Source organism: Silene latifolia, chromosome 2 (genome assembly GCF_048544455.1).
Source record: "Silene latifolia isolate original U9 population chromosome 2, ASM4854445v1, whole genome shotgun sequence".
Classification (NCBI taxonomy): Eukaryota; Viridiplantae; Streptophyta; class Magnoliopsida; order Caryophyllales; family Caryophyllaceae; genus Silene; species Silene latifolia.
In genome coordinates, this window is record NC_133527.1 from 196,313,065 (window position 1) to 196,383,327 (window position 70,263).

General features: G+C 37.3%; 7 protein-coding genes and 2 non-coding genes across 12 annotated transcripts; 5 read left to right on the plus strand and 4 right to left on the minus strand.

Moving 5' to 3' along the window:
• Positions 1-244: 244 nt before the first annotated feature.
• LOC141644245 (uncharacterized) lies at positions 245-4,847 on the minus strand. Its single transcript, XM_074453713.1, has 3 exons — positions 4,472-4,847; positions 2,887-3,054; positions 245-824 (listed from the first exon to the last, which is right to left on the minus strand). The coding sequence occupies exons 1-3, from the start codon at positions 4,734-4,736 to the stop codon at positions 595-597; spliced, it is 663 nt and encodes a 220-aa protein (XP_074309814.1). The 5' UTR covers positions 4,737-4,847; the 3' UTR covers positions 245-594.
• Positions 4,848-9,445: 4,598 nt separating this feature from the next.
• On the plus strand, positions 9,446-10,471 carry LOC141641926 (uncharacterized). The gene has a single exon (XM_074450567.1). It carries the CDS (start codon positions 9,446-9,448, stop codon positions 10,469-10,471), a length of 1,026 nt encoding a protein of 341 aa, XP_074306668.1.
• Positions 10,472-14,566: 4,095 nt separating this feature from the next.
• Positions 14,567-21,345, plus strand: LOC141644246 (cyclin-D1-1-like). Of its 2 annotated transcripts, none has more exons than XM_074453714.1 (6): positions 14,567-15,097; positions 16,375-16,461; positions 19,213-19,314; positions 19,405-19,606; positions 19,895-20,025; positions 20,126-21,345. In XM_074453714.1, exons 1-6 carry the CDS (start codon positions 14,831-14,833, stop codon positions 20,345-20,347), a joined length of 1,011 nt encoding a protein of 336 aa, XP_074309815.1. In that variant the 5' UTR covers positions 14,567-14,830; the 3' UTR covers positions 20,348-21,345. The 2 variants fall into 2 exon arrangements, with proteins under 2 accessions (XP_074309815.1, XP_074309816.1); XM_074453715.1 differs by having other exon boundaries at positions 14,624-15,097; positions 19,216-19,314.
• Positions 21,346-28,150: 6,805 nt separating this feature from the next.
• Positions 28,151-35,395, plus strand: LOC141644247 (protein PLASTID REDOX INSENSITIVE 2, chloroplastic-like). 3 transcript variants are annotated; one of them, XM_074453717.1, is made up of 4 exons: positions 28,160-28,439; positions 28,533-28,631; positions 33,391-33,585; positions 35,187-35,395. In XM_074453717.1, the coding sequence occupies exons 1-3, from the start codon at positions 28,218-28,220 to the stop codon at positions 33,577-33,579; spliced, it is 510 nt and encodes a 169-aa protein (XP_074309818.1). In that variant the 5' UTR covers positions 28,160-28,217; the 3' UTR covers positions 33,580-33,585; positions 35,187-35,395. The 3 variants fall into 3 exon arrangements, with proteins under 3 accessions (XP_074309820.1, XP_074309819.1, XP_074309818.1); XM_074453719.1 differs by lacking the exons at positions 33,391-33,585; positions 35,187-35,395 and adding an exon at positions 31,665-31,795 and having other exon boundaries at positions 28,151-28,439; XM_074453718.1 differs by lacking the exon at positions 35,187-35,395 and having other exon boundaries at positions 28,157-28,439; positions 33,391-33,591.
• LOC141644248 (uncharacterized) lies at positions 34,049-35,193 on the minus strand. Its single transcript, XM_074453720.1, has 3 exons — positions 34,889-35,193; positions 34,603-34,730; positions 34,049-34,470 (listed from the first exon to the last, which is right to left on the minus strand). Exons 1-3 carry the CDS (start codon positions 35,160-35,162, stop codon positions 34,372-34,374), a joined length of 501 nt encoding a protein of 166 aa, XP_074309821.1. The 5' UTR covers positions 35,163-35,193; the 3' UTR covers positions 34,049-34,371.
• A 13,509-nt stretch (positions 35,396-48,904) lies between the features above and the next one.
• Positions 48,905-48,989, plus strand: LOC141645458 (small nucleolar RNA SNORD36). Its single transcript, XR_012544940.1, has one exon. It is a non-coding gene; the product is annotated as a small nucleolar RNA SNORD36 (small nucleolar RNA).
• Positions 48,990-49,086: 97 nt separating this feature from the next.
• LOC141645275 (small nucleolar RNA snoR100) lies at positions 49,087-49,192 on the plus strand. The gene has a single exon (XR_012544857.1). It is a non-coding gene; the product is annotated as a small nucleolar RNA snoR100 (small nucleolar RNA).
• Positions 49,193-54,081: 4,889 nt separating this feature from the next.
• On the minus strand, positions 54,082-58,478 carry LOC141644249 (nucleobase-ascorbate transporter 7-like). Its single transcript, XM_074453721.1, has 14 exons — positions 58,137-58,478; positions 57,399-57,496; positions 57,127-57,303; positions 56,924-57,024; positions 56,754-56,829; positions 56,580-56,639; positions 56,288-56,472; positions 56,096-56,192; positions 55,588-55,674; positions 55,368-55,426; positions 55,157-55,248; positions 54,987-55,064; positions 54,733-54,893; positions 54,082-54,645 (listed from the first exon to the last, which is right to left on the minus strand). The coding sequence occupies exons 1-14, from the start codon at positions 58,243-58,245 to the stop codon at positions 54,427-54,429; spliced, it is 1,599 nt and encodes a 532-aa protein (XP_074309822.1). The 5' UTR covers positions 58,246-58,478; the 3' UTR covers positions 54,082-54,426.
• Positions 58,479-62,458: 3,980 nt separating this feature from the next.
• Positions 62,459-67,734, minus strand: LOC141644259 (uncharacterized). Its single transcript, XM_074453738.1, has 5 exons — positions 67,403-67,734; positions 66,709-66,868; positions 66,516-66,596; positions 63,036-63,159; positions 62,459-62,727 (listed from the first exon to the last, which is right to left on the minus strand). The coding sequence occupies exons 1-5, from the start codon at positions 67,536-67,538 to the stop codon at positions 62,701-62,703; spliced, it is 528 nt and encodes a 175-aa protein (XP_074309839.1). The 5' UTR covers positions 67,539-67,734; the 3' UTR covers positions 62,459-62,700.
• Positions 67,735-70,263: the final 2,529 nt, after the last annotated feature.

Here is a 70,263-nt window from a genome sequence, read left to right on the forward strand (position 1 = left end):
ACACACTGAAGGTCTCCGCCCTCCGGTTTGAGTCAAGGTGACGCCAGGTAACGCCGTTGATTTTAACTTATTTCGAACTGTGTTGTTTTTCCTGGTTGTAATTATAAATTGAACCACCATGTCTGAGTAATAACATCAGATAGCCAATCTCTGCTATCTTTTTTTTCCCTTTACTCGAGACTTGTCTAATTTCCGCTGGGTACATTTTACAAAAAAAAACTTGAATACAAATTCCGACTTATGCTTGACAAAAAATTAAGCATAGCAACCAAAGATATTCAGTATAATCACTAAAACGCCCAAGAAACATATCCATGGCTGCTATGAGCCTAAGAGCATTCCATACAGGCAGTAATGATAAGCCCAGAAAGTCTCAGTTAACTAGAAGGACGGGCCACGGAGCATCAAAATACAACGTTCAAATTCGAAGTACATCAATTAGAAAAACTTGAATACTTCTCCAACTTATCGAAAGCTTTGGCTCGTGTTAACAAAAGAACTCGCCATTATAAGTGATTTTCATGTTGACATTCCTTTACAATTTATACAAGTCTAGATACTTCAGGAAGGGAGGAAGGGGCAAAACAGAACAAATTATATATCTGACTGATGGCGCTGACGCTCCAATAACTCTTCCCTGTCAATAAATCGCTCAAGCATTTCCGGCTCATGTAAAACAAGGCATTCTTTCTTCTTACCAAACCAGTTATAGCGTCGTTTAGCAATGTAGTCATAAACAACATCCCTCATTGGAGTGGGAATCACCATCAGAGAGCTCAATGCTGAATAGGGCAATGGCAAGTACGAAGCCACTTTTAATGCAGCTGCAAAAATCCACTTGAGACATTAAGAAACTCGTTTGACAGTGCATGGACGACCAAAGAGTATCGCATGTATGAATATAATCACTAAATTGACTACACATTATAACTACGTCGAAGATATAGATTTAACAAAGACCACAAAGAATGGTTAGTTTAGTACGACCAAAGAGTATCGCATGCGCTCCATAGATGTACATGTTCCCCTGCAGCCTTTCCATTACCTCATATTTTGATGGAGGAATTCGGAGGGAACATGAAGGGAAAGCAAATGAACAGGAAAGGAAAAATGGATCAATTGCTTTCTCACCCCTCCTACTGTAGTAACAAAACAAACCCCTACTTCAAATTAACGGCTCATACATGACCATCTACCAGATTCCTCCAAAGAGAATGTTAGAAGACCCGAGAGACTGACATTATGGTTTTTTTTTCCGATTTACAGCAACTAATATTCCAAATTTCCAACTATATAACCAAAGACGCTTCTGCAGTTTTACGAATTATTTCACAACCCTCAAACAAATTAACCGACACGACTACACAACCAATGAACAAGGAGCAAGACACTCAAAACCAGCACAAATGCTGAAATAAATGACTAGAACGATCCGTTTTTCTTAACGTCATATTTTGATGGAGGAATTTGGAAGGAACATGAAGGGAAAGCAAATGAACAGGAAAGGAAAAATGGATCACTCCCTTTCTCGGCCCTCCTACTGTAGTAACAAAACAAACCACTAATTTCAAATCAACGGCTCATAGAAGAACATCTACCAAATTCCTCCAAGAAGAATGTTAGAAGACTGAAAGACCCAGATAATTATCTGAGATACCCACATTATGTTTGTTTTTTTCCCGATTTACAGCATAGTATTCCAACTATATAATCAAAGACACTTCTGCAGCTTTGCAAATTGTCTCACAACCCGCAAACAGATTAATCGACACAACTACAAGACCAAGGAGCAAGACACTCAAGCAGCACAAATGCTGAAATGTATGATTAGAATTATCCATTTTCAGGACACATTAAAATCATCACAGCAGCACATAATTCATAACATAACCACCACCCAGGGGCGGATCCAGGAATTCAAATTCAAACTACCTAGGGCTAGATTTTAAATTTTTTATGGGATAATAGAAAAATAATTCAGATTTGAAATATAAAGTAAAATATGAGGCATGGTAAACTGATAATTTCTAAATGTTTTTAACGGATATTCACGGTCACTTTCGTAATCTTTGAGCAAAAAAAGCTCTTAAGCACACGTCATTAATTTTTAGTGATATTGTACTATTTATGTTGAATGGAACTAATTTATAATTCTTCTAAAAAAATTCATTTAAATTGATGCACACTCATACTCCAATTTGAAAATAATGTAAACATTTATCAAAATCATACGAAGAAAATTTTAAAAAACATATATAAATTAGGCGCCTATAAATTATTGTAATGATGGAAGACGTTGGAAGTACAGTACTCCATAAAAAAAATTTCATATATTGATGATGGATGGGGAAGAAAAAACAAGTAATGAAAATAAAAAGATAAATAGCTTCGGCCAATAAAAGAAAGAAATTCCACAAAAAATCTTCACTTCTTATAACAAGTAGGAATAAACAAATTAAAAAAGGCAGATATTTTGTTCGTTCATGGGATTTGAACACGGATTGTCTGTGCAAAAAGTGAGAATCTAACCACCACACCACCTAAATAAGACGGATATTCCAATACAAGATATAGTTCATATTGTTTCCCCCAAAAACTACTCGGGCTTCAGCCCGAGTAGCCTAGCCCTAAATCCGCCCCTGCCACCACCGCACTTCCATATCAAAGATTCAAAGCATATAAGAAGAACGCAGGTAATACATAATTTATGAAGTCGTAATATATAAATTACGAAACTAGTTGCTATGAAAACTGTGCACATAGTAAAAGAGATGGGAAAATGCCAGAAAACAAGTACTCCATGAATAAATATTAACTAGTTCCAGATGTCGATCCAATAGATAAGGCTTAACAGGGAAACAAAAATCCAATAGATAAGTTTCTAACCTGTAGAAGCTTGATGATATTGGCCTAGGCCTTCAACAAATATAAAGCGGCGAAGTACATCCTCCCGATCAACACCACAAAGCTTCATGTAAGGTTCAGCAGTCTCAGACTGAAGGCAACAAAACTTTATCTTTCTATATTTGTCAGCTTTGATAACCCACTTCACACCTGTGGACATAATGGCACGAAATCCATAAGCTTGAGATGTAAGTTACATTTACATCTTCCTAGTATGAACTCCATAGTATATACGTGAAATATGTAAACAAAACAGTTTAAAAAATACTACGCACTGAGCAATCACGTCTTCAATGTCTCAGGGAGTATAACATACAAAACCAGTGCCTAGAAGTTAAGAAAAACCCCTTCATCCAGCTACAAATTTACCATTCATCCATTGTCTTAGAAGACATTTTCCAGTTTCCAATAGTCAATGACTTCTGGATATCACTTCCATTTTATCTCCAACCAGATCATTTTAGCAGTCTTTCATTCAATCGTGTCGTTCCCTATGAATCACATCTTCAAAGGACATCTCCCTAGACATTTCAAAGATTCTACTTGTCTATCTCATCCTATAGTTTATGTATACCTTTCTTGTCTATATCAGTTAATAGTTCACGTTTCCGTGTGAGACATGTTTGTATGGCAGAGACTGGATAATGGGACTTTGTACCCCTGCCAATCTGTGATTACACAAATACTCACTCAAAGGTAAATGAGACTACATGGAGTACTACTTATGGAGTTAAACCCTGACTTTAACTTTAATGGACAAATAATAGGGGACAAATAACCCTGGCATTGGCTCATCGGCTCATCCTGTAAATTTGTTAATAACTTAATCGCAAGAGTAACTGAACTTTCATCCGTCCTCTTTGTTAGGGAAAAATGTTTCAACAAGCATTTGTATCCTGAGCAAGGTTCTGAAGCGCAAAACCAAGGCATACATTTCTAGTGTCCATATATTCCACCCGAATGACCGCCTCAAATACAATAACCTCCAGCCTCCGCATATATAACACTCCCTATATCCCATTAACTAGTGTGTACCTCCTTTATTCTTTGTGAGAGCTACTTTAATCAAAGGTAAACAAACGATTGAGACGGAGGGAGTACTTCATACTTCATACCTAAAACAATGATCTCCAGCTAGTTTACAACTCCTACTAATCCCTAACTATCTTAATTCATTCTGATTTGTTAGACTCTTTCCTTCCGATTCCTTTTTCCTCCAAAACTCATTCAGAGACAAACAATTTCATTCATGAAACCAAAACTTGTAATTCTAGATTTCTAATTCGATTCACAACTTCTAAATCAACAACATCAAGAATTAATTACTATGGTTTATAATCACATTTTCACATCACAATCATATGCTAATAAAATACGAACACAATTAATACTGCAAATTAAAATGCCTAAATTACACCTAGTATATAACTGCATAATTTGACAGTATTCAATCTTTACGTTCTTATTCTTTCGAGCGGAGTATTATAATCAAACGTAAACAATCTGTTAAAGTCGACGAATATTATTCCGAATGATTCAAAGAAAATGACATAAATGGAGAAAGTACCAGAATGACAGAGAGGACAAACACCGTCAAAAACGACGACGCGTGGCTGAAGGAGAGAAGGCAACATAGCAGGTTTCACTGTCCGTACATTCATAACACTAACGTCATCCAAGTCATCATCTCCGACGAAATCAGCGGCGGTGGAGGCGGCGGACGCCGTAGAAGGCGACGATTTTCCGGTGGAAATCGACGAAAACGACGGCGAAGATTTCTTGAAAGTAGTGTGCAGAACATTGCGCATTTTGAGAAGCCGTAGATTGTTCATTTCTTCGTTTTTGATTTTTCCTTTTTTTTGGTTGGGATTTGAGAAGTTTTGTTAATTTGTTTGTGCTACAAGAAGGGAATAATTCTTCGAGCTTCTAATTTTGGTCCGAATAAGGAGCAGAGTAGTAGACTACTAGGCTGGCCTAAATCTTTGTTTTGGGTTTTGAAGAAGAAGCCCAACTAAATTTAATCTCGTGGATTGAGTTGGGATGTTTCAGTTGGGTTGATTTTCGCCTCTTGATTCCCGCTGCATTGAGTCGGGTTGGAGTAGATGTGAGAATATGTTGTGTGTTTTGGAATGACAAAATAGGTAGTATTTATAGGTATATAAGGAAGGATTCTAGAGGCGTATCAAATATGTCTTGTAAATTGTTTTTTGGAAGATCGAACAATTAGCATAGAGAAGGCAACACCCAGTTTAGAAGACTGAGTCATCCGTATGGGAAAACCGCAATAGTCAACATAGAAGACTGAACTATCAGACATGAAAATTGTGCAAAACCCACATAAAATTCCAACACTTCCAACAATCCCAACGATTATACCAATGTGGGATAATAAGAGCTTTTTTTGAAGCAATAATTCCAACAACAGTCAGGTATGAATTGGAGATCGGTAGACTCATGGGTCTGGAAATCTGAAATAGATAATTCATGAAAGTGATTCACCGAAGGTGGTGGATGCAATCAATAATAGTTGCCAAGAAGGGGACCTTGTGGACAGTACACAGTTAGAGTTGGCAATGGGTTGTGTCGTGTCGGCCTATGTCCCGGCCTATCGTGCCCAACCTCCATTTTGGCCCGGCCCAAACATAGTCAGTCGTGTTTTCGGCCGTCCCACTTGTATTGATTTTGGAGGATGAAGGATCATGGATATTGAAGTTAAAAAGGGTTTTGTATGAGTTTGATTGATTGAAAATTAAAAATAAATTAGGACGGGTATTTGGGGATTAAGGTTTTTGGAAAATTGGCGCAAATTCTTGTTAATAGCGGAAGTATCCATCACAAGCATGAGTCAAATATGATAGATGAGACAAAAATAAAATGCCTAGAGATTAACAAGATACTTACCTCATGACTCGTCCATACAAATCGTGAATTGAGATATTATTTGACCCGTTTTAATACAATTATATCCGTTATAAGGTAGAGTAATTGAATTACAATGGAGAAAGGCTTTGTAGATGGGTCCTGCTATATATCGTCGACACTTAATGTAAATTTCCAAGTTTGCCCTCCATAACATAACTCCATTTCCGTCTCACTAAAATGCAATTTCCGTCTCACTAAAACACAAGTCAATTTCCGTCTCACTAAAACACAAGTCAATTACCGTGTCACTAAAATCTTTCAAACAAAAAAAAAAGACGGTTTTTCAAAAAAAAAAAAAAAAAAAAGCGGGATTTGTAATTAACAACATGAACGAGAACGATTATAACAACGATTTCAACAATGAAGCTAGTAACGAGGTGAGTTTACAATTTAGTTTTGTCTAAAATTTATGTTTTATTATCGGTTGATTCCCGAATTAGGATAGATGCCTTGATTGTAGACGGAACTGTTGGACAATGGGTTGGACGAAGAGATTCTCCACCTTACAACAGTTACCATCAACCCGAACACCTAAGATCTGCGCAACATCGTGAAGGAGTATAGACATCTCTCCAAAAGGCATGTGAAAACTGTTGGTGTCGGGTTGCCATCTCTCAACGAATGCAGAAATAAGGGGCATGTTAAAATGCTCGGCCATGAAATCTAATAGGTGAGAAAGACCACTACCGTCATAAATAGTTTGAACGGCCGAAGGTAGTCGCCAACAACTCAACAACCTCGTCTTACCAAACCGGTGGTAACCCGTCAAAACTGGTCGACCGACCTCATTAGGAGTCGGCCATAAGGTGTTGGCAATGTGGCACCCAAAGCTGGGAATCACGTGGGGAAACTGAGGACCACCCGGAACAGGATCGAAAATCAACCAAGAGACATTCTTACCCGACTTCTTCTTCTTCGGAGCCACGAAACTACTAGAACTACCATCCGACATCCGCTGAAAACGCCCCTCCTCATCCCGTCTACGGGGCACCCTACGCACTCGCTCCGCACCCGCCTCCTCCTCACCTATCTCCTCCAACTACTCCGCAGTCCACGACTGGGTACTACCATCTCCAACCTCAGACTCAAACTGGAGCCCATTTCGAGCTCGAACGTGACGGTCTTTTCCTCCACCGGCCATCTATTCAAAAAATAACAAAAACGCATTGATTACTTAAATTAATAAAACAAAAGAAATTATAAAAATAAGTTTAAGTAAATTAAAAAATTAAAATAAAACGAAATATCCCCGAACGGGGTTTATTAGTAATAATTAATTATTTTTTTACGAAAACAAAACGAGGCGGTTTTTTTAAATTTTAAAAATTTTAAAAAATAAAATAAATAAATTTACAACAAATTCGGCACAGACGAGGTTTATTATTAATAATTTATTATTTTATAACGATAACAAAACAAGACGGAAAAATAAGTTTTTTTTTTTTTTTTAAAGAAATAACAATCGAGAAATTCAAAAAAAAAAAGAAAAAAAAAACACGAAAATGGGCTTGGACGAAGAACATTTTCGTCCAGGTCCAGGCCTAGACGAAAATGTTTTTTCGTCCAAGATCCACACTGGACGAAGAACATTTTCGTCTGGGCCTGGATCTGGACGAAAATGTTCTTCGTCCCAGCCCAGGTATGTTTTTTTTTTTTTTTTTTTTTTTTTTTTTTGAATTTCTCGATTGTTTTTTTGCAAAACACGACTAAATCCGATTCAAATCAAGACATCTATCCTAATTCCGTCTACAATAAAGGCATCTATTCTAATTCCGTCACAAATTTACAAACTAAGAAAATACTCAAAAAAAAATAATAACAATCACATACCTTGTTTAATGTTTGAATTTGATGACGGAAATGATGCGGTTGAAACGATTTTTTGTTGTTATGTGAGTCGGTTTTTTTTAAAAAAAATTTGGAAGTGTGAAAGGTTAATTTTTGAAGAATATGAAAAATATAAGGGGGAGACATCTCTCTAAAAACCCAAAAATTCATGTGTGCTCTCTAGGGTTTCCTGGTAGAGATCTCCTAGGGCTTCCCTGTTCTCATCCTCCCACCTCGAGGAGTTCGGTTTTTTCTGCTAGTTTTCGCTTCTTTTTCTCACGAGGTTCGTTTGCTTCTTTATCTTTCTTAGTTCTTGGGTTTTTTTCTCTCTCTTCGATAAACTTGACATGAACAAAGATAAGGGGAAAAAAGTGGTTTGCACAGATGATGATGATGGGGAGGGTTTTGTATGGGATGTGGGGGGTGAACCGTCGGGTTCAAATGTTGCTGAATTTATTCTGGTTGGTAAATTGTGGGCGTCCAAAGCTATAAACACGAAGGCGGCCATTGATTCCATGACAAAGTTTTGGAACCCTAAAGGGTCCATAGTAGGGAATGTGATTGATGCAAAAGAGAAGATCTTCATCTTTAAATTCTCAAATATGAAGGATAAGGAGAGGGTGTTGACGGGGCAACCATGGCACTTTGATAAATTCATATGGAGCTTGAACGAACCGAATGACAGTGGTAAATTAACTGATACGCCACTTCATCTAGTACCTATCTGGGCCAGAATCTATGATCTCCCTATTAAGGGGAGAACGAATGTGCAAAATCTTAGGAGAATGGGTGCGCAGTTGGGTAGCTACATATGTGTAGATGAGGTTTCAGTTCCGGAGATTGAGAGAGCTGTGAGGCTCCGTTTCATTCATGATGTTAGGGTTCCGCTGAAAAGGGCCATTACTATACGTATGCCCAATGGAGTAGCTACACAGTTTAGTGTCAAGTACGAGAGGATGCCGACCTTTTGTTATGGGTGTGGAATAGTGGGGCATGGCGAAAAGGACTGTGAGGAGGGGCCTTATGAAGAGGGGGAATTACAATATGGGGAATGGATGCGTGCTTCGCCTTGGAAAGTTACGAAAACTGAACCAGCTACACCATCGATGGCGGCAAAAGCTCTGAGTAAAGTGTTCGACGAGGAAAGCAGGAGAAAAGCGGATGAAGAGGTGGAGCAGATGATTGCACGCCTGCAGAAGGTGGTTATCCGACCAAAGGAGAAAGTGGGTACAGGAGAGGTGGAGGGCTTGAACACAGAAATGAGTGCTAGGGAGAACAATGGACAGAGCAAGGAGATGAATGTTGAAAAAAGTTATGGGGATGAAGGGACTGAAAAGGGATTAGTGGTTCATGATCAGGGGGAGGAGAGTCAGATGGTGGATGTTGAAGTTCAAATGGGGGATGAGAGGCTGACAGAAGATGGGGAGTGGGAAGATGGGACGGTCTATAAAGGGAGTAGTGGACGATGGACACGACTGGCAAGAGGGGAGGGGGCAAATGAGACAGGGAATTGTTTGGTGCTGGTTCACGCAAAACGTGGTTTTGAGGATGACGGGGAGGGGGACAGTGAGGGTGGAAATGCTAAAAGACTTTGTTACATGGGTGTATGTTCACCTGAGGCGGCGGTTGAGACAGCTCAACCCCGCCGGGCCCAATGAAACTCTTGAGCCTTAACTGCAGGGGGCTGGGCAACCCCGCTGCGGTAGGCGGTCTTAAACACCTTGTCCGGAGGGAGGCCCCGACTTTTATTTTCCTATGTGAGACAAAGCTGAGTGGGGAGGAAATGAGGAAAATGAGAAGTCGTCTGGATGGTTACGAAGGAGTTGAGGTAGATAGTGTTGGTCGGTCAGGAGGTCTTGCTTTGTTATGGAAGGTGGGGGTTAGTTGTGTTCTTAGGTCAGCCACAAATCACTACATTGATGTTTCGGTGAGCCACGAGAGTTTGCATTGGAGGTTGACGGGCTTCTATGGATGGCCGGCCATACAAGATCGATGGTTGTCGTGGCAGCAGCTTAGATTGTTGGGAGAGGAGGGACCGGACCCGTGGATATGTATTGGCGATTTTAACGAAATTTTGTATGCAAATGAGATGCTAGGAGGTGAAAGACAGCAAAGGCAAATGAATAACTTCCGAGATGCAGTCGATGAATGTGGGCTGAGAGATATTCCTTTCGAGGGATACGAGTATACCTTTGATAACGGACAGGTAGGGGACGATAATAGACAATGCAGGCTGGACAGAGCGTTGGTTACGGACCTCTGGCTGGACTTATTCCCCTATTCGAAATTGATACATTTGGATAGGGAGTGGTCAGACCATAGCCCCATTTGTGTGCACTTAGCAAGAACGAGGGAGGAAAATGTGAAGCAGAAGAAGCAATTCCGGTTTGAACAAGTTTGGGTAGGAGAGGAGGGGTGCGAGGATGCGGTTCAGCGAGCGTGGATGGAGGGGAGTGATGATATGATGGCAACGATTCGTCGTTGTGCTATGGAGTTGCAGGAGTGGAAAGGAGTGAGTATTGGGAAAATAGTACGTGACCTAAAAAAGAAGAGGGGTAGGCTGAAAACGCTTAACGAGGGCAGTCGAAGGGTTAGGGATGTAAATGAGCGCAAGAAAATTCTCAAGGAAATTGCAGATTTAATTCGACAGGAGGAAGTCTTTTGGCGGCAACGTTCGAGAGCGCTTTGGTTACGAGACGGAGATAAAAATACCTCTTTTTTCCATCGAAAAGCAACCCAAAGGAAAGAAAGGAATTTTATATCAAAAATTGTGGATGATCAGGGGAGGTCGTACGAAAAAACGCATGACATTCTTTGAACATGCTGCGGTTTTCTTCTCCAATTTGTTCAAGTCATCCAGGCCGAGGAACTTTGAGGGGTTATTGGAAGGAATTGAAGGCCGTGTTACAGCTGATATGAACTTGATATTGACCGAGGAATACCGAAGTGAGGAAGTCTTTGGAAGCCTTGCAACGAATGCACCGTTAAAAGCAGGGGTTAGATGGGATGAATGCTCTGTTTTATCAAACGTATTGGCACATTGTCGGCCCTTCAGTGGTGAGAATGGCACTTAATATACTTAATGGGGCTGATTTTCCGGATGGTTTAAATCATACAAAGATTGTCCTTATTCCCAAGAAAAAGGCGCCGGACAAATTGTCGGAATTTCGGCCAATTAGCTTGTGCAACGTACTGTATAAAATTATATCGAAAGTCCTAGCAAATAGATTGAAAATTTTCTTGGACAGAATAGTATCGGAGAACCAGAGTGCATTTACACCAGGCCGCCTGATAACCGATAATGTGCTCGTTGCCTTTGAGGTCTTTCATCACATGAAGAACAACAGGAGCGGAGGGGGACACATGGCTCTTAAACTCGACATGACGAAAGCGTACGACAGAGTAGAATGGGTGTTCCTTGAGGAAGTGCTTGTGCGAATGGGTTTCGACCATGGATGGGTAAATAGGGTGATGCTTTGTGTGACGACGGTCTCGTATACGATAGGAGTAAATGGGGAGCAGTCGAGATTTATCAAGCCTGAGAGGGGTTTAAGGCAAGGCGACCCTCTATCGCCCTATCTTTTTATCCTTTGTGCGGAGGTACTCTCTAGCCTTCTTCGAAGAGCAGTGGAACAAGGAGCTATTCACGGAGTTAGAATAGCTCCCACGGCACCAATGATCTCGCTTCTGTTCTTTGCCGATGATAGTCTTATTTTTGCAAAAGCAAATGAACGTGAAGCGGCTAAAGTGCGGGACATTCTCCGTCAATATGAACAGGGGTCGGGACAGCTTGTTAATCTCGACAAAACCACGCTCTCGTTTAGCAAGGGTACAAATTGGGATAGGAAGCAGCGGGTTAATGAGGTGCTACGGGTCCGAATTGTGGAGGAACAAGATCGTTACCTCGGACTTCCAACTGTGGTGGGGAGGTCAAAGAAAAATCTCACAAGTATCATTAGAGACAGAATAAGTAAGAAGCTTCAAGGGTGGCGGGGTCTAATGCTCAGCAAGGCGGGGAAGGAGACATTGATAAAGGCGGTTGGCCAAGCAATTCCTTCCTATACCATGAGTGTTTTCAAACTACCGTCAAACTTCTGCAACGAGCTTAGATCCCTTGTCTCGGGTTTCTGGTGGGGTTCAGAAAGAGGGAAACGAAAGATACCTTGGGTCGCTTGGAGGAAGATGTGCCGCCCTAAAGGAGAAGGAGGGCTCGGGTTCCGTGATTTCGAGAAGTTCAATGATGCCCTTCTGGGGAAACAAGCGTGGAGGATAATCACACAACCCGAATGTCTCATGGCTAGGGTACTCAAAGGCAAATACTTCCCGAATACGGACTTCATGAAGGCGGATCTGGGTAATGCACCTAGCTACTCATGGAGAGGGGTGTGGGCAGCTAGAAGGGTGGTACTGCTAGGGGCGAGGAAAAGGATAGGAGATGGGAGGTCAACCCGAGTCTGGTCTGACCCATGGATACCCAACACCCAAACCAGACGGGTCCTAACTCCCCGAGGAAACCATGACATGGATATGAAGGTCGAGGAGCTGTTACACGAGGATGGACTGAGGTGGGACGAGGAGAAGCTGCTATCCATTTTCATACCGTTTGAGTGTGATCGAATTCGACAAATTCGAATCAGTGAATCGAAACCTAATGATGAATGGTGTTGGGAGCTAGAGAAAGATGGCCATTACACTGTTAGGTCGGCTTATCGACGGCTTATTGGAGATGGCAATGTCGAGGAAGGACGATCGAGGCAAGCGAGCACGGTGGATTTGGAACAAAACGGAGCACTCGGTTTGCCCCGAATAAAGGTCTTCTTTTGGCAATTATGTAATGATGCTATTGCCACGAGAGGAAATGTTTCGGCCCGAATGGAATTGACGGATGAGACTTGCCCACGATGTCGTTTTGGTGTGGAGACTTGTCTCCATGCTATGCGAGATTGTGGTGGGGTGGGGGAAATATGGGATGACTTGGGTGTGGAGAGAATGGAGGGTGTCGGGTTTGGGACAATACGGGATTGGGCAGAGGAGATGTTAAGGGGGATGGGAATGAGGGAGTGTACGGAGTTTATGACGATTTCTTTGGGCAACTGGGAGGATAGAAACAAAGCGGTGTTCGAAGGGGAAGGGGAGGCCTTTGCTCGGGTGGTACGAAGAGTGAGGGAGCCGCTGGGAAATGCAAATGTCTGCTGCTTGAGGGTGTAGACAGGGGAGGACAGAAGAAGGAGAGGAGGGAAGAGGGCGTCTGGACTAAACCGAAGCAGGGGAGTGTGAAAGTAAATGTGGATGCGGCGGTATTGGACGGTGTTGGAGTGGGATGGGGATGTGTTGGTAGAGATGACAATGGGAAAGTAAGGTGGTGTGCAGTCACGCAACAACGAGATGGTGAGTGTGGCTATGGCGGAAGCAATGGGCATATGGCATGGAATGCGAGAGGCACTTGAACGAGCGGTGAACATCGAAGTTGAAAAGCGTATGTAAGGTGGTGGTTGAAGCTTTGCGGCGGAAAACAAGGGATAGAAGTGACTTACGGTGGTTTATGATGACATTTACTTATTATGTAATTCTTTTCATAGTGTGTGCTTTTCTTTTACGCGTAGGAAAAACAATATGGTAGCTCATAAACTTGCTCACTTCGGACCGTGGACTGAGGGCCGACGTGCGTGGTCAGAAACGATTCCGTTGGATGTTGTCTGTTTGGCGGATCGGGATTTAGAATCAATATAGTTTTCCCCTCTGGGGTTACTTTCAAAAAAAAAAAAAATATAAGGGGGAGTGTGAGGGAGGGGCAGTTTTGGAAGTTCATTAAAATTGTCGATGATAATTAGTAAATTGTCGACGATCTTTAGTAGGCAGGTTGTAGATATCAAAATTTGGGCCAATGTTCTGTAGAAAAATTGAAAGAAGTTGGGCCAATTATCGGGTTGGTAATCTAGGTTGAATTTTATGATAGAGTGTTAGATGGGCTTGCATTACTTTGGACACAAGACTATGGACTATGGAGTTGTGGACTATTATGTATTTAATCATTAATTGCTTGACTTTGGGGATTTTCATAATGTTAATTAAATGACCTATGTTTATGTGGTGGATGACTCATGTAGTCATGTACTCATGTGGGAAGGAGATCAGATCTTACTCTAAAAGTAGAGGTGCACTAAAACAAAAAGCTTCTTGAAATGGTTTTTTTATATACAAGAATAATTGGAGTAATCTTTACATAACTAAAACACACTAATCTCGAAATCACTTAATTTACCGTAAATATAATGTGTTATAAATAAGAAATTACTATTGAATAATTTGAGGATGTTAAAACAGCTAACCAGAGTAGATAATGTAATGAGTCAGTCAATCTAGATCGCCAATTTACAATTATTTTTTTCTTTCTCGGTTTCTATCTCTAGCAATGGTTAATTAACTAGACACGGTAGTAGACAAACCACTCTTAATAGATGTCGATAACTGAATGATATTCCTTTTGGCTCATGAAGTTAAACCATATCTGACTGTTTTTTTATATCGCATATTTAACTTACATAGATACAATTTTTAATAACTAACTTTAACTGCGACGAAAAATATATTCCGTACTTTTATTTGATTATATAGACTATTTATAAAAAAAATCTCACAACGACCAACCAAATAAGAAGGCATGTAATAAACTAATAAGGGTTTTTCTAACGTGTGCCCAAAGGGCACACATTAATAAACCAAATATAGAAAGATTCATAGGATATTCTCACTAATTATGGTAAAATTAAGTTTATAATTCCATTTATCATGAGAATATGTTGTGAATCTTTCCATATTTGGTTTATTAATGTGTGCCCTATGTTAGAAAAACCCAACTAATAATGGTAGTAATAATCAACGAGTATACACAAAGTTATCTTCTTGTACTGTTGTACAGTATACACTGTATCAACAAAATAAGCAGGCGTTTTGTTGGAAAAAAAAGGCCATAATAATTCGGATAATTCAATATATAAACACACGAGAATAAGCAACAACATTCACACCTTCACTCCCCCAATCCTCATCCTCTTCATTCCTCAACTACCCTTCAAAATATCCCACCCCTTTCTCAACTCTTATTGCTTGAGAGACCGTCTCACATTTAAATTAAATTAAATTATTCCGTAGTTGTTTAGGTCGGGTTAAATTAAACATGTCGATAACTTTTCCCGACTATTTTCCCGACCTCTTATGCTCCGAGGAATCTACTGACGTTTTTACCCCTGGAGATTCGATTTCCGTTGATACGTCTTCTGAATTTGAATCTCCGTCGAATCTACTTGACGATGATGAATTGTCTATTGCGGCGTTCATGGATGATGAACGCAGCTCTTCCGTTTCCGCCTCTGCCTCCGCCTCAGCTGCGTCTGTTGTTCTTGACTCTTCTTCTCGTTCTCAGTATGTTGCGTGGATTCTTAAGGTACAATTAAAATGAATTGAAAGAGTTAGTCTCGCTTAAGACCGTCTTTTATTAAAAACATAAATGAACCACATGACATTAGACTTCAGACTTAGAGGGTCTTAAACGAGATTTTATTAAATTGTAAGTACAAATTCTAAGATAAGACATCGTAAACACTCATCTATTACTATCAATCAAATGATCGTCTCACTTTAAAAAGTCTTAATCTTAATTATCGAATTGCAATTAGTTACTGTAATTTTTATTACTGAATTTGCGGTAATTTCGTTGTTAATTGACCGTTATGTTTAACTTGATGTTGTACTTGACGAAAGTGAATTTGTTTTAATCGAATAATAAATAATTGTGAACGTGTTAACGTGTTTGTCACCAGGAAAGTGGCGGCGCGCCTTTGTGCACCTTTTACTTTTCGTTATTTCTCATTTTTCTTTTTAGTAAAAGTAAATAACTATTCCCACCGTCTCAATTACTCATTTTATTTTACTTCGTAGTCACTTTTGCGGAAAAACCGATAATTGGGACCAAAAATATCTTTATCATTGTTCGTAGTGTGAATTTCAAAGATGTCGCCTAATTCGCCTGTTTTGAGTATTGCCCCAAAGAATGTGATACTCGTATCTTTTTAGTGGACGGACTATTCTTGATTTAGTCAACTCTAACTATATGCAATAGCTTGTAAATCACATATTCAGATCAATTACGGAGTATTTTTTTACCCGGCTGATTGACAACTTTTCTAAGATGTACCGAATAAATCTATGGCTGACGTTTATAGCTCGGACTCATAAAATATTCATGTTTTACCTACTCGAGTCAACCCGTTCAAATAAATTGATAATACTCCGTATTAGTAAGGGTAGCGGTAATAGTTCTTCCCCACCTATAGCCTTACCGCCACTACTAACTACCAATCTCGGCTCTTTTTCCTCATTTTAAGCAACCAATAGCAGACCTCCATCCATCTAACTCAATTGTTTCCGAAAAATTATAGGTTGGTGATAACAGAACTACAGGAAACGAAACGAGGATTTAACAACTAACTCATTTGCTGGTAGCTAACAGAGTAACAGTCTCTTTATTACTATTAGCTCAACTGGTTAGGCGGCCGCGCTTCTTTTTACTATGCAGTTTTCGACACAATTTTTTTAGCGGGTTGTAAGGTGTAACTATTGAAAAGATTTGATAAGCGAAATGAAATGTATACAATGGGATGGGGCGAGTATTATCTTGTTTATATTATTAATTAAATTTTTACTCAAAATCAATGTGTACAGGTTCGAGCATTCTATGGTTTTGAGCCGGTGACAGCGTATCTCGCTGTTAACTACTTGGATCGCTTTTTAAGTTCACACCATCTACCGGTTAGTTATACTCAATTCATTATATGATGTACTGATATTTGTTGTTTCATACAGTGATTCAATCTGCCTTACTATTCGATATGATTTTGCATAAAGAATAAATTACGCTCACTGATTCCGTGGTGAATCATTTTCCCTTCCCATACCCTTTTCACTATTTTCCCTTTATCTCATTGCACTCTGTGGCGAGCCATTATTCAATGACGATTTATATCAGCCGACCCCAAACCATTTTTGTCTCATTGCACTCTGAGAGTCTGAGGTGAGCCAATTATTTAATGACGGTTCTAAGAGACGGTTTATATCAGTCGACCCCAAATTATTTTTGTTTTGAATTAAGTGTGATATTCTTGTATTTAGATATGGGAAAATTGAACCGACCCATTGACCCATCCATACCCGGCCTAAGGACCTGAGCTTGGCCTGAACTCGGAGTGACCCGACCTTATATGACCCCACCTGAATGTTTATTGTTGCAAACTGACCACCTTTCCCTAGATAACTTGATAATATAAGACCCGAACATGTCCCATTCCAACTCAATCGAACCTGAATGCTTGCGAACCCGAGCTGACCCAACCCGACCTGGTTGATCCGTTTGCCATGTCTAGTTGTATTAGATCTTGAATAAGGTTTAATGACGATTAGAAGACATCAATACTACCCATGACCGCCATTAATTTATTGTCAAGATCCGTCTCCCGAATAATCGATGATTACAACATATGATGGGTATTAATGAAACTTCTGAAAAAAGGAACATAACAAATCTCATAATTGAACACAGGACACAACCCTGTTTAGTGTATAGTCTACTCTTCCTGAAATAAATTACGCTCCTCCTGCTGTATGATCTGTCAAACATATTTATGTCTTCTGCAATGAATTGTAGTGGATGTCCCGGGTATTCATCATCTACTACACCAAATAAAAAGGCTAACTTCTCACCTACCCTTTATAATATTTCAGCTTCTTTTGGCCTACATTGTCAATTCAATAATGACATTCTGGACTATGTACAATCTACTAATAACATATCCTAACCTCTATTATGATTGTGATTAGATATGTTTACAAATGTCGATACGTGTTCTTTCTGAAACAAGCATGATTATTAAAAACCATCATTTATGGTTGGTGATGACATATACTCTATAAATTTGTCTTATATTTTTGTTAAATTGTTTTTTCTTTATATTGTCCGTTGGTCTTGATGCGTGGATAATATACATACATGCTCATTTTCAGCCATTATGTCTGTGGTTTACAAGCTATCGCGTATTGTATAGTATGAGATGGAGACCTCTATGTCTTTTCTGTTCTTCTACCATTGGATTCTGTCTCTCCTATTGAAAGATAAACTGATATGGTATAAAACTTTGAATAATCAACGTTGCCAGCTGCCATAGGCCTAGTTGAGACTCTTGGGGATCGAATTTGAGTTCCGTACCATTTGATCTAAGTGCGAGTTAAAACATTTTCGTTATGTGAGCATTAGAACTCCGACACTTCACATAGCTGCTGTGTCACGTGTCCAACACGACACTTCACACTTTACTTTAGACCACATAAAAATAGTTGTATCCGACATTCCAACGCATATCAGACACGACACTGTGTCGGAGAGTCGGAATAACACAGATTCTTACCTAATCTCATTCTAAGAATCTATCTAAGTCACATTTACTGATACTGAAAACTGAGTGCCAGTGTGTGTGGGGTCCCTAATTCAGTAGAAAAACATGGCTTGTGATGTAAATGTTTATACGCTCCAATCTGATCAAATGATTTATCTAGTTGACAGATGCTATGGTAGACCATCATTCATTCACTACAAGTATTAATAGTGTATATTCCCTACCTTATGTAGTACTATGTGTAGCCTAACTGTACCCTTGTAGCATAAATGTGTACTTTTGACTAGGATTAAAAAAAAACAGTACACAAATTCTTACTTGTGACTTCTCACAACCGTTTTAGATATTGTGGAAAAGGAGAGGGGTTCGTGAGAGGTCACAAGTACGAATAGCTGTAAAAAGTATATTTTGGTAGTGAGTCTCTTGTAAGACTGTCTCTAAATGTAAAACGGGCCCCAAAAAATTTCTCTGACACTCATGCTCATTACTAACCGAGTAACCGGGCATGTGGGTCGTTGTAGATCTGTTTCACATTTACATCCGTCTTACATAAGAATGTGTAGATTTACATCTGAAATTTATAAATGGTTTTCCTTAAAATAAGATACTTTGCATCTAAAAAGTTGAAAGCTTCTTCTCCAAGTGAACTATTAGTGTGTATTAGCCAAACTTTAATCATCGAAAAGCCGAAACACGTACCTTTTAATATTAAGCTAATCAAGAGATCTGTATTCATTATATAGTAGGGGGGTAACTTATAAGGTAAGTGTACATTATTGACATTAATGGTGGCATGGGTTACTTACTTTCCTGCTAATTAGTGGATGGTAGGTGAGTCACTGACTTAGGTGATGGATTTCCAAGCTGTTCAAGTATGTTTTTAGAAATTGTCTTTGTCCTGAGATAACTTTAAGTTGGAAGATGAAGCGACTTTCAGAAAAGACGTAATGTCACACTTTTACTAGTTATCGTTAGATCATTTACCAGGAAATTTACAGCGAAACATCTTTTTACGAGTTATCTAAGAGTATAATTTCTCGTTAAGAATTTAGTCGTTTTAATTATTGGATTAAGCACTCGAATGACGATAATGCTTGCTTTTTGCTGTATCTAGCAGCAAACAGGTGGATGGCCATTACAACTTTTATCAGTCACTTGCTTGTCACTAGCTGCCAAGATGGAGGAACCTCTTGTTCCTTCCTTACTGGATCTTCAGGTCACCATCACAGTACAACTCACCTTTTCTTATTATTTGTCACCTATGTAACTTTTAGATCTAATTTTTCAGTAATAAAATTGTTAATAGATTGAAGGTACGAAATTTATATTTGAGCCAAAGACGATCCAAAGAATGGAACTTCTTGTTCTCAGCGTTCTGGATTGGAGATTACGTCTGGTTACGCCCTTCACCTTCATTAGTTTCTTCTCGTGCAAACTAGATGCGTCTGGAACTCATGCAGGACTCTTAATGTCACGGTCCACAGACATTATTCTCACTTGTATCCAAGGTAACTACTTGGATTAGCTTACCTCAAGTTAGTTGTAAAATGATATAGCTAGCGTCACCTGTTTGTATTGAGTTTCAGTACCATTCTTTCACGTGCACTATAAAATCTCTCCTATTTATGGGGCATATATAGTGGCTTACGTAATACTCCGTATATGTGAAAAATAGGAATGAAAATCGGGACCATATGGTGGCATCCTATGTATCACTATCTGTTTGTATATTGCTAAGAATATGACATGTTGAATTGATTAAGAACGTCGTTTAATTTGTCTCATGGGTGTGGCAGAGGGCAGCATTGTGGAGTATAGGCCATCAAACATTGCTGCAGCTGCCATACTTTGTGCATCAAGTGAATTGCCAAGTTTGTCATTTGCGACTCCTGAACATGCTGAATCATGGTGTGACGGTCTGTGCAAAGTAAGCACATAATTAACTGCAATCACCTCGTCTGTGTCGAATTTATTACTCTGTATATATGTAATACTGTAAAAATATGATAAAATCGTATTTTGTATAGGACAAGATCAAAGAATGCTACAAATTAATGCACCAGTCTGTGGCGGGTCAAAGCGAAAGGAAGTCTATCAAAGTTAGACCACAGTTCAGAGTTACTGCACAAATCAACAGAGTAAGGTCCTACGATGACTCACAATCATCATCGTCTTCCACTTCCTCACCGTCCTCTTATTATAAGAGGAGGAAATTAAACCAGTTTATGTGGGTGGATGATGACTTTTGATCATGGAAGTTCTGGTTGGAAATAAATGACAGGTTCGTATCTAGATTCTAGAATCCTCGTTTTTGTTTCGTAGGGAGGGTTTTTAGATGATTGATCGTCTTATAGGAGGATATTTATATTTTTCCTTCTCCTCCTTATAATTTCTGCATTACTGCCATTCATCAAAGGGAAATGGCAATTGCAGATTCCCATGGGTGTTGGGACTTAATTATAGTACATAGTATACTTAAATTATGCTTCGAGTTGGTGGGCAGATCAGAGGCGGAATTTGACAAAAGGTCTAAGAAGTGCCCGAACTTGAACTTGAACCTTCAAGTTATAATAATGATAGGACGGGAATCCTTCTAAGACCCGCCTCTGGTTATTATTGTCAAAAAAAAAAAAAAAAAAAAAAAAAAAAAAAGCGGAAAATGGGTGATGAAAAAAAAATGAAATATTTCGTATTGAATGGGATATGGTTGCATTGATTGTTGGGTGCAAGGAGATTTTTCATGGAGAAAAACAAGTCACATTCTCGGTGTCTGTCTCCGTCTTGCTATCCCGGTTGCCATCATTGCATTCAGGGCCTCTGAATTCATCATGGAAGATAAAGGACAAGTTTCAAAGCAATGGTGATAGCTTTTAGCCAATAATTTTGATTATTACTACACTAATAAAGTTTAATTTGCTTGTTTTAGACTTTTGAGTTTATATATGCGTTGCGCATACTTTTGGGGTCATGTTGCGCGCGTGTGTATGATGTGTTTTTTTGGCGGGAAATTTTTTTCCTATAGCGATTTTTTTTCTTCTGTTCGTAATTTTTATAGATTGTGTGACGGTCACACATGTAATTCTTTTAATTAATTTTTTTGAAAGTAATTTTAACTTATACTCGGTTTTATTGTAAAGAGTGGCCCCCCGAAAGGTCCTATATGGGAGGGACCTTTCTTTTGCTATGTTTGTATTTTGGAATCATCAATGTGACCTATATATAAAGTATATCTTTCGTTTTCTGTTGAGATCTCGTTTTATCTCTGAAGAACTTGCAAGGCATGTGATATAGATAGTGATATTCCAATGAAAACTTTTGTAACTTGGCATATTGTTTCAGGTAGCTTTAATTTGTACAAGTAATCTTTTTTTTTTTGGGTTATTTCACGAGAATAATCCAACCTATGCCTCTTCTTTTTATATTAATCCAACCTATATTTTAACCCATATTAATCTGACCTATACACTATGGTAATACGAAATTATTCCTTAAGAAAAATAACCGAAACAATATGGTAATACGAAATTAGTATACGTAATTAATAGTGAACACAAATTGTTTATGCTATGGCGACCAACTCAAAGAAAATATATAAACTATCACTTTCATGAAGATTTGGATATGAAATTATACTCTCTTTTTGCAGATGTCAGCTATCTGATTAGCTGGTCAAGTAATGAAGGTTAATACTCGTGACTTGAATTTAACTCCGTCAGCATCATATTCACCTTTGTGACTTCCTTCACACACACACAAAATTCATCCCCTCTTTAAGTTTTCCGATCAACCTAAATTCTCTTAACCAATTGAGTCGACCTAAATTCTCCATGCTCGAAGCTTAACTTTCGCATTATTATGGTTAGACCCTTTGTCCATGAGAAACAACACAAAATCTCATTATAGATGGCACATATCCGTCTATAACTAAAGACGGGTCAAATACAATACCACATTCCTAATAGGACAAGCAACAAGTGGGGTGGTGGGGGTCAAAAATGTCACAACTTTCAACCTATTTCACCCGTTTTTAGCTATAAACGGATATATTCGTCTATAGTAAGACTAGCTGGAGCAACAATAAGTGATAGAGATTATCCTGGATAATAATGTCGACCCATGCAACATTATGGTACTCCAATTTACCTCAAATCTCCAAGACAACTTGTGCTTCCTTAATATGACTAGTTCTTGCATTTTTAATTACAAGAATGCAATAACTAACAAACATACACGTGAATGTAACATCAGTTACAGAATTACAGCCCATACATGAGGGTAGTAGGCCTGGTTATCTATCACATATATATCCAGCACAGTAATATTCTATATGCCTCATGATGTGTGTGAATGGTTGGCTCGGTGGTGGAGTTAGGGGGCTAGCAGGGACGTTCATCCTTGCTGACGGACGGAAATTTTAAAGATTTTAGTTAAGATTTTCCAAAAAATTTCGAGGTTTCCTTAGAATATTACCCTTTTATTCCGTTAAAAATTTTCGCTAGGACGGTGGGATGAATTTCTGACTCCGCCACTGGTTGACTTGATCAGAGAATTAATATCGGCAATAATGTCTAGTTCCACAAATCTCTTTACCGACACGGAAAAAAAAACATATATTTGAGCAATAATTCGAGCTCATTTGCAAGTGTAGCTTGCGGTTTTAGTGTTAAAGTGTCAGACACGTCTATTTAGTCAAAAACAACGTCTTTTGTAACTTCTTTTAAACAAAAAAATACTCACCTTTAGTGGCTCTAGATTATTAGTTATCACTATGAATTTCTTTTGTCTATGTTATGTAGCACTTTACATGACACATTTATGTCTTTTAATTACTTAACTAATGGATTATCAACGTATAATTGCATAAAGATTCCATGAAAGGACTTGAGCTTCATCTCAATTATTATAATGCCAAAAAACTTCTACTTTATTTAATTTGGAGCTAACTTTTATAAGATTACTCCCTACATTTTTGGGATGCCCTTAATCTTATCCATCTTTAATTTATTTAATACTCCTACTCCGTATAATTTATTTCTTTTTATTAAGAATTTGGTCGTCCAAACTCCAAAGTCAACAAGTATGAGGAATCCCATGCATGAATATGTATAAGATTTTCTTCAATTCATACGTAATTTTATCATTTTATCTCGTAGTTCATACTTGATACTTCTCACGTCTCGATTATGGGTTTTTCTAACATGTGTCCTTAGGGCACATGTTAATAAGTTAATTAAAGAAACTTTGCTGAGAATAAATTATGAAAAATAAATGTACAAACTCACATTTACCATAATCAGTGAAATATTCTCAACATATTTTCTATAATTAACTTATTAACAAGGGCACATGTTAGAAAATCCGCTCAATTATTAATACAAAAGATAAACAAATGACTGAAAATCTGAAATGTGTCAAATTTAAGAAATATTTCAAATTTTAGGCCATCAAAATAAAATAGTTAGCAACCTCGGAGGATCAACTCCCTCCATCCCTGTCAATAGTTATCTATTTCCATTTTGGGGTGTATCAGTAAATAATTATCTATTTCCATTTTGGTAAATTTTTGTGAGCCATTTTCCATGTGCATATGAGGTTGAGTGATTTGTGTAGTCCAAATTCACTCATACTTGTTTCCTTAATTTTTGTAACAAAAATAAAAGATAACTATTGATCGAGACGGAGGGAGTAATTAACTACGCGAAACCTCATGATACCAAAAAACTCTCTCTCGATATGATTCATTTTATGCGTCAACGTCTTCATTAACGTAAATAAATGAATGAAACAGATGAAGTAATAAAGGATGGAGTCTTTAGCTAGTGGGAGTAGAATATATTCTTTAAACCTATATATGATATGATATTGCTTTTCTTTATGAGAAAATTTCAGCTTTATAAGTTGGCCATTACAAAGATGGGAATTGTGGGAACATCACGATAATAAAAATACAACTCCTAAAGCTACATTTCATGGTTGCAATAAAAAAACATAGACGTTCGTGGGTTTTTGTTTTATAGAAAAGCTTAATTTATAGCCCCCATCTTACCAAATTAAAGTGTTCAAAAGTTGGAATAATCTTTTTTTCTTGGAAACCATCAATTAACAGACTATATCATCAGTTGTATAGTGTAGAAATCGAGCTCTACATTAAGATTTTCGAGTTTTGTTTTAAAGAATCCGAGCTATATTATAAAGTTTCTGAACTCACACACTTAAACATAAAAAAAAATAAACTTAAAAAAAACTCAGAAAAGTTACACATATGCTCAGATAGATATATAGTGGTTGTACAATACTTATTATACAACTTAAGGTATAATAGTATTTGTGGGAAACCATAGCATAGCTAGGAGAGGGCTAGCAGGGACGTCTGTTCTGTTGAATAATAAAATCTTCATAATTTTTAGTGAAAAACTTTCTAAACTTTTAATTAAATTTCCGATTTTTTTTCGAATGTATTTTATGAAATTAGTCGTTCGTCCCCTAAAACTTTTCGTTCCCCTAAGTTCAAATCCTGGCTCCGCCACTGCGTCCACCACTCCGTGATGTATCAATTAAAGTGTTGGAAGGCAAGACAGTAAACACAATACGGTCGTTTCAAAGGAATTTTGTGTCCCCATGTCATGATACAAATTATACAATGATTTTTGCGTAAACATAAAAATTAAGCAAAATATCATAAGGGCAGTAATAATAATAATTTAGCACGTCTAATTTATTATGTACAGAGTGTATGTATGGCATGCAGATAATCATATTTAAAGATTCTCCTATGTTAATTAGGTGTAAATATAATTTGAAATCAATAATCTTTGAAATGTTTTGTCCCCAAAAATTGATACATTTATTTATCTTAGTGTAAAGTTAGTTTAGCTAGAGTTTTTCATAGAATAAGTAAAGATTATAATGTAATCCGATAGGGACGTAAATAAATTGAACCGAGTGTTTATATATAAGTAATAAGTTGGACCGCAAATGTCACCTATTTCAGATAACAAAATCATTGAAAATTTTAATTTTTAATTGAGATCGGAATTCATCATTAATAAAACCAGTTTTGTAATCCCATTTACCCAAACTAACTCATATTAATTTCAAAGTTATTCGAGTTTATATTCTGGACATAGGTTAAATTCTCTCAACAAGTGTTTGTTAACGACATTAATGTTATTCTTCTTTATAAACAAATTCATGTATAATAAAAAAATTAAAGGCCGATTCATGGTGTAGTTAAACTAGTTCAAATTAAACAAATAAGCAAATTTACTCAACTTAATTCAGGTCACGTCAATTTGAGATCAGGTCCTTTAAAGAAGTTGACTATGGAATATTAAGCAATTTAAAGTAAAATGGATCGAGAAAACTTTCGTCACACTTTAATTTTACAATGTCGTCGACCAACGTTTCATGCATGAATCTTAGGTCAATTATCATCTTAAATTAATGTAATATATTATCTTAAATTAATTTAATTTAATAAATAAAAAAAGAAAGAACCAAAAAGAATGTATATAAAAATGAAAGTAGGTAATGAAAACAAGTAGATAGACAAGAGGAAATAGGGAGGAGCGTGGGGGGAAGAAGAGGAGCGGATGTTGCACTTGTTTTATTGTGCAAATGCGCATGCATGACCCGCATTTGGACCTCCTCCTCCTACTCTTATTTTTCATGTCATTTCAATTCCCAAAGAGTGCTTCCAAAAAGAGTCCTCCCTTCAATCATGCATTACTCTAATATCTCTTCTCAATTTGAGATGTAATAACTTACATAATGCACATTGTGACATTGATATTCGTATTATTGTAAAACCGCTTGTTATTTAATTTGATTATTGCCGATATTTGGGAATAAGGTGATCATGGATCGGGTCGGGTTGGATAAGGGTACAGGTCTCAAGCCATTATCTGACCCTAGGGGTTTGACAGGTTAGGGTCGGGTTAGTTGAGGTTGGGCCTTAATAACCTGGCCTATTGACAAGTTAAGCACAGGTCGGTTTACTAAGTTTTTTTTTTCTATCTAAAATATTCATTAGTCTGGGTTTAGGGCGCGTTAGGAGCGAGTTGGGTTAGGTAAGGGTCTGGTCGATGAAATTCAACCCTAGTCTGGTCCAGTTGGGGGGAAGGGTGACGGGTGACCTGACAAGCAGGTCATGGCGAGCCAAGTTGACTTGTATTGTTAGCCGATCACCTTTAGTAATACGAAATAACTGATATTGCTTATATTTATTTTATCGATACATGTGTATTTGGTATTAAAATATTAAAATACAAATGTATTTACCCTTCAATGATATTAGAAACAGAATATAAGAGTAGTTTAAAAAAAACATCAATGACTTTAAATTTAATTCTTAAGATGCTTATACACGTTTTTACGAATCCATGAGAAGATGTAGAAGCAGCAAAAGGCAACAAAACAAAAACCAAGATCAATTGCTCAAATCACATGGACTCCTATGAGAGAAAGCCTTAAGAAGGTGGGCTACTGTGAGACTTCAAATGGGCCAATATAGCTAGATCTCAACTCTTAAGATGCTTATACACTTTTTTTTTTTTTTTTTAAAATGAAACTGAGCTAAATTAAATTGAACCGAAATAAAATAAACTGAATTTAAATTTGTTGAGATAAAGTGAGTTGAACTAGGCTGATTTAAAGTGAGATGAGCTGAGCTAAAATGAGCTGAAGTGAATTTAATGAGAGCTGAAAAGAATAAGGCCTTTCTTAGAATAGAGAATATAAACCCATCTCATTTTAAAAGGGCGGCTCAACAAGTTAATTTTTGAAATTCGCGTCAAATATCGATGGTGTTGTAGTTTAGACTAAAGAAAGACCTGAACAATGTGGCTTATCGGCTCGGCCGGATTCCCATCCCATCTCACCCAGGCTCGGTAAATATAAAAATAGAATAAAGGAAATAACCCTAAAAGGCCCCGGGCTAGGCCAGACAATATGGAGTCCAGCTTGGTCAGGGTCAACCTGTCGTGCTTAGGCCACTAGCCTCTAGCCAGACCAAGCCTTGCCCGGCCCATGGTCACCTCTAAGCATTGTTGTCAGAATCGTGATTCGATCCAACGATTCTACGATTTTACGATCCAAAAATGCTTGACCGATCCTGGATCCTACGATTCTATCATAGTTGTAGAATCTCACGATCCTATTAATTTGAAAATTTCTAGAGATGAGATCATAATACGATCCTACGATTTTACGATCCCACGTTCCGATTCCATAATAAAAAAAATAATTTATATTTTTATATAATGACACCGTAAAACCCAAATTTCGTGTATGTTGTTCATACAATGATATTAAAATCATTAATTACCAATATTTTATGAATAAATATTAATAAATAAGTGTTTTGATTTTCAATTATATGTTTTTACCAAATGAAAAATTATATTTAGTGAGTTTGTAGAATCTTGCGATTCTACGATCCGATTCTACCGATTCGATCCTACCCTCCCCATCGATCCAAAGTAGAATCCCGATCCTGACAACATTGCCTCTAAGTAAAGGGAGTTACAAAGATTTTTAGGCGTTCTTAGATCGAATGTCGATAACATTGTTGGGTTTGGCAAACAGCTGAATAACCACTCTATAAAGAATGTGTGCATCCAAAACTTGGTAATTTTCAATTATTTTTAATTTGAAAATTTATGACAATTATGTATGAAGTATATATTTATAATTCTGGTCAATATAATCAACAATACATTTAGATAAAATCTCGAAACTTATCAACAATACTAAACCGCAAAATTTTTTATGACAATTATGTATTACTTGCAATTTCTATTCAAGTTGAATTAAATTTAAATTATGGAGATCTAATTTTACTAAACCTAATTAATTAATTTTTTTTTTCTTACCCTGAATGCCCAGCAAATAGTCAGGATTAGTTAATAAATTTTATAATAAGCTTTTTTTTTTATAAAAGTAATTATATTATCTTAAAAAAGCAATTATTTACTTATTAAATTTAAGTTTTTTCAAACTAATTTGATTATTTAAAAAGACGGTTAATCCTAAAACAAGGACTAAAAAGTCCAAAAATTCTCATATAATCGAGCCAACATACCATACCGATTACCGAGTCACGAATTAACGACCCCATAGATGGCGTCCCACACTTGCTCTCACCTCATTATTCCTTCAATCTTTCCCGCCAAATTTCCAACGGTCAATTTTCTTATCCTACGCACCCCATCTCTTATCTTACGCATCCCGAGTCACTCAACTCGCCGAACTCGGTCTCGTTCCTTCTCAATTCCGAGTCTCAACGGTAACTCGACACAGAAATACGTTTACCCCGACCCAATTCCCGCCTTCGCCGACGCCGTAATCTTTCTAATCCCACAACCCTCCACCCTTATTCTTCTCAATTTATTCTCTTAATTTCTGATGCAATTATGTTTTGTGTTCAAATTGCAGGAAAACCAGAAATTCAAGATTGCGCTTCGGAAAACGCTATTGAAAGATGAAGATGTTTTTGGTGATGAATTAGATGAAGTTGTTGATGTTTGTGCGAAGGTAACTATGCTGGAACTTCTGCTTTTATTGTAAATTGTGTTTATGCACACAAGGTGTTCGATGAAATGCTTGATTGAATTATCTGATTTAGATAACTAATTTGCTAGGTTGTATTTGATGTATGATGTTAAAGTGTCGTTGTCGTGTTAGTTAGTTAGTTAGTTAGTTAGTTAGTTAGCTAGTTATAGTTAGTTGGGAGCTGAGTTAGTTGGCTACTTGGCTGGTGGTTTATGAATTTGCTATATCGGTAGGGTAGCGGGAAATTCTGTTAGCTGTTGGGTATACGAATATTATAAAGAGAGACGGATGGTTCATTTGATTTTAAACACAATATATTTAATTTATTCCTTTTGATGTATCCCGGGTTTTGATCTTTACCACTCCCTGCTAAGTTGAGTTCTCAACTAACGAGCACTAATCAAAAGAGTGGAAATTCGATGAATACCTTTGTTTGTTTGGTTAGTTAGTAACCGATGGAATTAGAAGGCAATGAAAGAGATTATTGTTGTTATCGGTTACTTCCTCCGTCTCCGTCACAATCTTTTGTTTACCATTTATATTTTTTGCGAGGGGTAGTTTAATCAAAAGTAAACAAATGATTGGGATAAAGGTAGTAGCTGTGAGTATTCTGTATATCTTCTTTGCAGCAAGTTAGGAAAGAATACACATAAATTTATCAGCAAACATATCTCATCATTTCCTGTCCTTTTTTCTCGGAAATCCACTGTAATTTTTCAAACCAAACACGCAGAAGTGACATACTTCATCCTATTTTCTTCTTCTCTACTCTAGCATAAGAAGCTGAAGTACAACTTCAGCTGAATTAATTTTCTTCAATCGGTTCACATTTTATGATAGCACGCTCTTACACTTTTTTCCCCGGGAAATTTTAACTAGACCCGTGATTTGGTTAGGTATATTGAGAAGCTACCTACTTGAAGTACTGCATTTGTTTTCATAGGAGATACACCCCATAAAACACAAGGAGTTTAAAGCCGAGAACTCTAAGCTAGAAGAATATTCCACCATGATCGCTTTAGTGGGAGATTGAGAAGCTCTACCTATTTCCTCTGAAGTCTGAATGTTAGTTTTTTCTTCGTAGGGGATGCACCACATGCCCCATTAACTCTGCACAAACGTTTCAATTCTTATTAATACGACTAGCTAAAGTGATAGCTTTGTACATTTTTAACCGCCAAGGATCAAATGTAGCTTCTGCCAGAAAAATGGGTGGTTGAAAGTTGAAACCATATAATCTCTTGGATTTTATCATACAAATCCACCAATGATTGCATTATTATTGGTGAGCCAACTGTTAGCTTTCATTAGCAGAAAATCCAGCCCATTCAAAGCCCATCATCTCAGCTTAGAACCAATCACTAGTTTACTGGTCCATTAACCTTCAGGAGTTCAGGGTGCTACATGAGTCCAACCAATGAATCTTTGTATCATGTGATTGATTTGATCATTATTTGGGCTCTGATCATTAAGGCTGAAATCATGGGAACTATGATCAATAATACTTTTGGTCGGTATGATATCATTATCAAGTATTGACTTCTTGCACATGTTTAAATTGCAAAATCTGAGCAATTTTCTTGGATTTGTCTATGCAAAAATATTAACGCGTTTATCTTGTCTTATTAAGACGACTTGGCCTAGTGGCTAAAATAGAGGTATCATGGACACACGGTCCAACGACTCCCATTATTTGTTTGTATATGCAATTTGAATTACTTCCTTAGTTGCTCCTTAGAAATGCTATAATGATTAGTATTAACAATACATTTAATTACTATTATTGGCTCATGATTACGTAGTTCATGTTTTCATTCCTATCAGTGCAGATTGTTTATTCATGGTAACGCCCCACCGGTGATTCTTTTAGTTCTAAGCCTCTAAGGATAATGCCTTAGTTTATTGAGCATCTTAGTTATTTTTTGTAAGTTATAGTCAATGGATCTTTTCAGCCGTCTATGCCCAAAGATTGAAAGTTTAAAGCTTTGTGCTTTTGCTCTTATCACTTAGCGTATAAACGTATTTAAATTTTCAGCATATACCTCTTTTTGTTGCTAATACAAGGGTAAGACTGCGTATATCCGACCCTCCCTTTACCCCGCAATTTGCGGGAGCCATTTAGGCACTGGGGTAATGTTGCTATTGTACAAAACTTATAGGATGACCATAATAAGGCATTGGAAAAAGCTTCATTTACCTAAACAAGTCGTCAACTATTAATGATGAAGTTTATTTCTTGGGGGTTGTTTAATACTTTAAACAATGTCCACCAGCAATATGACGATTAGGAAAAAAATAATCATGTCAATGTCATTTAGGAGTAATGACGTTTGTAAATATAATTACGGAAGTTAAATATGATTAAATTATTGATTTGTCAAGGGTCACCGAGACAAAGAAACAGAAAATCTGGCTCTGAGGAAACTATTGTTGATCTGTCTCTTGGGTTTTGTTAAATTTTTAACTATTACTTGGTTTTCATACTGTCAGAAGATCCACCATTATTATCATACTTCAAACTTCTTGACTATTTTCTACCTCATACTCTTATTTACATGTGTAAAATATAATGTATGGTGTATGTAAGCCATGTGAAATGCTCCACATCTTTGGGCTCACATAATTAATGAAGGAATACTGTTTCTTGTTCAAAATTGACTCATGTAGGGGACACAACCATCAATTTTAAATTTCTAAGATCTTAACATCTTATGACTACATGTAGAAGCAACCATCAATATTAAATTTTAAGGACTTTGCTTTTTCTCTTCAAATCAGAGACATTTTTGTTTTTTTATTATATGTGTCCGTCTAAAAGATGGTACAAAATGGTGTTTTTGATTAGATTATCAAACTCCATTTTGGCTATATTTGGATGGTGGGCAACATTTTCAGCCCCTTTGTGGGTTTGTTTTCTTACTGATGTGCACTCTTTGAACCAATTGTATGTTAGAATTTTGTGGAAGTAACCAAGTGGGTTTCTGATAATTTTTCTCAATACTTAATTGATGATAGGCAGAGATTTGGTTAAGACGTATGATCGGAGGAGCTATTGTTCGAAAATTCATCCTTGTTTAAGTCCGACCTTACCAAGAAGTTGCTTTTAGCCTTTTTTTGCATAAAGGGAGCCAAGGCAAGACCTGTTTCAAACCCGAGTCATGAGTATGACCCTTAAATCACTTTACTAGCTAAGTTAACTTACGTTTGCATCAAGAGCGTGTTGCTGTTAAGGGTATAACCGTATAAACATTTGTTAAATCTTATTTCTTACCCACTCATAACCACAAAGGATTTACAATTTGATTATGCTGAATCCAATATTAATAAGATTGTTGACTAGTGTACTGTGTCAGGTACTTTCTATGACATGGATTTGAAAATGGGGCTCATGCATGCACCTGATCTTAGTTAGGGAGTTACTTTCTGATCTTAGTGACAAATAGATTTGTAATAACCTATAAACTATGTTTAGCAAAGGAAGACAAATATACTGTCACAAAATCTGTCAACTTTTTAGGAAGCAAAGTCAGGAGCTCAGTTCCTCCTCCTTTGCTAAGTTCAGACTAAAACTACAGAATAGATGCATTCATATATCTTATTTATAGATATATCTTATGTTTGTTTTTTGTGTTTAACTGATATTATTGGTGGGGTTAGAGAGGAAACAAAAGGAATAATACTGTTTCCTGTCAAGTTTCTTAAAATTTAATCCTTTTCATACAAGGGCAACTGGTGTAATGTCTTGTTACTTGTTAGTTGTTTCTGGGAACCTTCATTGATTGGCAGTTAGTACATAATAGGTTCTCACTGTCCCAGTACTCAGTTGAATTAGGGGAAATATGAAATGATTTACGACCAAACCTACGAGTTTGGGCGGTGATGCTGTTAATTTAGCTGTATTACTGCATTTTTCCCGGATTATGTCCTGACTATTGCCGATTGATATGATTGTTTGATAAATTTTGTATTAAGGATTTTGGAATGTGATATAATAGAGAAAAATGACTAACCAAACCGTATGTGTTTCTTGTATTGTGAAATACAGAGTAATAGTTAGTCGATGCAATTCTCGCCACAAGTTGTCATCATGGGGGGTCATCAGGAGATAATCCGAGACTGCGCAGTTAGGAAAATATAGATGAGAAAATTGCTGTTTTATCACTAACACGACTTGTGTGATGAAATGCCTGAGAATCTGAGATACATGCCATAAGGTTTAGATGAGTACAATAATTAGGAAACAATTGGTCTCCCTTAAGAAGGTCATATCCGTCTTTTAAAGCGGGTCAGGAACTATCCCATATAGATAAATAAGACCAGTTTATTGACATTCCTAACGAATTCTACCTTTTGTACCATCTATCTATTTGACCCGTTTCATGTTTAAGAAGGATATGCCCATCTTAAACAAGAATTCGAGATTAGGAAAATACAGAATTATACATAAGCTGTATGTACAGAAAACTTGACAGATTATGTGCTTAAGCTAACTGTTCCAAGGATCAATCTTGTCAGATTCCTGACATCTCTCTTTAAAATTCAAGATCATGTACACTTAAAAAGAGGACAATAAATGGTTTTTGGAATTTTATGGCTTGATTTGTCAAGCTTGATCTGTACTGTAAATTGACATGTTCATTCTTGGTGAATCACAGTAGAAAAGATTGATTTGACAAAATATTCAGAAATGGCAGATGGCTCACTTTCAATTAACGTACGTTTTTTTGCATGAAATTATCAGATAGTGCATGAATATTTAAGCAAGGAATATGGAGGGCCAGGGACATTATTGGTGGAGCCTTTTACAAATATGCTAATTGCTCTGAAGGAACATAATTTGCCTGGTGCTGCTCTTGCTGCTCGAGCATCCTTGCTTTGGGCTCAAAATCACATTGACCATGATTGGTTAGCCTGGAATTCTATCTCCTAAGATCAAGTAAATCATCTTCCCTATTTCGTTTTCCGTCTGAGATAATTCGATATTATTCATTTAAGAGATGGCCATGAAATTAACCAAAACATGAAATTTGACCATTATAATTCTGTAGATGAAAGACGGACTACTTTTGAGTTTTGAGTCTTGCTATACAAGAGTAGCTAAAAATTGTATAGGGAATTAGGGATGTAGTTGTGATGACCTATGTTACTGCGACATTTTACTTTGGTCACGTGTCGCGTGTTCGTCACTTGAAGTGTCCAAGACGACATGACACTTCGAAACTTTATTCTAGACCAAAAATTGAAAATTTCAAGGGAAAAGCCCTGTCCTACACTTCGATACATGCCGGACATGAGACTTCTCAGACGAGTCAGGGTAGCATAGGCGATGATATCTATTGTTGGATGTTGAACCTTGAATAAACGATGAGTATTACTCAAGTGGCTCAAAAAGTTCCGGGTGGCGCATAATGAAAATTGCATTTAATTATCGCTACTTCACATTAAAAGTGATCCTTGAACAGGATTGCATAATTCATGTCATTGACATTCTGGGAAGGAAAAACTTGTTTTATTACAAGCTTAAACTTGCAATCTTGCACAACTTCACCAAATTTGACTTTGAGCTTTTATAAAATTCACTCTCTAACTGTACAGAAGAAGTATTAGCGATAGCTTCCGAATTAAAGAGATTAACACTAATTTCTTGCTATGCATCTCTTTCTTCTTGGAATTCTTCATGGTTTATCACCAGTAAAAGCATGTTTCCCTTCCCTTTTCGGTATCAGTTAACAGTCTCAGAGATACTTTGCAACGACGGCCGCCATGTCTTTGATCTTGAGTTCATTGATCCTGACCGTAATTTTCTGTCTTGCTTTGAACCCTGCTTAAACAAATCCCAAATCACTCTCTTTGAATAATGATTTTTTTTTTTACAGATTTTTTTTTTTTTTTTTGTATAAACTCAAAAAAAAACTTTTTTCTTTTCTTTTTCACATGCTGAATTGAAAATTACCTCATCATTTTTCTCTGTTTCTGCTCTTTCTGCAGTCTTTTTTTCCTGATTTATTTGCAACTTATCTGCTGAGCTCTCAGTATTCTTCTCCTTTGCCAACTTTTTCGCCCTCATTACCTTCTTAACCTCTGTCACAACAAACAAAACTCTGTAAGTTCAATACCCATGATCATAAATTCCGTCAATCAGCGAGGAGCGAAAAGTCAAACAAGATTAATTGACTGAACCGGAGGAAGTATTTTAAATACAAAGCACTGTATATAACCTGGTCATGAAATTTACCAACCTTGAGAAGTAAGCAAGCGATAAGCGTGTCCGAGTATAAGCGTATCAGTAGGCCGGAGTAACTTAACCCGGGTATACCGGACCGTCTTTTTATGGTCACCAGTCTCAGCCGTCTCGCTATCAGAGACAGGTAGAGGGATGATAAGAGAGACATAATGACCAGGGTTCAACTTCATAACCTCATTAGCCTTAACTGCCCAATACATCCTATCTACTTTACCGTTTGGATGTTGTATTACTAATGCTGCTGCATCTACTGCTTGACAATTTCCCATTTTATTTATTTATGTGTTATTTAGGAAAACAAAAACAAGCAAGAAGAAGAAGAAGAAGAAGAAGAAAGCTAAGGTGATAAAATAGAGATGATAAATAAGTGAAGTTTTTTGTCTTTTAAGCTAAGAGTTAAGGCTGTGTATGTAGTTTTGTATTATTTCTACTAGTATGAAATTATGAATATTTCCTTGGCCAACTAACTTAGGAATGTGTATTGAGTACATGTGCTTTTTTATACCTACAAGTTTCCTTTCTTGGACGGCAATTTTGAGGTCAAATAAACTAATTTACAAATTTCTGTTTAAAATAGAGGTATTCGTTTTATAGTTAAAACGGATTAAATATTGTCCAATTGCATAGATGAGACAAAAGAATAATCTTGAATAACAAAAGTTTGTCCCTACCTATCTAAATAGCGTAATAAACTTGACCCGTTTTAGTTATAAAATGGATACCTCCATCTTAAATATACCTGTCAAAACGGGTTGGCCATGGGTCGAGTCATATGGGTTGGGTTAATTACAGGTTGAGTTAAGGTTAGAACTCAAAAAACGGATCGAGTTAAACCCTAAAATAACGGGTCATTTTGAAATTTTCGGATCTTAACCCTTAAAAAACGGATCAGATTTTAAAGTCGAGTCAGAATTTGACAGGTCTAGTCTTAAGGGAGACTGGCTTAAACTAGTTAAGGGTTGATTAGAGTTTGGTGATGTGGTTATTGTTTAATTACTTTATTAAGGATGATAATTAAGTAATCATGTTTTGGTCAATTGGGCACACCCAAGAAGGTGCCTAAAAATTAGCATTTGAAGTGGGGCCACATGGGTTGATGTCATCCAAAGTGGGTCTATTAAAATGGGTCTATATCGGCCTTGTGCCTTTGTCGATGGAAGTGGTCAAGGACTAATTGGTTGAATTATGATTGTAATCGTACATGCTTTCAAAATACTTCATGTGTATATTTATTGTTTTGAACATGACATCTATTATACCCGAACCTGTATCGTAATCTTCATAAAGTTAAGACATCGTTGATATAAATTTAGTATCAGTGTCTTAACTTTTTACGGAATATAAATTTACAACATCGTCGATATAAATTTAATATCAGTGTCTTAACTTTTTACGGAATATAAATTTACAACATCGTTATTGAAAATATTTTAATCTAGGGGTTATAAACAATTAAAAAGGCTTCAAGTATATATTCACTTCAACTATATTGTATTGTCCTTTCGACTCACTTATACCAAAAGAAAAAAAGCTATAACCCGTACACAACTGCTATATAGAGGCTTGCTCTTCCTCTCTACTCTAATCTCCTAGCGTTACATCCTTGCCATTAAAAAAAATATAAGTAGGTGTAGAGTTACTCACTCGATTCCTTAGAATGCTCCATTTTTCAAGGTTTGTTGAGAGGATTTGTAATATATAGACAATTCCAGAGAATCATAGGGAGTAATGTTTAATATAACGATATAAATTCAGGCGAAAACATGAGAGTGATCATTTTAACATTGTATTGAGGTAAATCGATAACATTTCAGCGAGATTGTAGAACAAAACGACCGGCACCGCAACCAAAAGTTGAGGTTATAAACAAAATTATACTCATTATATTACAACATATTATTGTGATTATAAGTTACAAAGTCTTCTCATCATTTGCATTTTAATTTTCTTGTGGAAAAGAACGTTTGAACCAAACAATATAGAGTGTGACACTTTTTAAATTTTGAAGATAAACATTAGTTTTATAGAATGATGTAAGAACTTAATTTTAATGTTTTTAAAGGGATTATTGTTTAATTGGCTAGGGTAGAATTTTTTTTTGGCATTTTTAAAAATGATTGGAGATAATAACATCCTATCTACTAAGTCCAAGGTCTATGGTTGTGCATTTTCGGTGGTCTTTGCTAAACGTCCACAAAAATAAATAGGCCGGTTTTTATTCTTCCTAGCTCTTGCGAGTTGCGACTTAAAATTTGTTGTCTTAATCAGGCCTACCCTATCAAAGAACAACCAAACTTATGATGCTGACTTTTTTACAAGTATTATCGAGATACAGTAACGTCTTTCTTGGAACGGCTATATCATCTTAACATGTATGTGTGATAGTCGTGATTGCAAGTATGGTCAATATCGAAGAGGTTTTAGTCTAGTAGTTAAGACTAGGTTATCGTGAATTCGTGATAATAGGTTGTTACAGGTTCGAATCCTCCACCCTCCTATATTGTACTGGCTTTGCGCTTCATGCCTTCATATGAAAAAAAAAAAAAAAGAAGAGCATGGTCAATATAGTTCGCAAATACTTGTGTAAGAAAACCTTACACAACTATATTGTGAAACGGTTCGTTAAACAACTACCTTACTCTCAGAAAGGTTATAATTTTGATTAATATTTATATAATTTATGTAAAGACAGGTTTACACAAAACTAATTGAATATGATGACGTGTTATCCTAATCCTTCCTAGTCCAATAAATTCATTTGGCTGCTTATAATTATATGCATGTTTTTTTTTTCTCTCTTTATGGTGTTCCATTTTGCTTTGATTTTGGTTTATATCCACTTTTCCTGTTTTAATTTCTTTTGTCTCGTAATAATAATACCGAGCGTTTGTATAGGACAAGTTTGCTTACATGATGATGTATGTTAATTGTTGGAAATGTACAGCACGTCTACAATTATTGCTTCTATAAAATTAGCAAATTACGTAGACAAACCTTAAATTAACTCAAAAATGTAAACAGAATAATCCATAAATTCTGTTGGTATGGACTATGGATATCCTTTTTTCTTCCATTTTTTATGGTTTTTCATATACTTCATAGACGATATCATCAGTTATAGTTATGTAGTGACAACGGATGGTATAGTTTTTAAACTTTATAATAAAGTTTTCAAATTTTATTATAAAGATTACGAGTTTTAATACATACTCCCTCCCAGTCAAAATAAACTTTCCTATTTCCTTTTCCGTCTATTCACAATAACCTCCTCATTTCCTTTTTTGGTAAGTGTTTGTGTGCTCCAAATTTAATTGTATGGTGGGGTAGTGTATTTGTGTGGTTGAAATTTAATTATATGGTGGGGTAGTGTGTTTCCTTAATATTTGTGCCAAAATGAAATGAGAGGTTTATTGTGAATGAGAGGGAGTACATTTTTAGCTTCTTCACGTAAACATTTAGCTCAAAAGCTTACTGTTCCGGGTGTAATTCCAGAGCAAGTATCGTTACCACCCGTGGCTCGTAGAATAATGTCTTGAGTTGGATTCCTCGCGTCTCTATCGTTCCTCTCGGCCTCTCCAGATGAATAGTGTATTTAGGTTCAGTTTCTTGGATCCCTTCCTCAAGGAAGGTTGAGGAGTATTTATAGGCTTTCACCTTTTGTCACGTAGTGGCCAAGTGGCCAAGTGGCTATCAGGTGGAAAGACTGTTCTACCCTCGGCCGATGGACCTATGGCGGGGCGAGGGTCTTGGATGTGAGTACGCGGATATGTGTCCCATTTGGCGGAGTTCTTAGGCCGAGACCCAAGTGACAGCCGATAGACGACGGCCAGGGTTTGTCTAAGTCGTCGCTTCTTTGTGGATATCTTTGACCTTGCTCGATATCTATGCCGGTCGTGGTGCGAATATGCCCCATCAATTTGCCCCAGCGTAGTCTATGCCGTGGTATGGGCTCCGATGTATGTCGAGCGTATATTCTGCGCAAGTAAAAATTTTACGCCCGACTTCTTCTACCTCGGCTTGGTCTCGCTTAGGCCGTACCTATCCCCCTCCACATGGATGTGTAATGGACATCCGATGTGGAAAAAAGAGAGACGTTGGCCGAGACCGGGGGTTGAGAGTGGACCGTTTGGCAAGTAGATACCAAGGAGCGTGTTGAAGAAGATACGTTGATTGGCATTGGCGTCAAGGAGCGTGTCCCAACCGCCGTAAACATGTTAGCGTATCGGTCGTTGTGGCCCCGCTGCTTTCCGGCCTTGGCCGAGGGAATCGGGGTTACGGCGCGACAGCGTTCGTATCTATAGACCATTATTGATTGCGTCCTCGTTCACGCTCGGTCTTAATTCGCCGAGGTGTCAGATTTGCGTCTCAACGGTACTTATACATTCTTAAACTCGGTCTTAATTAGCCGAGGGCAAGTCGTGGTTCCCTCGTCACTCTCGGTCTTAGTTAGCCGAGGTGATCGAGTTTACGTTCTGACTGCCGTTGTAAATATCTAGGCATATCGGTCGTTGTGGCCCCGCTGCTTTTCGGCCTTGGCCGAGGGAATCGGGGTTACGGCGCGACAGCGTTCGTATCTATAGACCATTATTGATTGCGTCCTCGTTCACGCTCGGTCTTAATTCGCCGAGGTGTCAGATTTGCGTCTCAACGGTACTTATACATTCTTAAACTCGGTCTTAATTAGCCGAGGGCAAGTCGTGGTTCCCTCGTCACTCTCGGTCTTAGTTAGCCGAGGTGATCGAGTTTACGTTCTGACCGCCGTTGTAAATATCTAGGCATATCGGTCGTTGTGGCCCCGCGCTGCTTGCTTTCCGGCCTTGGCCGAGGAATCGGGGTTACGGCGCGACGACAGCGTTCGTATCTATAGACCATTATTGATTGCGTCCTCGTTCACGCTCGGTCTTAATTCGCCGAGGTGTCGGATTTTGCGTCTCAACGGTACTTATACATTCTTAAGCTCGGTCTTAATTAGCCGAGGGCAAGTCGTGGTTCCCTCGTTACTCTCGGTCTTAGTTAGCCGAGGTGATCGAGTTTACGTTCTGACTGCCGTTGTAAATATCTAGGCATATCGGCTCGTTCCCCCGTCGCCCTCGGTTTTAATTAGCCGAGGTGATCGAGGTTTTGGCTCGATTGCATTTACCGGCTCGTTCCCCTGTCACTCCCGGCTTTGGCCGAGGTGATCGAGGTTTTGGCTCGATTGCATTTACCGGCTCGTTCCCCCGTCACTCCTGGCTTCGGCCGAGGTGATCGAGGTTTTGGCTCGATTGCATTTACCGGCTCGTTCCCCCGTCACTCCCGGCTTTGGCCGAGGTGATCGAGGTTTTGGCTCGATTGCATCTTTCGGCTTGTTCCCCCGTCACTCCCGGTTTTGGCCGAGGTGATCGAGGTTTTGGCTCGATTGCATTTACCGGCTCGTTCCCCCGTCACCCCCGGCTTTGGCCGAGGTGATCGAGGTTTTGGCTCGATTGCATTTGCGGCTCGTTCCCTGTCACTCCGGCTTTGGCCGAGGTGATCGAGGTTTTGGCTCGATTGCATCTTTCGGCTTGTTCCCCCGTCACTCCCGGTTTTGGCCGAGGTGATCGAGGTTTTGGCTCGATTGCATTTACCGGCTCGTTCCCCCGTCACCCCCGGCTTTGGCCGAGGTGATCGAGGTTTTGGCTCGATTGCATTTACCGGCTCGTTCCCCCGTCACTCCCGGCTTGGGGGGTCTCTCCCACTTCTGGCCCTCGTTTTTGCTCAGGGAGAAGACCTCGGCGGCTGATACGACGAGAGGGGTTTTCTCACTATACCGCCTCTGGTGGTACGTTCCTGAGTTCCATCCGGCGCCCGCCGAGTCATGCCTCCGGTCGGATCTGTCCAACCGTGATCTGTTATTCTCACAGCGTCTTCCATCGGACCGCGAACCGTTGTTGTCGCGGCGTCCTTCGTCCTGACTGTCCTGCCTGTGACTCTTCTTTTCTGAGTGCTCGGCTTCGCTGGGATCTACCCAGGTCTTGTGATAGTCTTCCACCTTGATGGCTTGGTCGGCCAACTTCCGGCGGCGGCGTCCAAGCCCGGGCCTCCGCTCTTGATGAGCTCGTTTTTAAGGCTCCCCTTGGGAGGCCCTTCATCGCGCAAGGCCGGGCTCGGGATTAATTTCTCGAATCTGCTGGACCTTTCCATCAAACCTCTTCACATAGCTCCGGAGAGACTCGCCCCCCTCCTGTCTGATAGTCAGGAGGTCAGATGTCTCTACGGCTCTTCTCTTGTTGCAAGAGTACTGGGCTAGGAAGGCGTTCTTTAGGTCGGCGTAATAGTACACCGAGCCGTCGGGAAGCCCTTTGTACCACTCTCCGAGCCATCCCATGCAAAGTTGTTGGGAAAATTCGGCACTGAGACCTCGTCGGGCTGCTCCCATACCGACATGTAAGACTCGAAAGCCTCGGCGTGGTGGTGGATCACTATCTCCCTTGTATGACAGAGGTGGTAACTTGAGCTTATGCGGCACCGGGACTTCCAGGACGTAGGAGTTGAGGGGCTGCCTAACCATGTGTCGAACGACACGCGGCGATCGGCTCCTTGCATCCCTAACCTGGCTCCTCCCCCCGTAGCGGGAGGGGCTCCTTCTTCGACTCGGACTTCTTCTCCAACTCGCCGAGTCGGACTCCCTCGGCTCCTTTGGGGTAAGCCTCGTTCGTGCGGCGGGGACGCTGTCCTCCCACGAGTGCGGGAAGGACTTAGGTCTACCGCGCCCACTTTGGGCTCCCCCGGCGTCTTGGCTGGGTCAGCTTCTCCTAGTGCTCCGTTCAAATTTCTCGGAGTCACGTTTTGGGCCCTGGTCTCCTGGACGGTTTCCGCCGCTCTTGTCGGCGTGACAGTGTGAGCAGGCGTATTACTGATTAGGTCCAGGAGCACTTTCAGTTTCGCTACGTCAACCACCTGCCCCATGATGGTGACCTGGTTGGTTGGCTGCGGCGTGTCGGGTATTATTGGCATCCCGAATTCTGGTTGGATTACTCCGCCGGTGGAGGGTTGCACGACTCCAGATTTGTGGACGGTATCATCGTGGTAAAATTCGGTTTCGTCCGTCACGAATACCTCTTGTTGTTTCGACATTTTCTTAGCTTTTTGGGTGGGTTTTTGTTTGGGAATGAATATGACTAGCTTCTAGTGTCTTTTTCCCACAGACGGCGCCAATTGTTCCGGGTGTAATTCCAGAGCAAGTATCGTTACCACCCGTGGCTCGTAGAATAATGTCTTGAGTTGGATTCCTCGCGTCTCTATCGTTCCTCTCGGCCTCTCCAGATGAATAGTGTATTTAGGTTCAGTTTCTTGGATCCCTTCCTCAAGGAAGGTTGAGGAGTATTTATAGGCTTTCACCTTTTGTCACGTAGTGGCCAAGTGGCCAAGTGGCTATCGGTGGAAAGATCGTTCTACCCTCGGCCGATGGACCTATGGCGGGCGGCCGAAGGTCTTGGATGTGAGTACGCGGATATGTGTCCCTATTTGGCGGGTTCTAGGCCGAGACCCAGTGACAGCCGATGGGACGACGGCCAGGTCGTCTAAGTCGTCGAACTTCTTTGTGGATATCTTTGACTTGCTTTCGATATCTTTGGAGTCGTGGTGCGAGAATATGCCCCATCACTTACATTTAGAATGTAACCTAAAAAATACTCCGTAATACATATAAGCTTAATTAAATTTGAATATTAACATCAAAATATTAAAATATAAATTAGAAACTTAAATGCTCAAAAAAGCTTGATATAGTTATTCAATGTTACTCTACATCTGCATGTATAATCCTTTTTTTCCATTGTTCATGTTAGTTGTACCCGAAATGTTTCCATTAATAAAATTTTGGTGTTTTTAATTTGTAGGAATTAAAGGTTTACTATTGCTATAAGCCAATAATATCGTCGATATTTTCTCTTCTCATGTCTTATTCTTAGACAAAATTTGCACTATTATTCATAAAGTAAATGAAATGATTATAGATGATGTGTAGAGAATAAAGCATAAAATTTTGAGAAAGGCAAATAGCAATTATGTACAGCTCAATCCAACAAGAAAGTTTCTGAATCGTATATAGATGAACAATAACCAGAAGTTGTATATGCATAATGCATGATTATATATTTTCATGCCTAAAGATATATCACGTCTTGTGGTTATGCTTAAATGGTGGCATCCTTTGTTCCTCACCACAGTCACCAGTGTGGCACTGTCCTACAAATATCAGATTATTAGCTTTCCTAGAGATTCAATTTTTTTTGAGTTGTCACAAGATATAATGGAAATTTTATAATATCGGGTATATCACCTTATCGTAGAAACTGATTATTGAGAAATTAAAATTAGGTCAACAGTTTTCATCACCAAGAAAGTATTGACATTTATGTGAATTGGCTAGAGGTGTACGATAATATGATGGATAACGTATTTTTAAATTCTTCCATAAAAAAAATTATTGAAAAACTTTAATTCATGTTATAATAAGGCTTAATAAGACTTGAGACTTGAGAGTTTCTAATGAATAATATTTGTTAAAAGATAAAATGAGAAGTTTTAGAAAATAAGTACTCCCTCCGTCCCGGTCAATTGTTGTCCTTTGATTTTGGCACAAAGATCAAGGAAATAGGAGAGGGTCAATAACCAAATGACAAGTGGAACAAAGTGAATGAGAATGATCAAATTACTCATCAAGTTAATTCTTAAAATAGAAAGGACAACAAATGACTGAAACACCCCAAAATAGAAAAGGACAACAAATGACCGGGGCAGAGGGAGTATATGCTTTATTGTTATGAAACTATGTACTAAAAGAAAGAGTAAACTCGAGTCACGATCAATAATAAAAGGTTAAAAACAAAAGATAGAGTAACAAATATTGATTTCTTAATCATAAGTTAGTAAGAGAGTGTCTCTTCCCAAGTTTTGTAATTCTTTGGATTGAAAACATCGCAATTAATTAATTTCTTGATCTCGCCCATTTCCACCCTGAAACATTCTTGACAAATTTGCTAATTAGTAAAATTATAGATGTGTGTGGCACTCTAAAGTCATGTTCTTTTCGACTTAATTTCAGCTCTCATTCAGTTTAGTTCAATATTTCAGTTTTATTTATCTTAGCAATTCAATTTAGTTCAGCTCAATTCAATTTCATTCAATTTAAAAGAACAGAATTTAAATTAATCATACTGTAAACTAGATATTATTTGAAGTAATGAAATCATCTTTAGAATTAATGATCAATACTCCACCCAAACGAAAACAAAGACCATAGCATTAGCATTTCGGCCAAAAGACTACTACGTGCACTAAAGTAAGTAGCTACTTGTATAGTTCTATTAGACTTAATATGGACAAATTTAAACTAAAGATTCTTATCATAAAGATAAGTATATAATTAAAATACAAAGTATTATTCTATATCCTTTCCTATCAAATCTATCATCATTACTTCATTAGTGATGATAATCAAGAATCAAGATGGATAGGATTTGAATTAGCTCCCTAGGTATTTTCAAAGTTATCATGTTGTGGTCAATTGGTGATTAGCTCAAAGAAAATTATTTAAATATATAATAATAATTTAAATGGTTAAAAATTCTCGTACTCTCGTATCTTAAATAAGTCATGAAAGTTTGATTAATAACTTGTAAATGAAACGTAGAATTTCAGAATCATATACTCATTGCATTGGCTTAAGTATTCTGAAAGTTATTATCTTAGGTGGTGTCGATAAGAACAATAGCTTACGTAGCAGCTATGTAGCTAATGGGGTGTTAAAATTGCACAGTTTTTTAGATAATTGACGTTTACATTGTTAGATTTATCTTATTCGGAAATTTGTATGCCTTTAAAAACCCAATATACAACACATCAAACACACACTCTAGACCAAATGACAACTTATCAAATAAATAATAATTAAGTTGCAAAGAAATTAAATTAAAGATGGTCAAAGATTAGCAAAAGATTACACTTAGGTTATGCTCTTACTGATATGGGCTACTACTCTTTATGATAATGTCATCTACCCACTAGGCACTAGTTAAACTAGATTGGGCAATTATTTGTACGATTGACTAACACTATTAGTTAGTCTCTACATCTCGATTATAGGTGTTTTATTCATTGTTTATCTTTTTTATATTGAGAATATTTTTGTATAGTAATTTGATCATCCATCACATATCACTCAATCACAATATACCTATAAATGGTCCCCTCACTTTTTCTTGGTCTTTGTGCCAAAATCAAAAATAAATAAATGACGAAGACAGAGGAAGTATCTCAGTGTATATCAAAAATAAATAAATGACGAAGACAGGGAAAGTAGCTCAGTGTATACGGTAATTTATGGGTTGGTACATGCGAATATGCGATTAATAATACTTTTCCCTAGTCTAAAGCACACATAAATTGTGCATCAATTTAAAAAATACTTCTTTCAACGTATTATAACTACGATTTTAGTTAAATTATACAATTTGAGTTTGAAATCTTGAGAATTACAAAAATTTGAGAGAGACATTCTCTCAATAAATTGTTGAGATACAATAATACACCGTACACCTTTATTTGTTTACGCGATCTCTTTATTGTTGATCGTAACTCACTTTCTAATTTTATCTCTAACTATGATTGCCTCTTAAGAATTGCTTTGGTGGGTATAAATAATCAAGATTAATAAGTAATTAAGTATCTATGGAGAAACTTTGGTGATATACTGTAATCATAGTCGATTCTGTGTCTCCTGACAAATTAACATAGGTTGGTGTTAAGCTGTTGATTAATAATTAGTGATAATCAGATCAAGGCAATGATATTTTGTTCTAGAATAGATCTTGCTTATATATTGTTAATAGATTTTTGCTCACAGTCTACCAACTTACTGTGAGAATAAGAGCTAGCTCAGATGTTAATAGCTCTGTTACCCCCAACTATGAAATTGGGGGTTCGATTTTCACCGGTGACATAGTGTGCTCTGGAACCAAAAAAACATACCAACCAACTTTACTATAAGCAAGTGCTTTGTTACTTTCCTTGGTCTTTTTTTTTTTTGGTATATACCGTTATATCGGGGTGTTCACCGTCTAGAATAGTAAGTAATGTCTTCACAACGGGTGCTCTTACACACAGATAAACTGCTGATCAAGAATCAAGATGTTTACTCCATGCTCAGAGATATGGGTCAAACCCCTATCTTATTGTAGAAACGGGCATAATTAGTTACCAGTAATTGCTTTGTCAAAAAAAAAAAAAAAAAAAAAAAAAAAAAAACTTATCAGTAATTGAAGCTAGTTGTTTTATTAACCACCACTTAGGGCATTAGCAATAGATGAACCTCTAAGAGGTTTGTTCTCATGCCACATAAGCTAATTTACAAACTCATTTACCTACAAACCTCCCACCAACAACAAATAAACCTCTTCAAGGTTTATATCATGGCCCACTATACTTTTTCTCCTCTCACATTCTCTCTCTACAAACCTGGTTACTAATTTGTAACCCCTCTCATCCATGAACCTCAACACTCATCACCAACAATAGAAGGTTTGTTGACAAACCTCTAAAATGATGGACATGTCATCCTACAAACCTCTTGATGAACTTCTATTGCTAATGCCCTTAATATGAGACCGTGTTATGATAAAACTGAGTTAATCATCAGCTCATGCCTCTCTTCAATAGGCTGGGCCATTAGGCCTAACTTGGCTCATGCTGATTGCTGGAGGTCAAAGAAGCCCAAGTTATGAACAAAGGTTGCCCAAAGCTCTCGGATAAAAAATCAGCCCATTTTTATGTATGTGCAATTGTGCACCCATTTACATGCAGTTTGAGGTTTATGGCCCTGTTTGGCAAGACATTTCAGGTACCTGATTTGGTCAAAGTAGCTTATTTGACCAAAATTTTAGATACCTTATTTTTCCGTAAGCGTTTGGCAAGTAGCTTATTTAACCAAATAAGCTACTTGAAATGAAATGCTATCTAGAGTAGCATTTGAGATTTCAGATAACTGATTTGATGTAATTTTCCCTTTTTACCCCTTCATTCTATACTATTAAATAATTATCATATCCTTTTACGTCATTTCATCAAAATCAGTTACCTTTTCAGTTAGTTTGCCAAACATTTTTTTTATATAATCAGCTACCTTATCAGCTTCTAATTTTCAGATACCTTATCAGTTACCTTTTCAGGTTTCAGTTAGCTTTTCAGTTTTCAGCTACCTTTTCAGGTTTCAGCTACCTTTTCAGTTAGTTTTGCCAAACATAGCGTATGTGTTTCTACAACTCTAGTCTTGTATGAGACGTTTTACACGATGAGATCTTATAAGAATATGTTAATTTGTCTCGGAAAATAAGATATAATATTATTAGTTTAACTAGAGTATATCGGCACTCTCAAACGCTGGTTTATCGTATACCGGCACTTCTATATGTCATCCGTTGCTCCTCAAATTTTGTGTGGCCTATTTACCAGATCTGAGGAACTTTCTATGTGATTTCCAGAGAATTTTGTTCTGGGACCTTGGAATCCCGAAAATCGTGTATTATACACTTCAATTTGAGCCGCTCGGGAAGTCGTATTGGACCACGTTTATTTTTTTCCCGGTTTTTTTACCACGTGTCCGGGGTCATTTCAAGAATCTATTTGATTTCAGCCTCAAATAATGAGTATTAATCCATTTTTCACGATTATCCGAGGTTCGACGAATGTTGGTTTATCGCATACCGACACCCGCATATGTCCTCCGATGCTTCTCAAATTTTGGGTGACCGATTTACGTGATCCGAGGAACCTTCTGTTTGATTTTCGGACAATTTTGTTCTAAGACCTCGAAATCCCGATAATCGTGTATTATATACACTTCAATTTCAGCTGCTCGGGAAGTCGTATCACAACACCTTTCTTTTTCTTCCAATTTTTCTACCACGTGCCCGATGTCATTTCAGGAGTTAACCTATTCGATTTATGCCCCAAATAATGATTATTAATCCATTTTTCACGAATTTTGGAGTTTGATGAATGCTGGTTTATCATATATCGGCACCCCCAAATATTCTCCGCTGCTCCTCAAATTTTGTGTGGCCGATTTACCTGATCTGAGGAACCTTCTGTGTGATTTCCGGAGAATTTTGTTTCGGGACCCTGAAATCCCGAAAATCGCAATTTGAGTCGTTCAAGATGTCGTACCGAACCACGTTTATTTCCCCAACGGTTTTTATACCTCGTGTCCGTGGTTATTTCAGGAGTTAACCTTTTCGCTTTAAGCCCCAAATAGAGAGTATTAAATTATTAATCCCTTTTCACGATTATCCTAGGACCGACGTATGCTGTTTTATGGCATACCGACACTCCTAAATATCCTCCGGTGTTCCTCAAATTTTGTGTGGCCGCTTTACCTGATCCGAGGAATTTTCTGTGTGATTTTTGGAAAATTTTATTCAGGGACCCTAGAATCCCGAAAATCGTGTATTATGCACTTCAATTTGAGCCGTTCGAGAGGTCGTACTGGACCACATCCCTTTTTCTCCCTATTTTTCAACCACGTGTCCGAAGTCATTTTAGTAGTCGATTAATTCGTGTCCGCACCAAGTGACCTAATCCATACCCGACTCGAATCCGATCTATCCAATTACGAGGTCTACTTATTATGATGGTTATGAACTTATGATCATGGATTCATGGGGGGCCGCGTTTGATGAACAATAATCTTCAAGACTAGTTGGACGAGGCCCCTTTATTCATGTATGTAACTTAGCAAGCCCATACCGTCACCACTCCCCACAAACAATTCTACATCTAGGGTTTTGTAAAATCCCCCATTTATAAGAACAACTAATCCTCCCTTCCGAATCATCACAATCACTTTTTCCATACCAATTCCCCGCCTCCTTTTCTTTCTTCGTTCAATTCTGAATCCGATTTCGATCTCAATTCTAATTATATTTATATCTATTTCATATTTTTTTTTTTTTTTTTAAAAAACATTGTTTTTGTAGTTATATTGATTGATTGGGAGCAAATGATGATTGATATAACAACGTTTACTGACTAATCAGCTTGATGATTAAAAAATTCGAGCTTTTTAAAACTGATGCTTCCGATGTTTTAAAACTTTTTTCTGTTGTTGGTGTTTATTAGTATAGATAGATATATAGTACGAAACGTGTACAAATAAGCCGATGCTCTGGAAAATAAGAATGAAGGAAGCATGGTAATGTGCACGGAGATTAAGTTTCATTTAGGTCAATTGTCTGCTCCCTCTGATTCTCCTGATTTGGGGGCCTGGTTGCGACCTACATTCCTCATATCCTTAATTTTGTTAAATTCGCATTCTTTATAATCCCTGATCAACCCGGTTTGTTGGATAATAGAATGAGAAAATAAATGACTTAATTATCGACGATGCGGGAGTGTCGTCCTTTACCTTTACAAAAAAAAGTTTGGATACCATTAATAGTTCTGCTAGTGGATGTGAGTTTTAATTAACATATTTTCGGTTATTCCAATTTTCAACACTGAAACTCTGAGTAAACTACAAAGAAAGGACTTAAAGTATCCCAAAATGTAGCGATGAGGACCTAAAGTATCAAACACTAGCGCTAAGGACCTGAGATGCATCTCCGTTAACTTAGCCGTTATATGCCACAACAATTATACACTATGGCACAATAATTACTCTGTCGTTATATGTCATAACTAGACTTGTTAAAATCTGACTCGTAAATTCAACCTCATTAAAATTATTTGGGGATAATAATTAATTTGCAACAATAAAAATTTTGGCTCGGGTAATACGGGGCGGGTCAATTCGGGATCAGGTTGAGTTTGGGTGTCGGGTCGGGTTATTCGAGTCGGCTCGATTTTGCTAAGTCTAGTTCTGGCCATTTGTTCACCTTTTCAATTTTTGAGTGTCTCGGTCAATTGTTTACCTTTTTATTTTGGAAATGCATCTGATGAGCAATTTGATCCCACACACTCATTTTGTTCCACTTATCATCTAATAATTGGTCTTATTCTCTTTCCTTGTGTTTGTGTCAAAATAAATTGGCCTTATTCTTTTTCCTTGGTCTTTGTGCCAAAACAAAAGGTAAACAAATGACCATGACGGAGTGAGTATTAAATATGTTTTAGTTTATTAAAGAAGATATTTTCGATTTAAAACATGGTAAAAGAAAAAACAAGACGTTGGAAACTAGCTATTTTCTTACCCGTATTCTAATCCTAACACAGCTTGTATTTCACATGTCACGTATTCGGCCTAACCCATATGACTGTTAAACGGGTCGGTCTTGGGTCTAGTCCAGTCTCATATGAATACTTATTTTTCGAACATATAAATATTACGGAGTAGATTTTTGATATAAAAACTTATTTATCTTTGACCCAATGAATCCCTTCGGATCGGGTCTCGACCCTAAATTAACGGGATATTTCGGGAACGTGTTGAATGGGTTGTGAGTCGAAATATTTGGGTGGGATCGAGTTGGGTTTAGGAGTTGAGTCGGATTTTAACAAGTCTAGTTATGACATACCGCGGCAGAGTAATTATTGTGCCATAGTGTATAATTTATAGTATCTTTCTAGCTTAATTTATATTTTTGACAGAATGTGTTGTAATTGTTGTGGCATATAACGACTTAGTTGACGGAGATCCATCTCAGGTCCTTAATGCTAGTGTTTGATACTTTAGGTCCTTATGGCTACATTTTGGGATACTTTAGGTCCTTTTTTTATAGTTTACTCCTGAAACTCTATGATGGACTCCCATTTAGACCAAAGGTAACAGTTATTTTATCACACTTGTCGAGACCCTTTTAAGATTACAGTTGCTTTATCATATTTGTTGAGACATTTTTTGTAACGTGCATATCTTTAGTTTTACATTATTATAACATTATCAGAACTATTTTTATAACATTCATGATTATAAATCAAATAAGATAAAGAATAATATCAAAGATTAAGAATAATATCAAAGATTTTCTACGATCATAAATAGGCCAAAAAACAATTGTAACCTTTGTTCTGGATGGTAGGGAGAAACAAACATATCAGACGGGTTATTGAATGTGGACTACTCCCTCAATTCAACTCCACTTTGCAACTTTGGTTTTACACGGATATTAAGGAGCGGATTAAAAAAAGTATTAAAAGTACATGGGGAAAGAAAAGAAGAGGTTAAAAATATTAAAAAAACATAAAAGTGGGGTTTTATGGTGGGTTAGTGTGGGGTTTGGGTGGCATTTTTTGTAAATAAAGATTTTCAATAAGGATAAAATTGTCATTTTTTTAGCCAAATAAGGAAACCTGTAAAGTGGAGTTGAATGGACGGAAATGGAATACATGTAAAGTGGAGTTGAATGGAGGGAGTATATAACATAAATAGATCTTGGTATAGACGGGTGGGGCGAACAGACGGGTAAAGACCTCTAATAAAATGGGTATGGGGGCAAGGTGGGGCATTCTCATGTGCTTCCCAGTGTTCCCACTTTATGGCAAATGGATATTTTGTGAGGGAAAATGATATCCGTTTATACGTATAGACGGATAGTGTCCGTCTATAATGAGAATTTGTGATATAACATTATCAGAACTATTCATTGACATAAAATTGCCAGTATCATCCAAGGTGGCATTAGTGATTTAGGGAGAGAATTTGGGAAACAAAATGAAATTTATTTCACCTAACGAGACGGAAAATAAGAAAAACCATCATCGGTCAAACTAGGATGAAAAGTCAATATAGTTATCTGCCGTGATCCACTATGGTGAGCAGTCAGTCTTAGCAGGTTGATGTATGGATTTTTGCTGGGTGCTTAGAGGGACGAGTCTACCACGAGTCATGGCAGAGATAGTTTCAAATAGCTGATAGTAGTCTAATCATAGGCAAATTAGTTATCGCCATTGTAAGTACTGAGAGGCCCTGTTTTTTCGCTTTTAGAGTTTGAATCGAATCGAATCGAATCAATAGATTGAATCGAATCGAATCGAAATGAATCGAATCGAATGGATCGAATCGAATCGAATCGAATCGAATGGAGTGAATCAATCGAATCGAATCGAATCGAATAGAAATGAATGAATCGAATCGAATCGAATAAAGTCAATTGATTTGAATTAAACTGAAATAATCATATTAATAATAATAATAGTATTCAATATTATTGTTATTATCAACTATAATATATTAATATTCATAGTATAATAGTAATACTAAAATTAATATTTATAAGAAAAAAATTATAATATTATATATGAATAATCATAAATTATAATAATGAAAAAATAGTATTTTTCTACTAATAATATTTTTAATAACAATAATAATCAATAAGGTCATATTAATAATGATATTAGTAAAATAATTGTTTAGAATAAAAACACTCAAGTAAGCGTTGCTCGAATTCAGGTTGAGTCAACGCTCTACTCTCATATAGTATCTCGAGCCTATGCTTGCTCTCTTCGGATGGATCTTTCACGCGTAACAAAGGCCTCAGAGGGTATGCAAAAGGTCCTTTCTCGATGTCTTATGGTAATGGTGGTTAGTCGGGACATTGCTTGAAACTAAGGTCTCTCTGCCCTCTTGTAGTAGCTCGATTAGTCTTACTTCTAGAGAGAGGAAGTTGTTGGTGAGAAGTTGTTACCATTGATTGGTGAATAGTGAGATATTTAAAGGTTTTATGTGTACCTCAAATGATGGTTTGGCAAGCACGGTTACCATATTCGCTATGAATACGCCTTACCGATTCGCGAATCGCTTATAGAAAATGTGTTACATGTATTTTCAGTAATCAACTTGATAGAATTCGCTTTTAACGATTTGTGATTCGTAGGGTACCAAGCTAATTTGTAACCATGTTGGCAAGCGTGTTGACTTGTAAGACCCCCTATTGGCAAGTGAGTCAAGTCGGTTCGGTGTGCCTCATTAATAATATTAATAATAAATGTTATGAATTTTAATAATAATACCAAAAAATGTTATGAATTTTAATAATAATAATACCAATAATAATTATAATAACAACGACAATAATAATAATAATAATAATAATAATAATAATAATAATAATAATAATAATAATATCAACAACAACAACAACAACAACAACAATAACATTAACATTAACATTAACATTAACATTAATAACATTATTATTCATTTTAATAATAATATTCATCATCATCATCATCATCATAATAATAATAATAATAGTAATAATAATATATAAATAAATAAATAAATTATTAACAATATTATTAATTATAATTATAATAATAATAAATAATAAATAATATTAATATTAAAAAAAATAGTATTATTGTTAACAAAATTAATAATAACTATTATTTAAATTAGTAAAGCTGAAATGAGTTGAATTTAATGGAGTGAAATTTAATCGAATCGAATCGAATGGAGCCGAATCAATGAATCGAATCGAATCGAATGAATCGAATCGAATCAATCGAATGAATGAAGAATCGAATCAATCGAATTGAATGAATCAATCGAATAAATGAATCGAAGAAAATAAAAGTGAAAATAAGCGGAAAGAATGCGCCTAAAGCTATGTCTGTTCTGCAGTTAAAATTTTAACAAACTTGGTTGTGCGAAAAAAAGGGCCATCATCGCGGCAAATGCTTCTCCAGCAGCAAAAGTTGGAGCTCCTTGGGCTGGGAGTTTAGGAATCAAGGAAGTATGGACTATGGACATCTAGAAAATTTGCTAATGGCCACCGAGATCAAAACAGCAAATCGGTCAAATATATTTCTCTCACCGCGAATTAAATGAGGTATGTACTGCAGACAGTCGGACAGATTGTAAATCCATAAAATTTCCGGCAAGTATATTGGGTTTATTGTTAATAGGCGCTGCGAAGTATTATTACTTGTTAGATTGGCCAATACAATAATCTTGGCTCCTTATAATCGAAACAAACCTCTTGTAACCTTGGATCCTTCTTGTACTTTTGGTGATTAGAATGTGACTTTTAGTATACGGAGTACGTTTACTATAAAATATTGAACAATGAACACGACTGCTTTCGAATAATTGTTGGAACTCAATAATTCAACTTAACCCTTGAGAATCGCAGAGAACGCGACAATTATACATTATTTTTGCCAGAGGAATAACTTTTGAAAAAGAGGTTAACAGATTGAAGATGCTAGGCAAAAAAATAGATGCTCATGTTACTATAAAATGCAGCAACTTTCATTCAAATCACATGACATTGTTTGAACAAAACTACAAAAAGAGCTTAGCTTAGTTTTGTAACAACGGATAGAAAATAAAGTAGGCAACAAGTGAAAGACGAAACTGCCCTCTTTCGCCGTTGGTTTCATTTCACTGATTACTAGACAGAAGGAAGCATTATTTGAACAAAACTATAGACGATTATCCCTTAACTATTTCGGTTTCTTTCATCTACAAAGCCGAGACTAGAATTCTGGAAAAGCTAACAAGATCAGCGACAATCTACGACAACTATGAACATTAATTACTCTGACTTCATCTAATGGAAACATGACTTGTGATCAAACAGATGGGAAGAACTTGTTAAGGTTGAAGGGTAATGAGTAGAACTCCTCGCTCCTAGTGTCAGACTTGAATGATCTGAATCTATCCCACCATATCATTCCTCTATCTTTCCGACTAGCACTGTCCTTTTTCCTTAGCGTGACATCCAAGAAAAAAGCAAGTAGCCCTGCTACAAAGGGTTCCGAGGAGAAGGGTACATTCACCATATCATTGAACTGCCAATCCAATAAAAATATGTACTCATTCAGTCAAAAATTCATGGCCGATTTTGATAATATACGAAGAAGGGAATGATATAGTACCCATCTGGCATGAGTGTGGACAGGACCATATCCATTCACAGCCGTGTATTGGTTGAAGTATTGAGGTATTGATAAACCGAGGAAAATGGAGAATCCTAAAATGAACTTTGTTCGGAAGCAGTTCAAGTTGCAGAATTGAAGGAAGCCGAGGCCTGCTGAGCCTGTTTGAAATTGAATTAACAGCATAAATACAACAGTGTTTTTTTTACAAGAATGGTCTTATGAAGGGTTTTTCTTAAGAGGAAAAAACGTACCGACATAAGCAAAGAAAAGGCAGTATAGCGCCGCTACCATTGGTGCTGGAATGGAAGCAAAAACTGCTCCAAATTTACCTTAGATCATAAAAAAGGGGTAAGTTTCATGTGCCTGAAGTGTATGAGCTATGTCAAAGGTGTTAAGACTGTTAGTCATCAGAGATGCTTACCGAGTATGGAAAAGAATATCATGAAACCAGCGGCAATCTGTACCACCCGTCGACTGCCAACACGTGTCAGTGCCAGCAAACCAGCATTCTCCCTGCCAGTAAACAGCGCAAGCAACATCTCATATTCCAACTTCCAAAATTAATACACTGTAAATAAACTCGTAAACAACTATGGTTGTTAATGAATGGAATATATGTCGTATATTCTTACACTGATACGGAAGAACCATTGCCAGTTCCGAATATTCCAGACAGAAGAATTCCCACTCCCTGAGCAAAATGACGGAACGAAAGGGAAAAGGCAAGGAAGTCAGTGGTAAACCAGAAGAATGTAAGAAACTTCAGTTGATATAAGGTGTATTCATTCGTCAATGGATGTATTCCTAGGAAATATTTCTTAATGGTGATTATTGATTCAATTCGTGTGTTACCTGCCAACCGATTCCGCGACTGAGAACAGATGGTGGCACAGGAGTCGCGCTAGCATATCGTGAAACCGCAATGAATGAGCCAGTAGACTATGATGTCAGTGAAAAAACAAGTCAGTATAAATATTGAATTGCCATTGAAAATAGAGAAAAAGGATTGTACATCGGATGTACTACATCATACTTAATGACTTTTTGAGTTTTTGTGTATTTTTTCGAGTACTATAGAGTTTATAAATTACATTTTAGTTTTATGATGTCAAAAATCAATTTTTTTTGAGCTTATATGTAATTTTTTTGAGTTATAATGTAACTTTTTGAGATTAAAGTTTAAGTAAATAAACTCAAAAACTTTAAAATAAAACTCAAAAAATTTAGATTAAAACTCAAAAACTTTATCTTAATGCTCAAAAATTATACTATCTGATGTACTACATCAGATGTATAATCCACCTACTGTTGAAAATACAGTAATGCTCTGTCTGTTCTGCAGTTAAAAATAGTAACAAACCTCCACGAGTGCGACAAATGAGGCCATCATCATTGCAAATGCTTCTCCAGCATTAAAAGTTGGAGCTCCCCATTGAAATGGGTATGGAACAGTTATCCTGCACACGTACACATTCAGCAAGTCTCGTGTATGAGACCAACTCCGATTGAGATCATCCCAAACTAGAGTGGTTTAGGAAACACAAGGCCTTACCAAGGAGCACCAGTAATGATGCCAGCGCGATCAGTTCTACAGCTCGTCTGGGTTGTCTGAGGTCTGTGCTTATAAGCACCTCCAACCGTGAGTAGGAGAGCATACATCCATACAATAGCCACCGAGATCAAAACAGCAAATCGGTCAAATATATTTCTTTCACTCCGCATTAGATGAGGTATGTACTGCAGACAGTCGGACATAGTATTGACAATTATGCTGTGAAGTTCAGAATTAAGGACTAACATAACAGAAAGCATGAAATTCTCGTCGTGAATGTAAATAAAGTTACCTGAGACAAGATGAGTAGAATGATAAGATGTGGAAGGCCTATCTCGACACATTTTGCAACCTATTAAAAAACATATGTATAATGACGAAAACATACATGAAATGTTAAGCATTGTAACTAAAATGAGGTTACATAACATTTGTACTACACTCTGTCAAACAATAGAGCACTTACCCCCGGAAAACCTAACGCATACAATCCGAATCCAACAAGGGACACCAATGGAGCAGCTGACAGAGGGCTTAGGAACCTAATAGACAGAGAATGTATCAAAAATGGCAAAAACTTGGGATTTCATATAGAATTACATGAGACTGATTTTGCCTTGAAAACATTTTAGGTACCTGACAACATTCCGCCAAAGACCACTGAATCCAAGAACAATTTGTAGAACCGATGCAACAATAAGCGAACCTTGAATTCCCCGAACAATAGCATGGAACTTCTGCAAAATGTGCCATTTAACAAATCAACAGCCGCCACAGGAACATAAATACACCAAAGAGTTGTCACTTATAATAAGGGTTAGGAAATTCACTGGACCAACCTCATGAGGGTCAACAATGTTGCTGTATCGACCAGCCAAAACAATCGAAATTGTAGTAGGAACATAGGTATAAGATCCCCCAATAATCGCTGGCAATCGCGTACCAAACAGTGACTGGAATAATGTGTTTAAACCAGCAACAAACAGCAAGGTCTGAATCATTCTAGCTTTCTCCTCCTACATATAATTACCATAAAATTCATTATACGGAGTAACAAATTAATTTAACTAATCATCTACAAAGATTACGGTTAGTTAATGTCGAAAGTTACTTTATCTCCTCCCATCTGTGGAACCAAGTAAGTCGGAATTAGCACAGTTGTCCCTAACATCACCAAGTAATGCTGAAATCCAAGCAAGATAGCCTCAGCTGTACCAAATTCACCCACATGGTATAATCAGCACAAAAACTCCGTCACTCAAAAAACACCATAAATCGTTAAAACGGTTAAAATAATGCTCTCACATAACGAGCGACAGAGTACATTTACACCGTACACGGAATTAAGGAAACATTCTCATAAAAACAGAAACACCCAACTAATATTGGACCACAATTTTATTTTTTTACTGTCACAATCAATAAAATCTACCTCACAATTAACACACTAAAAACATGAATATACCATATCTTCAATTGAGTACATGAATAAAAACCAAAATAAATTCAACCCCACCACCTACAAAATTCTACCATCATTATCAATCGTAAAATAAAATAGAACACAACAACACAACGCGTAATTCACAAATTAATTTGGGGTCAGGTAACATGAAACGTAAAAATAAAAACCATATAAATTCAACCATTAGCACACCAACTAGAAAACTCTACTACCGTAACAAAAATAGTACAATAAATGAATTTGAGGTCGGGTAACATGATCCGTGAAAAATAAACAATATAAATTCAAGCACACAACGTATAATTTACAAATGAATTTGGGGTCGAGTAACATAAACCGTAAAAACAAGCTATGATCGTAAGAGTTTTTAAGAAAGAAACGAACGCCAAGGGGGCGGACTAGTAATGCAATACGAAACACCAGGAAGCTGATCTTTAACAGGATGTGGTAACAATTCATCTTGCTTAGGTTGTGGTGCACCTCCCCCTGCCATTTTCTCCACCTTCTAAAAAACCCACTTATTTTTTCAACAAATTAACAAAACCCAGATCCTATAATCACTTAAAATGGTGAAAAAACATGAGAATTATAAATGTAGCTTGTTTTAAGACAGTATGAACACTATTTTTTGGTTTTTTTTTTCCTCAACTTTTTTGATAAGCTAGAATAATTGTGACTTGAGAGAGTGTATACTGCTACAAAGGTTGTGTTAGAATTTTAAGCTGTGGAGTGCACTAAGAATTAAATTGTAGCTAAAAAGTGTATGAAAGGGACCCAATTGTCTGTAGAAAACAGAAAAGTACAATGAACCAATGGATGTGTAAAGAGAGGGAAAGAGATATTGAAGAGTGATGAGCACTTGACTACTTGTACCACACAGAGTAACGACGGAAGAAAAGCGACCCAAAATACTTTCAGTATGGCTTAAAGGAAGTTTCGGTTGGTCTTGGTAAGAGTGTTGTATGCAAACGCAATGATTAGAGGTGGTAAATGGGTAATAGGGTCGGGTTTGGGTCGAGATTAGGTCGATTTGTTTCTAGCCGGGTTATTTCGAGTCTATTAGTAGTTTAGTACAAAGTTCTATAAGGATAATATTCAGTTTATAACAAAAAAACATTCCAGGTCGGCTAATAATGGGTTGAGACGAGTAAATTGGGTTGCGGATTTGCGGGTCATGCTCGGGTAGTCGGGTTTGTAGTTCGCGGATCTTGAAATTAATAGTGAGGGGGGCAAGTTTTAAACACGCAATCTTGTAGGGAATACTTACACTCAACCAGCGGGTCAGGCGTGGAGTGATAATTTATTCATTAAAATGTAGATAAACTTAAAATGTGTGGGTGAGGGTGGGGGTGGAGGTTGGTCTGGCCTTTTTCGTCATAACTAAGGTCCTTTATTGAAGTAGTTTAGGTGTTAGGTTGGGTATTAGTGGTGTTAAGAGAATCAAGACGGATTAATTTTGTCGGGACTAGCTATAATGTATTAGTGTAAGTGGTCATATTGATTCACGGCCTCTTTTAAAATCTTACGAGTATATAAAAATCGTTGTATGGTCCAATGTAATTATTATTACGGAAAATCTTCATTAAGTGAACCCTATAATATGAGTTGAGGTCGTTCAATGATGTTTAATGATCTTATTTATCAAAATACTCCGTATAAAATAAACTTGATTTACGAAGAAGATATCTCATTCTTTTCGAGTGAATGAGAAAATGATCATCAAAATTTGATAGATTAATATTAGTGAGGATCAACTTTATTAGTCTATGGAAATTAAATTAATAATTCAAAATCCAAATAATTGAAGAATTGAATTGATACTCGGATATAGAACACGTAAAGGAAAAGGTAGAAAAAGGGCATCTTTGCCAGTTGCGCACCGTCGCCTTTTCCCATTTTCCTACTTGTTTAATTACACTGGAAAACCTCCTATATTTAATACTCTCTCCATTCAACTCCATAAGGTCATTATGCTTTATAACGTTTGCCAACGCGACTTTTACTTGACAAATATCTTTAGTTACGTATTTGCAAAAATTATAAAAGTTAGATATTTTTAATGTACCCTTAAAGACTAATCAAATAAGATCTCACATGAATATATTTTCACTTATTTATCGAGAGAAAATTGAAGTTTAATATCCGCTTGTGAATAGTGTGCAAAAGAGATAGTGGCCTTGTGGAGTTGAATGGAGGGGGTACGATTATTATTTCCAGTAAAAAAGTTAATAATGTTGTAGACCTGACTGGTAGTAAAAGCAGCTGTAAAAGTGTAAAACTAGTGTGTCGTCTTTAGTAAATTGAGACTGTTGATCCCGCGGTATCGCCAGACTTTGTGCAACATTATTACATCAAATGACGTTGAAGTCAAAAAAAGTAAGTTAAATTAGCTTTTTAATCATGAAAAGGAGTTTTCAAAGTTAAATTAACCAATTCCTACAATCCTACCCCAGCTTCCCCGGCCTATCTATCTGTTTTCACTTTTAGTAATGACATTATAATTTGAAATTATGGAGCTTGATCTAGCTACTAAGTTTCTTTATTGTTTAGAGGGGACGATTACCCGTTTTTACTCTTGCTCCACCATTGTAACACCCCGGCCAAAACCTAGGGTCGGGTGCGGTCACTCACGGTAGCCCGTCAGGCAGTGTAAATGACCCACAGATCAACACGGGTCTTTTTCAGCGCATTTTGTCTTCACTCATGCGCATCCCGGGAACCTTCCCAGGAGGTCACCCATCCTAAGACTACTCTCAGCCAATTAAGCACGCTTAATTGTGGAGACTACTCTCAGCTAAGCGCTTAACTGTGGAGTTCTTTCGCATGGATAACCAGAAAAGAAAGTACACTTTGTTGATATGAGTATTACTTTCAATCCCTTTAAGCATTAAGAGTTAGAAACTAGAGACTTTTAAGAGAGTACTATAGTAGAATACGAAGTATGATAAGTTTTGCTTAAGGGCGGCTAAGACGGTTGTATAAATGACCTAAATTGATCAGTCAACTGTAGGCTTAGTTTTTATACATTTATGCGTTAGAGTATAAAACCGATCATGAACTTCAGCCATTAGCTTAAAATTTTGGTGAAAATGGTCATATTCAGAAACATATATAGCGAATGAAGAGGTGATATGCACGTAACGACATGCAGAATATGTGGGATGGTAAAAAGCAAAGACTAATTTTGTAACTTTTCCGACTTTGAGGAAACACATCCACCCTTTAACGTTAGACCTTGTTGCATCAATTTACAATGCATGTGACATCTGCCTACCAAATATAATCTTGCATGTAGATTAGTTAGTAGGGGATGGTGGTGGGTAATGGTGGCGGAGAGCTAGTTTCGAGGGTGGGGAAGGTTTTCCGGTGGAGATGAGGCGGTTTGATGGTGTGGGTGGTGTGTTAGGACTTAGGATGGTTGGATGTGGATATGGGGTGGTGGGTTAGCCGGTTAGGGTGTGTGGTGGGAGATGAGAGAGAGCAGTAATGGACGAGTGGGTCATACGAGTATTCTTTTGAGCTTAATTTCAACTTACTTTAGTTTAGCCTTATTTAGTTAAGTTCAACTTAGATCAACTCATTTCAGCGGAAATAAACATGCCGTAGAGTGAAGTTGATGATTAATTGTGTTAAAAGTTTCATAAAAATAAAAACGTAAAGAACCTAATAAACAAGCAAAAAAGAAGAATACATAAAGATTTTGTTGATGGGAGGGAATAATAAGTCATTTGATTAATTTTTTTTTGAAAACTTTAAATAATTTTTCAAATTTATTACTCCATATTTGCTTAAAGAGACGACTGTCCTAATATCCCGATTCCATCCATATACAGTATATAATACTCGTAAGACAATAACAAAAGCAATTAAATAAAGTGTGATCACGACAGGAGTGACATTTATTATTTATAACTTGAATAATAATGTAATAAGAGAATCAGATTAGTGCGTAGACTGTGTACTGCTTTTTCAAGATTGAGATTTGTAAGAGATTGGTAATCATAATTCATCACAGATAATTGAGCATCAATAATGGACACAAGTTCTCTTTTTGAGTTTGTTTTTGCAATTCCTACAATCCTACACCTTCACTCCCCATAATAGGCATTGTCGCAAGGAAATTGATAACGCCAAACGGTGAAACGCTTATGCTACTTGTCCTATGAGAGCATAATTTTATCTAAGCTAAACATAAAAACGAGTGGAACAGTGCTGGTGTTATAGCCACCCACCCAACCAAGTGAGAGTATCAGGATAACATACACTCTTGTTTCAGACAGGCTTAAGTTAAGACGTACTCACAAACGATTTAAAAAAATGTTAAAATAAAAAGGTTTTATAACATGTCTTAACTTAAGACCGTCTCAAGCTGAGAAAGAAAAGTGTGAAGACTGGACTAGTGACATTGATAAGCTTTTTAACGCGGAAAGTTTGCCTATCTATCCATATCAATTGTCACTCAACGTAAATACACAATGGTCCCATAATATGAGATATGACTTATATGACTCATTTTCTCAACATTTGTGTTCATTTTGATGTGCATCTTTGCTGTCAATTTGGAATGTCTCCCAAATCCATTTCTTCTAACCTAAGCAATCTTGACTACACCATCCATCACAAGAATGCCCATTTCCGATCTCGAGTTTTGGGGAAAAAAAACGTCGAAAATGAGGAATGAGTTGCAAGTGAACAAGGAGAAGAAATGAACAATCACTAGGTAGTTGCATTAGTTGCAATCCCAAGAAGGCAAGAAGTTTATATTCGTACATATCGTAAAATCGTATGATTCCTTGGTTGAGAGTTAGATGGATAAGTGGGGTGGGGAAATAGAAAATGAGAAACACAAAAGGACTGAAGCAGAGAAATCCGGCGTCCTTCAGTCGGGTAGGTAAGCTTCAAGCAGCAACTGGACCAACTAGAGCTTGTGGCTTTGCAACTTTGGCTCTCATACTTTTCCTTTCAGATTTTTAAGCTATATACAGAAGAGCAATCGACAAGTTAATACAGTGGTCGGTCCGAAAGAGGGTCGAATACAAACTTCACAAATCCTCACATAAGACGGTTCCATGATAACTATCATGAGATCAATTACCCATAAATGATAAATGGACCATATATATACCCTTTTGCTGTGATATTTTCGCGTTATCAGTGACCACTGTTTAATTGGAAGCGGTTTCATTTATTGACTGCTTTTATATGATTAGTGATCATTTGACAGCTTTAAATAACAATTAATAATAAATTAAAACTTAAAACAAGAGCAGAAGTTGAACATACCACTTTCCTAACACGCTCATTTGCTGCCGGAGTACCCCCAGTAACAGATTCAGGATGATAAGGACTGCTGACTCGTACTTGATCCATCACCACTATTACCGTCTTGTCCCACCGCACAGGAAGCCTGCACTACGACCATGCAAACTTAGTAATACAGAGCATTATTGTTGCAGAAGTTATGAAACAACTTACAATCTTCAAAGTTCAATCATTTTTGTATAACCTATAATATTGTTGAAGTCTTTACATTAACAACTTACAATCTTCAAAGCTCAAGTCTCGAAAGGTAAGAAACCATTGTATGAAATTTTTCTTAGAAAGCAATCATTGTTGTGAGCTTTATTTTACCCTCGGTTGAAAGTTGAAACCAAACGTTATAAAATGCGGTCGCGGAAAACTCCAAAACCTTTACATCTCGGTCGTGTATTGATGTTGCGACCAATATCTAAAACTATGCAAACATCTATCCCATCCTACTAACGACACAGGAGTTGGCCGAGGGTATATTTAGCTAACTCTAAACCACTTAAAAAATTCAATCAGATGTTCGTCCTCACTATACATTTCATTGTCAGATCGATATTATGTCTTTGGCTTAAAATGGAGAGTCCAACTATCAACCCATATCCGATTGTTGATTGCCGGACACTATACGAGAGGAACCTGCAGTGTTCGACTTACATAGCCGTCCACACTAGGTCAAGTCAACAATGGATGAGGGAAGTTTCAAATCTAAAATTGTCAAAAAGATCTGAGAAATTATGTCAAGCACATAAGGATGCACTACAAATCACAAATTAGCCAGCATTATTAATGCAGGCTTAACTGCTATACTATTTTCACCATCATAAAGGCTAAACTCCTTTTAGATCGAGCAGCCATTGACACCCTTCGCATTGGCAAACCAGTCACACTTATATGCCAAATCAACTATCTTGTCATATCATTTCCTAACAGATCTTAGCGAAACCAGCTGTCTTAATTGTAAAAGTTCAACTGAAAAAGGGTAACCCCCATATAATAGATGCTCAAGCAGGAGACTCGGGAGACGTGCGAGTCAGAGCAAACTAAATTCATGTCCATCAAAGTCCGCAGAAAAAATGTAGCTTTTTCACCTTTTCCGACTAGGACAAGAACTTGGAGAATCATACATAATCATCTAAGTCCGATAAACAAATCAGCCAGTGAATCATATCCAACAAGCTAAAACTCAATATCACTTCTAACTACTATCACAGATGTATAGAGTATATTTCTTCCTATATCACAAGGACTTCAATTCACCCATAGGAGTCAGCTTATCCATAAGTCAATCATCATAAGGTGAAGTTTCCTTTTGCACTAGACCACCAATGACCTTCAGTAAGAAACTTGATACTTACAGCCTTCGTTTAACCAATCTCACGAATGTAGCACACTAGCACCTAGCCACCTAGTATCTACATGCTTGACAAAATGTTTAAGCACACAACTAAAAGAGATAAGTGCTGGATGAGGTTCCTTCACATTTTTTGCAGCACTTCATAAATTGAATCTAAGAGCCTAAAGTTGAATAAAAAGTTAGTGGTCACTTCCGGGAAATTTGAAAAACGGAAGTAAAAAGCTTATAATGAGAAAGAGTACTCGAGATAAATATAAGAACTAGCGGTAAGATGGACGAGTCGCCGAAGCAACCAAAGCAACCAACGTAAACAAGAATGTGATACCTAAAGCCATAGAACAAACATAACTGCGGATTGTTCTCTTGAGCACATGAGGCTGTTCAAGAGTTTCCCTACAGTTAATCGTATAAGTTCGTTGAAACAAGTAACTTTTCTCTTATCTTCCTTTCAATTCCCTACCATTCATCATTTTGTGGAGTCCCACACTCCCACTACCAGACGCGTAACCTAGTGTTGGTGTCAGCTATTAATGAAAAACACTCATGTCTTGGCTTTAAATGAAGAGTGTAAGTATCATACCCATGTCCTAGTCTTGATTGTGGGACACGGATAAGTGAGGTAACATGCAGTAACATAGCTATCCATACTAGGATTAATGGAAGCACATAAGGATGCCCAAAAATAAACAAACTGTGTTACTTATAAAGCTCAACCCTAAAAATCTTTGCTCTTCAAAATATGGATTTGTCCCCAAGTACATATTAACCCATACTCAAATATGTATCTGAAAAAATGCAAACCCGAAACATAGCGGCCTTAGATCTTCAAACTACTACTCTGTATAATTGTATATAGTTTCTAATTAGTATCATTTTTTGTCCTAAGGCGCTAAACATAATAGCTGTCTTATGATCAACTGACTGAAAGTGATAGATGCTCAAGCAGGAGACTAAGGAGACTTGAGAGCCAAAGCAAGCATCTAGACTAATACACAGTGAAAATGCATAAGCTGGATTCATGTCCATCAAAGTCCATAACAAAAATATGTAGCTTTTCACCTTTTCCTACGAGGAGAACTTGGAGAATCACACATAATCATCACAGTCCGATCACTCCGATAAACATATCAGCCAATGAATCATATCCAACTAGCTAGAACTCAATATCGCTTCTAACCACTATCACAGATGCATGGAGTATATTTCTTCCTATCTAACAACTCACACAGACTTTCGTTCAGCCACAGGCATCAGCTTATCCATGACTCCACAAGTCAACTATCATAAGCTGAAGTTTCCTTTTTCACTAGACCACCAAAGTCATAAAGTAATAAAATTGATAAGAACAGCCTTGTTTAAACACCTAACGATCCTGCTTTTACTCCTGACTTCCTGAGTACTGATCAGACAACATGACACTATAAGTCTATTACATGCTTATTGCTCTGTAGGTAACGGAGAGAAATAAACTAGTTCTGAACCCCCCTCCCCTCCCTTCATCAACAACCAATAAGTACACACAAAAACCAATTCTTCTAATTTTCTCATCTATGCAAAATAAAACCACTAGAGTGCACTTCGAACCCTTGCAAAATTATAATCTAGCTGTAATAGCCCTACTAACCACACGTACAAAGGTTGCATACATCTAAGCCTCCCCTAACCGAGATTGATGAAAACCTCACTAGCATCCTGCTTTTACTCGAGTCGTGATCAGGCAACACGAGACTGTGGCATGCTTAGTGCTTTGTATGTAACCGAGAGAATAAACTGTTCTAAAGTCCTCCTTTTCATCAACATCCAGTAGCTACACACAAAACCCAATTGTTCTAACATTCTTATCTACGTATACTAAAACCACTATATTGCCCTTCCAAGCCCTGCAACATCAAAAGCCTGCGGTAGAAGCCTTACTAACCAACCTCACATCCAAAGGTTGCACACATCTAAACCTCCCCAAACCGAGATTGATGAAAACCCTCATAGCCTCACTAGGTAATACTTATAGGCATAAGGGCGATAAGGCTTTAAATTAAACACAATAAACCTAACTAAAACATAATCAAATCAAAACAAATGAGAGATTAATGGCACATTACGTTTTTGACAGAGCATCAAAAATGCTTTGAGCCTCAATTGTCACTCCCACCCCAATCCTCTCTGCCTCCATCTCAGCTTGCCTGCAAAAACCCATAAACACACACCAAATCAACTCAAACAAAACTCACAAACCCTAAAATAACCCTCAAAAACAACCAACAAAATCAAATATTTGGAAAATTTTAATTCAACCTTATAGCAGCTTCCTCTTTAGCTTGAAGGGAATTAAGATCAAGAACACAATTCTTAACATCAATTGGGTCTTCCTCATGCCTCAAAAAAGTGAACTCTCTAATAAAATCAGCCTTCAACAATCTTATATTTCTTCTTGATCCAAATTTTGAACCCTCTTGTGAAACCCCAGATCAAAAATATCAAAGTTAAGGAATCAAAAACATAGAATCAACCCTAATCAGTGGCGGAACTAGTGGGGCTAGCAAGGACACTCACCCCCTCGAACAACCCTAACTATAAATCCTGATTCCGCCACTGACCCATGTAACCATAAAACATAGTCAACCCAGAACTTGCAAGAAAAGAATAGAATCAACCCTGATCAGTGGCTGGGCTAGCAGGGACAGTTACCCCTCGAACAGTAAACAAAATTGAACTCTATTATTAAAATTTTACCATTTTCCAGCGCGCTAACTATAAATCCTGGTTCCGCCACTGACCCATATTCACATAAAACATAATCAACCCAAAATTGGTAAGAAATGACAAGAATATTGAACTCTTAAGTACAATTTTACGATTTTTTCAGCGCGCTAACTATAAATCCTGGTTCTGCCACTGACCCAAATACACATAAAACACAATCAACACAAAATTGACAAGAAATAAGAGTAAAGAGTGAAACTTTATAATATATATAACAAAAGGATATGAAGAACAAGAATATTGGAAGGTTTATCAAAAGTGATAACTTGGGCCTCAAAATCTTCGCCTAATGTTGTTTTGATTTGAAGTACACAACCTATGGCGAATTCTTCAGTGTTTGTGTCCGCCATTGTTGCTGCCATCTTTTATTGGTGTTCAAGTTTATGTAGAGAAAACCCAAAAAAATGATTTATTTGATCTTTTTCAGTTTATTTTTGGCTTGTAAATTGCAGTTATTGTGTTTGGAGTTTTGATTAAAGAAGCGAGTTGAGAAGGAACTGGGAAATTAGTACAAGTGAGATCATCAATTCCGGATCCGGTTTAAGGAAACCGGTTACTATACAAGTCGGGTTTGTATTTGACCCTTTAAAAGAAGGAATCGTCTTGCTTGTGACGGGCTAATCCCGTTACAAGCTGAAGACCTCTCACAAAAAGGGAGATAGGACAAGGTGGGGCACCCCCCATGTGCTTCCCACCCACCTCTCAATGGGTATTTTGTGAGAGGAAACGGTATCCGTCACAAGCAGCTTGTGACGGATATCGCCCGTCTTCAATGAGATTTTGTGTTAAAAGAATTTATTTTTCAGGCTTAATCATTTTTTTTTGGGTTCCTTGGAGATTTAGATTTGGCTATGGCCCAATCAAGTCGGGTGCCTGTCGGTTAGCTCGAATAGGGTTGGTTTGAAAGAGTGTGTTTCGGGTTGTTTATTAACAGGCCGAGTTAATTCAGGTTCTGGAAGATTCGAGTCCTTAGCCGGGTGTCAAGTCCGGTTATTCGGAGCGGGACAATTTTGCCAAGTTTTTACTTCGGATGTGTGAGCCTTTAAGCTTGGCTCGACTTTAAGATTAAATCTCTGTTTATTCTGTATGAGTAATTAGAAAGAGTTAGAGAGCATATATGAGTGTTGATCCACGGATCTCTCAATACCATTTTCTTGCCGACAATTTGTCAACGATATTTAGGTCATTTGTCGACCTTTTAAATAATTTGTCGGCGATATTTAGCAATTCGTAGAGATGGAAGCGGGTCGTACCTCGTGCTGACGCATCGTGCTAGGAGAAAAAAAATTGGCACGACCCACTGTGTCGTGCTATGTCGTGCCTGTGAAATGAAAATGGCGCCCCACAGCCCTTGTCGTGACGTGCTTGAACATGCCCATATAAATCTTTCACTTTAGGCTTATTTTTTTCGTATTTTGAGCTTGCCAAAGTGTGACTTGCTGTGCCTGGGCAATGGTCTGCGTGACACTTCCATCTCTAGCCATTCGGGTATTATTTAGTCAGCCTAATCTAGCCCAATTCATGGCATATTTAGAATTTGAGCCCATTCATCTCTCTCTTAAGCTTTTGCAAGCCATATTCCCTAAAATAAACACAAATTATTGTGTAAGACCATTTTACTCCTAAGACTAGTTCATTAATCAAAAGTCCAAATAGATTACTTAACAAATTTGTAAAAAAATATTTTATTTTGATAACCTAAAATTTTAGATTGATAACTTGTATATTTAAATGTGTTAATTTTCATCATAAAATGTCGAGTTGTTAAAATAAAATTGAAATATAAATTAAATTAAATTTTATAATTGGGTTTCTCTCCTTTTGGGCCAGTCCTATGCTATAGGACGGTCCTATAGGAGAGTTGCTGAAAATAAAAGTACGAACTAATGTAACAACAGATTACTAGCATGGGCCTTGATCCATTGATCCGTTTATCCAGTTGGGATTGACGGTAAGATTAAAAAAAGGAGTGCCAAAGTATGGTTATAAATGATGAGTTAAAGCTCTATTCGGTAAAATTAGTTGGAAAAATAACTGAATTTTAATAAAGTATTTGTAAATTGAAAACTAACTGACAACTACAAAATTTAGTGAAAAGGTAGATGTAAGGTTGCTCATTTTATTAAAATTTACTAAAAATTTATTTACTAGATATGGAATACTAATGCGTAATATATACGGAGTACTATGTATAATTTAATGAGTGTTTTATCAAGCTAACTATAATAGTTTTTTTTTTTCCTATAATACCATTTGTAGAACAATTTTTGTTTTACAATGTTGTCTCGAATTCACAAAAACACTAGTTAGTAAACGTTATTGTTATTAGGTAAGGATTTGGAGAAAGCAATATGGAATTCGAGCTTCAATCTTAAACTTGACATCATAGCATTATTTGTAAACCGAAAAACAAATAATTTTCAATATATTGTATGAACAAGATAATACCATGATCTTTAAATCATTTTTTCATATGTTTTTTTTTTTATCATATGTTATTTGTATTATATCAGTATATTGATATAAATCTCGCTCACATTGCTCACAAAATTATGAATTGAATCAAGTACATTATTATAAATCTCGCTCACATTGTGAACAATTGGTCTCCTTTGTGACGGGTTACCATTTGTGACGGATATTTTGTGAGATAAAATGGTAACAAAATGAGTTAGTGGAGAAAGGGGACCACATGAATAGTGTTGCAGAGAGAGAAAAAGTGGGTACATTGTGAGGTAAAATGGTATCCGTCTTCAGCTTGTGACGGATATGTCATGTCTTCAATGAGAATTTGTGCATTGTGAATTAAATCAAGTCCGACATACAAAAAGAAGTAATGTACTATTACTCCAAAAAAAAATGTAATGTACTATATTGTCTTCAAAATATATTCATTTGATTAGAATAGTCAATGAGCCACATGTAGTACGAAGTACATGACACATTCATTCCCATCGTCCTTGTGTGTTTGCAAATTACATGTATATGTCTCTATGTCGGTTTTTAAGCCATGTTATCGATTGAAAAAATGTTCAATAATCAATCTGTTTGATAATAAAACGAGTAATCCGATATTCGACTAGTGAT

What these genes read in the sequence shown, in the direction of transcription:
- LOC141644249 (XM_074453721.1), bottom strand. Translation starts at nt 58,245, where the DNA reads ATGGCAGGGGGAGGTGCACCACAACCTAAGCAAGATGAATTGTTACCA. An exon ending in TACTAGTCCGCCCCCTTGGC is followed by an intron (nt 57,497 to 58,136) that starts GTTCGTTTCTTT and finishes AATTTGGTACAG; the next exon opens with CTGAGGCTATCTTGCTTGGA. An exon ending in TTCTACTCATCTTGTCTCAG is followed by an intron (nt 56,473 to 56,579) that starts GTAACTTTATTT and finishes GACTGTCTGCAG; the next exon opens with TACATACCTCATCTAATGCG.
- LOC141641926 (XM_074450567.1), top strand. Translation starts at nt 9,446, where the DNA reads ATGAGAAGTCGTCTGGATGGTTACGAAGGAGTTGAGGTAGATAGTGTT.
- LOC141644245 (XM_074453713.1), bottom strand. Translation starts at nt 4,736, where the DNA reads ATGAACAATCTACGGCTTCTCAAAATGCGCAATGTTCTGCACACTACT. An exon ending in TTGTCCTCTCTGTCATTCTG is followed by an intron (nt 3,055 to 4,471) that starts GTACTTTCTCCA and finishes TTATGTCCACAG; the next exon opens with GTGTGAAGTGGGTTATCAAA. An exon ending in ATATCATCAAGCTTCTACAG is followed by an intron (nt 825 to 2,886) that starts GTTAGAAACTTA and finishes GGATTTTTGCAG; the next exon opens with CTGCATTAAAAGTGGCTTCG.
- LOC141644248 (XM_074453720.1), bottom strand. Translation starts at nt 35,162, where the DNA reads ATGGGAAATTGTCAAGCAGTAGATGCAGCAGCATTAGTAATACAACAT. An exon ending in TCGCTTGCTTACTTCTCAAG is followed by an intron (nt 34,731 to 34,888) that starts GTTGGTAAATTT and finishes TTGTTGTGACAG; the next exon opens with AGGTTAAGAAGGTAATGAGG. An exon ending in AAACAGAGAAAAATGATGAG is followed by an intron (nt 34,471 to 34,602) that starts GTAATTTTCAAT and finishes TTGTTTAAGCAG; the next exon opens with GGTTCAAAGCAAGACAGAAA.
- LOC141644246 (XM_074453714.1), top strand. Translation starts at nt 14,831, where the DNA reads ATGTCGATAACTTTTCCCGACTATTTTCCCGACCTCTTATGCTCCGAG. An exon ending in ATGTTGCGTGGATTCTTAAG is followed by an intron (nt 15,098 to 16,374) that starts GTACAATTAAAA and finishes CAATGTGTACAG; the next exon opens with GTTCGAGCATTCTATGGTTT. An exon ending in CTTCCTTACTGGATCTTCAG is followed by an intron (nt 19,315 to 19,404) that starts GTCACCATCACA and finishes AATTGTTAATAG; the next exon opens with ATTGAAGGTACGAAATTTAT.
- LOC141644259 (XM_074453738.1), bottom strand. Translation starts at nt 67,538, where the DNA reads ATGGCAGCAACAATGGCGGACACAAACACTGAAGAATTCGCCATAGGT. An exon ending in TTCCAATATTCTTGTTCTTC is followed by an intron (nt 66,869 to 67,402) that starts ATATCCTTTTGT and finishes CTGGGGTTTCAC; the next exon opens with AAGAGGGTTCAAAATTTGGA. An exon ending in ATGAGCGTGTTAGGAAAGTG is followed by an intron (nt 62,728 to 63,035) that starts GTATGTTCAACT and finishes TTCTGTATATAG; the next exon opens with CTTAAAAATCTGAAAGGAAA.
- LOC141644247 (XM_074453718.1), top strand. Translation starts at nt 28,218, where the DNA reads ATGGCGTCCCACACTTGCTCTCACCTCATTATTCCTTCAATCTTTCCC. An exon ending in TTCCCGCCTTCGCCGACGCC is followed by an intron (nt 28,440 to 28,532) that starts GTAATCTTTCTA and finishes TTCAAATTGCAG; the next exon opens with GAAAACCAGAAATTCAAGAT. An exon ending in TTGTTGATGTTTGTGCGAAG is followed by an intron (nt 28,632 to 33,390) that starts GTAACTATGCTG and finishes TGAAATTATCAG; the next exon opens with ATAGTGCATGAATATTTAAG.